Genomic DNA, 72,089 nt, shown 5'->3' with positions numbered 1-72,089 from the left:
TAGATAACATTATTACTCTGCTAAAAATATCTTGTCTCTTTGTAAAATAGGGAATCAATTCCACCTTCCATTCTTATTTTTTATTTTTATTTTTATTTTTATTTTTTTGAGTTGTGTAATGTATATAACTCCTATTTTTACTTTTAGGAGGTGTAGTGAGTTTGTAGAGTGAATTTGGGAATGAGTTAAGTCGAAGTATGGGAGGTTTGGAAGTTCATAAGGAAAAGTTGGGGTGTTCATTAGTTCTTTTCGTTAAGGGTTTTGAATTTTTCTTATGTAGGTCTTGAGATTGATTCATGTCACCTCTGAGTATTCTGGTGGTTGGGGTGTTAGGGTTATGTCAATCACCTCCAAGGATTAGTCTTGCCTCATTGTACCTGAACTTGGCATAAAAAGTAAGACCAAGGCAAGGTGTGATGGGTTGTAGGTGATTAAAAATAAATAAAAATCAATTATTTTAAACTTTTAGTTTGTGTTTGTTATGATGACAAGTATTGATATGAATAAGTGTCACTTAAAGTTGATTGTTATATACTCATTAATATATTGAAAAGAATTTGAATACCAAGTATTGCGGCTTTATAGTAAGTGAAAATGCCTTAGGCGTCACTTGTTATAAGGAATGCGTGACTTGAAATTAATAGCATGATATGGAAAAGATTTTATATGTTGTGAGAGAGAAAAATATCATAGAGTTTAGTCATTAGTATAAGAAATAATGAAAGAATCTTTGTGTATGCCAGAAATGTGGTATCAACCTACAAGAGGGGAAAACATCTCAAACATACACATGAAACATTATGTTAGAGGTTAGAAATCAAAATTCAAAACCAAACTCTAAGCACGTCCCATGCTCCTCTATCTCTAAAGATCCTTAAGATTCAAGGTGGCCTTCACATGGAAGAGCACTTGATCTCTTGGATGACAACCTAGAGAACAAGATTTATGAGAATGATTCTAGGATCAAAATTGATGCAACTAAGATCCTAGTGAAATGCTAAGATGAGATGATGAAGATGAAATGCAAAACTAGATGATTAAGATGCTAGATGAGTTCCAAATTGAAAGTTAAGATGATGCTAGATGAGTTAATTAAGCTATGTGAGTATCCAATGCTAGAAATGATGTGCAATTAAGCTAAAAGAGGAGCTAAAATGAATCTAAATGCTATGAGATGGATGCTTGATGCTAATGCTTGGATGCTTGAAGATGACCAATGAACTCCTTAACCTTTAAATTTACTTTAATTTGGATGCGCAAGATTGTTAGACGATTTTGAAGAAGGAATGAGCTCTATTTATAGGCAAAATAAAGAAATGGATGGTTGAGATTGAGCAATCTCAAAAAGGGCTAGGATTGAAAGTTATCAATGCATAAGAGGGATTCAATCGAATTCCATGTTAACAAATGTCATCTTGAGATGGCTTGAGAGGATGCTAAGCAAGCAATTAGGGATAACCTCAAGGAGTGACATCATTGGATAATGTCATTAACCAGGGAGGCATGATATTACCCAAGAGGTAAACTCTTGTGCAACATGGGAAAATGGTTAAAGGGACAACCATCATGGCTAAGGGGTGTGAGCTTGTACAAGGCATTAAATGCCTTTTGAAGACTTTGTAGGCTAACTTGCTCAAAGAGGAAAACCACTAGTGGTTTATGTAAGAGCCTTACATGTTTGAGAGACTCAACAAGTTAACTTGTTGAAATAGATAAAGTCTTAAATGCATTTTGAAGACTTTCTTCCAAATTTGGAGAAGTGACTCCCCCAAATTTAGGGAAAGGACATGATTAGGAGATTAGACATGATTAGGATGGGATTAGGAGGTTTCTAGAAGAAATTAGGATGCAAGTGGGAGATGTAGGAGAATGCAAGTTGGTGAGGGAAAATAGGATTTTTAGTTAAATTAAAATGATTTAATTTAGCCAAAAGGGATGCAACTTGCATTTTTAGGATTTTGCAAGTGGGGGGATTTACAAATAAATTTTGTTTTCTTTAAATGCAAAGGGATTTTTCAATTAAATGTGAATTTAATCAAAAGGAGAAAAGGGGATTTTAATCAAATAAATAAGATTTATTTAATCAAATGGTTGAGGGTACTTAATCAAACCTTAGTTTAATTAATAGGTTAGGCTAGACGAAGGAGATTTAATCAAATCTTTAATTTGATTAAAAGGTCAGTTAGAAGAATAGGGATATTAATTAAATATTAATTTAATTGATTGGAAGAATTAGGGATAATTAAATGAATAAAATCCACTTAATTCATTGTGCAACTTTTAGGTGTCTATATTTTGCCCCTCTTCGAGTCAGCATGTGACCACATGTTGATTCAAAGAAAAATGCTCAATTTGTTGTCAAAATTTTCCGATATGATGTTGTCGCCAAAATTGTCGATATGATTCCTTGGATATGAAAATTTGATTTGGATATGATACGCTGATGTGATTCTATCAATATGAAGCTAATACGAGACTGATATGGAGATTTGATATGATAATGTTGATATGGAATTGATTGGTCGATATGGAGTTGATATGAGACTGATATGGGGTTGATATGAGACTGATATGGAGATTTGATATGATAATTCCCCCTCAGGAGTTCGTTCGTGCACTAAAGCCATGAATGATCGCTCAAAAAAAGAAGAATGTTTTTTGAAAGATAAAAGAGTGGATAGTTGACGACATGCATGGGTTTGATAAGATTGATTAGATTGATAGCATTGATAAGATTGATTGGATTGATTAGATCAAGTCTGGTTTCAGGAATGACACATCCTGTATAAGATAAAAATGATCAAAACATCTGGTTTCAAGAACGATATATCCTGTATAAGACTTGATCAAAATGTCTGGTTTCAAGAAAGATACATCATGTATAAGACATGATAAACAGGATTAGATGAAATAAATTGATAGAATTGATTAGATTGATAACTAATTGAGAGTCCCCATAGACTTTCAATTATGTGATTTTCCATTCCATGACTACTTTGATACCTGTCACTAGATCTTCATACTCAGCGATATTATTGGTGCATGAGAACATCAATCTGTAGGATCGCGGAATTGTGTGTCCTTCTGGAGTGACGAACAATATGCCAACACCTGATCCATGTTGTGTATAGGATCCATCAAAGTATACGGTCCATTGCCCTGGTGCAATAGTGAGCACATCTATATCTTGGAATTCCACTTGTAGTGGGTGTTTGTCTGGTAGAGGTGCTTATGCCAGTTGATCTGCTATTTCTTGTCCTTTGATAGCCCTCTGTTCTGTATACTGAATGTTGAACTCGCTTAGGATCATGACCCATTTTGCTAACCTCCCTATGAGAGCAGCTTTGCCGAGTAGATATTTTAGTGGGTCAATCTTTGCCACTAGCTTGATAGTATGAGCTAACATATAGTATCGTAGCTTTTGGGAAGCGAACACTACAGCTAAGCAAGCCTTTTCAATGAAAGTGTAATTGAGTTCATAGCCATTTAGCATCCCGCTAATGTAATACATGGCTCTTTCCTTTCTTGTTGAGTCCTCTTGTGCTAGTAGTGCCCCTAGTGACACTTCCGTTGCTGATATGTAGAGGATGAGTGACATTCCCGCTATTGGTGGCACCAAGATAGGCAGATTCATGAGATATTGCTTCAGCTGATGGAACAATTCTACACAATTGTCCTCCCATCGAAAAGGTACATTTTTATGAAGTAGATGGTTGAATGGGAGACATTTGTTCGCCAATTAAATAATGAACCTTCTGATAGATTGTATCCTACCTTGAAGAAATCATAGCTGACTAATGTTCCTTAGAGGTGGCATTTCCATGATAGCCCGAACCTTTTCTGGATCCACCTCGATGCCTTTTTCTGATACAATGTAGCCCAAGATTTTTTTGGATGTGACCCCGAAAACACACTTTTTAGGATTCAATCTGACATTGAATTGCTCTAGTCGTTGAAAGATTTTATCCAAGATGTCCAAGTGTTATTCTCTTGTGAATGATTTGGCTAGCAAGTCATCTACATAATCTTTCATAAAAGTATGCAACATGTCGTGAAAGATAGTTGTCATTGCTCTCTGATAAGTTGCACCAGCATTTTTCAAGCCAAAATGCATGGCGTTCTAGCAACATGTACCCCATGGACATTTGAATGCAGTTTTATATTGATCTTCTGGAGCTATCTTGATTTGGTTGTAGCTAGAAAAATCATCCATGAGGGATAACATTGTGTGCCCTTCCATTAGATCAACAATGGCGTCGATGCTTGGTAAAGGAAAGTCATCCTTCAGACAAGCCTTGTTGATAGCCCTGAAGTCTGTACAAATCCTGATGCTTTTATCTAGTTTAGAGACTGGCATAATGTTAGAAATCCATTCCGCATAATCAATGGGTCGGATGAATTCTACATCAAGTAACTTCTTCAGCTTTTCTTTGACCAATATGGTGACGTGTGGGTTCATCTTCCTTAATTTTTGTTTGACAGGTTTAGCTCCAAGAGCGATACACAAGTGATGCATGATGAGATTTGGATCTATCCCTAGCATGCCTGCATAAGACCAAGCAAAGTTAATTTGCTTCTCTAGTGTTGTTATTTATTGATTGAGTTGGCTCAATCAAGATGGGCGATCTCTCCTGGTAATGTTAAGGAAGAGTGTCAACTCTCTCATCTTCAGGCGCCTCAAAGAGGTTTTCACCATTAGATACATCCTTTGTTTTTACTTTTTTGTGATCTAATACTGCCATTAGATGGGTTTCACCATTAGATCAATTTTTGATTTTGATCATTTTGTGACTGAGAGACTTGGCACTCCCCTAATTGCAGAGATCATTATGTGGTTCGTTGGTGGAGCATGTTTCAGGGTTGACTGAGCAGAGGTATTGAACAATAGCCTCATCATTTTGGAATATTGGTATATCCTTGTACTCAGGTTCTTCCCAGTCTATAAGGTCAGGATATATGAGACGTAGGGAGTCATTTAGCGGGTCAAGATTTGCCACTGTAAGAGTCATGATAGAGATATTGTCATAGTTTTCAATAGCATGGGTGAGGTCTGTAACAGTCTCAAGGTTTTTGATGGCACTCTCATCGATATTGCCTCTTTCGTATTGAAGCTGCTCGTTCTCGCTAGCCTCATAGATATGTTGTGGTTTGAATTCAAATGATCTAGATCTTGAGCCTTGTCCCTCATAAGGTATGGGTGTATAGGTGTGGATTGTATCCAACTCAATATCCTCAATGATATCTAAACAAGTGTCCCATTCATACTCATTGGAATCTGTTTCAGAATCGCTATCCAAGGTTACCCCATTGAACCAGACAGGAATGTTGTATGGCGAAAAGAGCTCACTGATGACCGATACAAGTTGGGTGGCTTGTGTTGATTCGAGATCTGTGCTTGTTTGTACTCTTTGGATTTTCTCATACATAGTCTCCCTTCTTTGAGTAGCAATCTCCTCATGTTGTGGCTCAAATTTAGTTTGATCAGGTGCTTGTACACGATATACTTTTTTATAAGAAGCTTCCTCTCTTTGGCTAGCGAGTTCCTCTTATCACTTCTCATTTTCTTCATGCTCTTGTTATTTTCTTGTCTTTTCTCCTGCTTGGTGTAGCACCTCTTGCCAAGATTCTTTTTTTTGTGTTACTTTTTCTCTCCATTGGGGTTTTTGATGGTGATCTTACTTTTGCACAGGTTGAACAAGCTGGCCATACCCAAGTCCTAATTTGTCTTTTGCAAGTTTTGAATGGGGTTGTATGGGTTCTAGGATGCCCTTTTGATGCTTGCCAATAGGTCCTTTTCCTTTTTATCCCATTTTTTGCATGATTATGAACCCATTTCCATACTGTTATGTGGGAATGAGTACATCTAGGGCAACAACTCTTATTTATTCCTCATCCTTGTATAGCCAGCTGAGGATGTCCTTGTCTTCTGATTCTTCAGTCAGTGTGCCAATTTGGATAAATTTACCTTCAAACTTCTTGATGGGTTGTGCTTCTTGGTGTCTTGATGTGGAAGGTTGTCTATGAGAGTTTGGTGAGGTTGGCAATTTTGATAGACATAGGGGTTCAAAAGAGTATTCCCCCATACCTTGGTCCTTTATCTTCATCTTTTGCTCAAAGTCTATGGACAATGAATAGCGTTTTTCTTGATTGTTGGATGATGAGGAAGCTTGAGCCTCCCTGTTGTGTGGAACCAGAACATTTTGAGTTTCCCCCATAGTGTTGCAGTACTAAAAGGGGTTAGTGTCTGTTGATATTGAAATCTCTTGTCCGTTGTAGGGGAACTTGAGACATTGATGGTGTGTGGAAGGTACCGCTTGCATTTCATGGATCCATGGATGACCCAAGTGTATGTTGTATTTCAAGTCTATGTCTAAGACTTGGTACATTGTGTCTCTTTGCACAGGTCCTACCTGAATGGGTAGTATCACTGTTCCTTCGGATGACCTTTCTTCATCATCATAGGCTTTGCTAGTGATCTTCTTTTTAGGATCAATAGCTTGCTCAAAAAATCCCAATGCACAGATAAGCTTCAAGGTACATATATTGAGACTAGCTCCTCCATCTATTAGCACTCTTTTCACTTGATGTTTGTAGACTAGGACTTTGATATCTAGCGGGGTGTTATGCGGATGACTTAAGGAGATGTCATCGTGTTCTGAAAAGGATATGTTATGTGGCACCGTCATATGTGCCACCATGGCTTGGAACCGATTGATAGCCAGATTGTTTGGAACTATTGTTTCTACAAGAGCTTGCTTCAAGATATCCTTATGCTTTGGTGAGAGTTTGAGAAAATCCAGTATTGATATCTGAGCGGGTGTCCTTTGGAGTTGGTCGACCAAGTTATATTGAGTCTTGGGGATAGTTGTTGCTTTATATGTGTTCCCCTTCAAGACATATTTTTGAGCCCTCGTTGTCAAATTTATCGGCACATGTTCTTGTTTATCTTTGATCTTTATGATATTTACTTGATTGTCACATGCCAATATGTGATTTATGACATTTTCATATATGTGATTGATGCGGGCTCCTTTGTTGTTGGCTTGACTTGGTGTTCAAATTGCTTATAAATGGCAATGTGATAATCTTGTTTGCCAATAGTTCTCGATATGCAGATTCCAGGGTTTGTCCCAATGGTGTATATGTTCTTCGATATGGGGGAGGTGAAGTGTTAGCATTACCCCCTTGGTTATTGTTGTTGTTTCCTTGGTTGGGAGTGCATTGATAACTCTTGGTGCCTTGATTGGCACTTCTTTGATCATTGTTTGGTGGTGTGTTACCTGATAAAGTCAGCGTTGGTTGCTTAGACTTTACATTATTGGCATCGACTACACCATCATTAACAAATTTTTTGTTTCTAGTCCAAAATCGGGACTTGTATGAGTTGATGTTATTATATTGATTTCTATAGGTGTTATTGCTTGATGAACTAACACCTTCCTTAGAGAATTTTAAGGTCCCCTTTTTGATTGAGGCTTCCTCTACTTGGATACCATTCTCTGTCAATTTGGTAAAAGTAGGTAGACACTGTAGTTTGAGTTGATAACTCATTTCATCGTTTAAATTGTCTATGAAGATTTCCATCTTTTCCTTTTTAGGTACATCTCGTGGGTACCTTGAGACCATATGTCTCTAGTGTTGTAACAATACCATGAATGTTTCATTGTTCTTTTTCTTCATATTGCATATGTCAAGCATGGTAACCTCATGTTGGATATTGTAGGAGTATTGTGTGATGAATTTATTCACCAACTCATCGAATAATCTAATGGGAGGTATGAGTTTTGACAACCACTCCATTGTTTTCCCTCCCAAAATTCTTGGGAATAGCCTCATCATGTGTATGTATCTTTATGAGAAAACTCCAAGCTCATAGTATTAAATTCCCTGACGTGATCACGGGGATCACTCTTACCATTGTATTTGTCATACTTTGGTATATTTGAATTTGGTGGGAAAGGTATCATGTTTAGCCTCCTATCAAAAGGGTAAGGAAAAATGTCCTCCAAAGAATACCTCGTCGTAGACCCTTGTTGCATATCTTGCATTTGTCGTTGGAGTGCTTGAATTTGTTTTGTAATGTTAGCTAAGGGAACATTTTCTTCATTGGACCTTCAATGCCGAACATCTCCTTGTTCACTAACATTGTCATAATTACGGGTATCATCTCGGTTGCGGGTGTTTTTTTGATCATGCATGTCCTCTCCTCTCAAATGCTCTTGATTCTAAGTATTATAGGTGTAGGTCCTTGACCTTGTTCTTGGGATTCTTTCATTCCTTGAATTTTCTATGTCAAAATCCTCAAGCATCCTGACTCCTTTGCTATTTAACATGAGGAGGTACTTTTGTTTGTCCGCTTCTATAAGCCTTTCCATGAGATTTTAGAAGGCGATGTTTTGTTGGCATTGTTGGACAAGTTCCTCGGTGATTTCCTCTTCTTCCATATTTGCGTGTTCACCAAAAGATTAGATTCCCTACGACTCATGCTGGATTCCAGTTGTGGATCTAATTCTTTGCCTTTTCGAGATCGAGTGCCAGCGGGCATAAATATATTTCTATAGTAGTGAATTCCTCCTCTTCTAATAGGGTTCTTGGTGGAGTTGGTGGCTCAGGCCGAGCCTCACTGTAAGTGATGCAATTTCTTGGAAATAAGGTAGGATTGATCTTTTCCCTGCTGTTAAGGTGTTGATTGAATGCTACTTTCTAAATGTAAGCCCTACTTCTCAAAGGTTCTTTGTCAAACTCATTAGATTTTTCTTGAAGGTACAACTACATATGACACAAGAAAATGTGATGTGATGCAAAGAGTTGACGGTTGATGTAGAGAAACTTTCTCCCCTTGATAAGTGGCCTAGGACTAGGTTGTCTCTTCTTCAACTTAGTCTTTTTATGAAGTCTTCTTCTTCTCAAAAAATGGGGAGTGGTCATACAAATGATCAAAGAGTGTTGATGTTGATGGTTGATATGGATACTTCATTTCAAATACTCAAGCTTACTAAGTCGAATAGAGGGTTTGTTTGATAGGCCCCTATGACAAAGTGTGTCAAATGATATGGATAAAGTCTCCCGATATGGAAACTTGATTTGACTAACTTGAATACCTAGCTAGGTATTGTTGTTGAGATAGTTGGATGATGAACTCTTGATCACTTGGTTTTGATACTCTCTATTTTGGTTGGATGGAAATCTTGCCTAGAGATAGTTGAAATGTTGATAACCACCTCCAAAGGTGTTTGGTTGGATTTGAAAATTTCTTCCACTTATGATCTCTTCTTGTTTTGAACTGAATTTTGAGCTCGATTGTTGGATATTTTTGCAAGATATTTTAGAATTTAAGACAAGAATACATAGCACACATGAAGACAATGGTCATCCTAATGCTAAACATTGAGTGTATGTTCTTTTGAGGATGTGTTCAAATCCTCTATGTTTTCACTAGTTTGGATACAAATAAGACACACTAGGTAGACTCTTTATTCAAAGGTCATTGACAATATCATAGCCCACTTGTCTCGATACTTTGTCAGCTCAAACAACCTTGTCACCCCCTAGAGGGCACCCATTTTTTTGCCTTTTTCTAGAAATCAACCCAAAGTGAATTGCTTCACAATTGGGTAGTTATCTTAGGAGATATATGGTGAGTAATCTTGGGGGCAGATTCTTCCCCACCCTTGCACTATGATATTGCCAATGTATGGCAACTGACTCGGCTCAAAGCTTTTACTTCTATGGTTCCTAGTAAATGTTTCGTTCGATGCGACAAATGATAAACTTGATTAAGAGGCTTCCCAACCTTTAGAACAAATACTTTTTGCATTACATGGATACTAGGGGAAGGCTATCAAATACACACTTCTGTTGGAGGGGATTTTCATCAGCCTCCACATTTGATCATAGTGGGTTGGTAAACTTGGTGATAAAGTTGTTGCCCACTTGGGTCATTCTCTTCTCACTAGCCCCCTCAAGGCTTTAGGAAGACAAACCCTCTAAAGGATTTAATTGATTGAAAATAAAGAAAGCATGAAAAGAGTGGGTTTGGCTTTTTGGTCACCCAATTAAGGGGAGAGCATATACCTACCACTTTAGAGACATGGAATACAAGTGTTATTTTTATCCTTTCAAAGCAATGATTTGATAAATCCTAATTGGAGATGTTGCTCCAACCAAACATGGTGTTCTTTTTAATCCTTCATAGCAATGATTCTCTAGAGTAGGAAGAGGGAATCAAGGTCAACATAAAGTAAAGCACGTTGCTAGAAGTTAAATTGCTTTGCAAAATTGGAAATTGTGGCTTGTTCCATTTAACTTGCAAGAATAAGGCGGATTGTTCTTTTTATCCCTTTGCAAGAAAATTAAAATTTGTCTTGTTCTTTTTAAGCCCAAATTTGAAGTGTTTTTCCCTAACTTGCAAGAAATCAAAAGGTGTGATTTTGTTGTTCTTTTTACCTTGAAATGACGTTCTTTTTAAGCTCAAAGAAAAGTTTGATTTATTTTAAGCCCAAAATGAAAATATGAAGTTCTTTTTAATCCAACTTGAAAAGCTAGAAAGAAATCAAAATTCCTAATTTTAACTCCTCCAACTTGGAAGAAATGATTAGTAACCTGCAAGAAAAAGAAGTTAGTGAAAAATCAAAACCTTAGGCGGGCTTACAAAAGTCTAAATTCAAACTTTGGTTACAAATTTTTGGCTCTATCTCAAATGCGCAAAAACAAAGATCAGATGTGCTAATTCATATACACTAAAAGATAGGCCAAATGCACCATAGAATTAAGCATATGCGCTAAAATAACTATCATATGCGCTAAACAAAGCTATAGATGCGCTAAAATATTTGTCATATGAACTACAAAATTTCTCATATGCACGAAAACAAAGGTTAAATGTGTGAAAATAACTATTATATGCACCAAAAAAGGGATCAAATGCTAAAACTGTGGTTAACATTCCTGGGTGTGAACTTGCATAAAAAATGTTAGAAATTTGGAATTTTTAGGGGTCCAACCCCATAGTGGGCACCAATTAATGTATGCTAGAAATGTGGTATCAACCTACAAGTGGGGAAAACATCTCAAACATACACATGAAACATTATGTTAGAGGTTAGAAATCAAAATTCAAAACCAAGAAGTTAGCTTCAAAAACTAAACTCTAAGCACGTCCCATGCTCCTCTGTCTCTAAAGATCCTTAAGATTCAAGGTGGCCCTCACTTGGAAGAGAATTGATCACTTGGATGAAAACCTAGAGAATGAGATTTATGAGAATAATTCTAGGATAAAAAAGGATGCAACTAAGATCCTAGTGAAATGCTAACATGAGATGATGAAGATGAAATGCAAAACTAGACGATTAAGATGCTAAATGAGTTCCAAATTCAAAGTTAAGATGATGATAGATGAGTTAATTAAGCTACGTGAGTATGAAATGGTAGAAAAGATGTGTAATTAAGCTAAAAGATGAGCTAAAATGAATCTAAATTCTATGCGATGGATGCTTGATGCTAATGCTTGGATGCTTGAAGATGACTTGGATGCTTGAAGATGACCAATGAGCTCCTTAACCTGCAAATTGACTATAATTTGGATGCACAGTATTGTTAGATTATTTTGAAGAAGGAATGGGGTCTATTTATAGGCAAAACAGAGAAATGGATGGTTAGCAATCTCAACAAGGGCTAGGATTGAAAGTTATCAATCCATGAGAGGGATTCAATCCAATCCCAAGTTGACGAATTCTATCTTGAGATGTCTTGAGAGGACGATAAGAAAGCATTAGATATAAGAAATCAATTAGGGATAACCTCAAGGAGTGACATGATTGGATAATGTCATTAACCAGGGAGGCATGCTATTACCCAAGAGGTAAACTCTTGTGCAACATGGGAAAATGGTTAAAGGGACAACCATCATGGCTAAGGGGTGTGGGCTTGTACGAGACACTAAATGCCTTTTGAAGACTTTGGAGGCTAACTTTATCAAAGAGGAAAACCACTAGTGGTTTATGTAAGAGCCTTACATGTTTGGGAGACTCAACAAGTTAACTTGTTGAAATAGATAAAGTCTTAAATGCATTTTGAAGACTTTCTTCCAAATTTGGAGAAGTGACCCCCAAATTTAGGGAAAGGACACGATTAGGAGATTAGACATGATTAGGATGGGATTAGGAGGTTTCTAGAAGAAATTAGGATGCAAGTGGGAGATGTAGGAGAATTCAAGTGGGTGAGGGAAAATAGAATGTTTAGTTAAATTAAAATTATTTAATTTAGCCAAAAGGGATGCAACTTGCATTTGCAGGATTTTGCAAGTGGGGGGATTTACAAATAAATTTTGTTTTCTTTAAATGCAAAGGGAGTTTTCAATTAAATGTGAATTTAATCAAAAGGGGAAAATGAGATTTTAATCAAATAAATAAGATTTATTTAATCAAATGGCTAAAGGTACTTAATCAAACCTTAGTTTAATTAATAGGTTAGACTAGAAGAAGGAGATTTAATCAAATCTTTAATTTGATTAAAGGGTCAATTAGAAGAATAGGTATATTAATTAAATCTTAATTTAATTAATTGGAAGAATCGGGGATAATTAAATGAATAAAATTCACTTAATTCATTGTGCAACTTTTAGGTGTCTACACTTTGGAGTTGACAAGATTGACTCTCTCATGATAGGACTAAACAAATTTGTTAGGTTTGAGTGTAATTTGATAAATATTATGTGGGACAAAATGGTAGGATGAAAATTCATTCAAGGACTTGAAACAATTCTACCTCTTTCTTAACTTTTGGAATAAATTACTTTATTTCTCCCTTGACTCGTGACATTTATAATATAAATAGACCAATTGGGGATTTTTCTAGTAGTGTCTTTGTCTTTGAAATTTCTACCTTATTTGAAAGAGGAAGAAAGAAATCAAGTGGGAGTTCACAATCATTGATACATGTCAAGCCTTCGCGCTTTTGGTCATTAAAGGTAGAAGTCCACTAAGAAAGTGTGATACCATAAAGTAGTTCTTTCTACATAATATTTGTGAAAGAGAGAGGAGTTGCATTTCAATTATAGTCTTGGGGTTATTATCAACTAAAGGTAGAATTCCATTGTCACATAAATCTTAAGAGTGTGATTCCATACAATCATTAAAGCACACTAAATTAATTATTTTGATAAATAAAATTCAAATTCACAAATCTTTAATCAAATATTGTAAAACTCATATTTCTTCACAATTTTTACATTAACACTGATAATCCATATTAAAAATTGAAGCCAATGGAAAATTTAAAATCCAAAACATTTTCTAGTTTATAATAAGTTATGAAATACATCAAATATGTTGCAATAATAATAGAACAAAACTACAATAGTAGAGGTAAAAATAAAAAACCATTGTGCTCAAAACCATAACAAAATGGGAATTTATATAAACTTGGAATAGTTGGTACTTGCAACCATGAAAGTCCATTCACAACCTTTGAATAAAATTATCTTATAGGGCTAAATGATTTCCATCCTCTAATCATTGAAACCAAAGAAATTTCATTATCTAATCTCTAGCAAACCTAAGTGTTTTCATCCTTAGATTTGATTGCTCAAATAGAAGTGCTCAAATTAAGTTCTTTAAAAGAATTTTTTGGTTTAGAATTAATGATACCCCAAATAAAATCATTCATTCCTTTAAATAGCTAGAATCAATAACTAGTAAAAAATCTTACCCAAATGAGTGGTCCAAATCATGCATGCACCAACTACAAATATTTGGTCTTTTTTAGATTGTCACACTTTCAACGAATCAGTGAACCTATGAACTTCATGCACTTTTACAAATTTCATGAACTCACAAACTTTTTGAAATTTAGAACTTCTTCAACTCTTTCGATTTCATTATATCTTTTCACTTCCTCTCTTACCTTCTCTTCAACTTATTGTACTTTTTTCCTTTCATAACTTTATTGGCTTTTCATAGAGTTCAACAGAAATTTAACATATTGAACTGACCTTCCTTTGTCACAATTGTGGAGAGTTCACAAACTTAGCGATGAAAAAAATCTTTTCACATCTTCGTACTTTTAGTGAACTTGAAAATTTGAAAAATAAAACCTTATCGCATTTTTGCACTTTTTTAAACTCACAAACTTAGAAAAAACCATACCCTTCCAACACTTAAATATTCTGATTTTAAATTTTTTATTCTTAAGAAGCCAATCTCTAATTGGATCAATTCATGCTAGAGTTAGGAAATGGTCATTTGGTTGTCAAATATAAATTAATTAATAAGGGGGATTATAAGTTTTCCCTTTCCAAAATTGTTGGAATCAATGAACACTGAGAGGGGGGGGGGTTAAATGCAATTAACCACACAACCATAACACCAATATTTTTACGTGGAAACCCAAAAAGGGAAAAACCACGGTGGGATTTGAACCCACAATATTATTATACTATGGCCAAAAGTATGATAATATTACACAAGGGGAATGCACTTGCAGTCAGGCAAACTGCCTAGAGCTCACTGCTCAATTACAAAAGGGCTACAACCCAAAGGAAGGCTCACTGCCTTACAGGCTATTACAAATTATTACAATGATGAATGAACTGAAGTATAGCATCTAACTATGCCAAAATGCAGTTCTGGTTAGGCTCAAATTGTCTCCTACAACTGATCTGTCTTTCTACTCTATTTTCTTGCTCTGTCAGTCACCAGACCACCAAAACCTTCATTCACATTCACCAAACTTGCAAATTCGTTCACACAAACTTCCTTCATTCATGATATATATCAAAATGATTGACCAATTTGATCTTATAGAATCATTTACTAAGCTGGATTCCAAAAACCACATAACACGCAACATGAAATGTGTATCACCAAGTCGGCTCAATTCGTCCACAAATCCAAATGCAGACCAGAACAAGATGATAGTAAGCTTCCCATAAGTCGGCCCAATCACCTCAAACATGAAATTGATCACCAAAATCAACTCAACAACTTTGCAACACACGTTACACCAAAAAAGCTCTTCTCTAACTGAATTGTCAGATACCGGACCTATAATCTTGCTTACGAATCAACATCGGATATAAAGATCACAAGATAATCTGCCTCAAACCTTGAATAAACTACCTTGATCACCGCAACCAAAATTGTGTCACCAAAACCAAGATAAACACAATGATCTCATGCTTTACCGATTACTGTGTTCGACCTTCCAGACTTATGCCTATGAACAAAATGACTTCTGTTAAACCAAATTTATGTACAACGAATAGGATTTGTGAATTGAGTTGCCATCAATGTCAACCCCTAAACATTAATCATGCACCAATCTTCACTGGAATAGTATCTCATGCCAACAATCTACCCCTTTGGCATTGATGACAACACTGTGAAAAAGGAACTGTACACTGAAAACTACAAAACTTCAAAATTCCAAACTTACCAAGAATCTACTCTCCCCCCTAAGAATTAGCACCATTTTTCACACTACTCTCTCCCCCTTTGATAACAATGCCAAAAAATCTGCCAAAATACATATACAAGAACATGTATAGCTTCTCACAAAAACTTGAATATGTTTGCAAAAATTGTTGTAAGGGACAGCAAATGGTTATCCCATGCCTTCTTTAAACTCTCCAAAATGCTTATCATCCCACTAAAAAGTTAGGCAGGCATCTCTACTCCTCTTCTATCTACCAGAACAGGCTTTTCTAGAGCATCCTTAGCATCCTGAATGCTACTCATCAATGAATCTATCCGAGTAGTAATAAGACTCCTCAATTTTGCTACTCTACCAAAAATTCTATCGTTTTCTTGACTTAAACTCTTGATCTTATCTAATATACTCAAAACATGGGGCTCAAAATTTATGGCCAAGACTAATTGAGGAGCATATGACTGAGATATGTTCGCTAGTTGGCCTTCACATTCCCTTATTTTCTTGTCAATGTCTATAGTGAACTTCAACAAAATTAGACATGACTTGTATATGTTGCTACCTTCATCAAGTGCATCCTGAATACTCTTCATAACAGTAACTATATTGACTCTAACATCTTCAAAAAATATTTTAATCTCATAGCATTGAATATATTCAAAATTTTAATATCTGTTGCCTTCTCCAAAAACTCAAAATGAGAACCTACAATATTCAACAAACCTTTAAGCTTACCAGAGGGATCAGATGTGTCTAGTTGGAAAGATGGCATAATTTTCTCCAACATGTCTTCTGCCAATGATATCAACTATTTGTCAACAAAATGTGACTTAAGTAAGTCCTAACTAGCTTTGGCTTGCGCAAGATTTGCCAACTTTAGTACTTGAATAAAATATAAATAGCTCAGGTTAATCGGCCCTTGACCAAAATCATTTGAATTAGTAACAAATTGTTTCCCTTTATTAGATACACTATCTCTTGCCACTGTCATTGGAGGTTGATTTACCTTCTTCTCTCCTTTCTCCTTTTCTACTACCTCTGCACTCTCATCTTTATCACCATCGTTCTCTGCTTCATTTGTCTCCTCAGCTACTTTCTCTGACACAACTTCTATAATTGAAGGATCCCATTTAGCTTCACTAGAGATATCATTAACACCATCAACATCACCAAGTGGGGTCTGATCATTTGACTGTCCTTCCATAATGACCTTCTTAGGTGTTTGATCCTTTTGCTCGTCAGGAACATTTTTATATATGCGCTTCCGAAACAGATCTGTCTTGAGATTGCTCTATCAGATGAGTGTCATCCTGCACTGGATTTACATCATATCTCTAATCTATAAAAAACTGTCTCAAAATTGTTTTTGTCTCCTTGGTCACCTCATAGATATCTTGTCGAGCATAAGATTATTTACCCTCTTTTTACTTCAGAATTTTTCCTTAGCAAGCTTTAGTAATCTAATAACTTCATCTTTGGAGATGACAAAGGATAAGTTTACTAATACACACTCCTTTATTCTTTCATCTTCTAGACTAAATATATGCCTCCTAGCATCCAAAATGTCATATAGGCTCTTGGGGATCATGGATGATAGTTCTATCAATGCCTTACTATAAACATCCATGTATTCTACATCTGCTTCCTCTATTGCTCTCTTATCTTTATCATCAAAATTCTCATAATAGACAAGCACATTCTTCAAATTACTAGCCTTAAGAATTTCATCAATTAGTTATTGAAAGGTCAATGGGAGCACAACTTCATAAGTACCTTGTACTCTTCTAGATTTCAAAGCTTCATCTATCTCAAACTTCTTCTTCTTGCTTGCTCTGCCTTTTCCAAATGACTCAGATTCAGTTCTAGGATTCTTTGATTGCTAAGCACCACCGAGCTGAGGCTTCTTCATCACACTAGCATAAGTGGTTGTCTTCTTCACCTCTCTGACCTCTTCATCTAATTAAATCTCTTCCTCAACAACTACATATTTTCTTGATGGCTTCTCCTTCTTTCTCTTCTCTACTCCCCCAGTTGATGTTGTTTGTGACTTGAGTGAAGGGACATGCTTATGCATACTAGAGGTAGGAGTAGACTGAGACTATCTTGGCTTGGCCTTCTTGGGAGGAGTGGGGACTAGTTTAGTCTTGGGCTTCACCATGTCTTCCTCCTTTAGTATATTTTATTCTCTAGCCCTTTGCACAACCTCCTTAGATATGCCCATTCACTCTGCAAGCTCCTCAACCTCCTTTCTTACTTTCTTCTTTCTTTCCAGCCTGGTAAAATTTTTGTGTAAATCAAGATATGTTCTTCACAGGTACCAAACCTTTCTTCCTTATCATCCACTGACTAACTCAATAGGTGTTGATCATATGCATCAAGTGTGTTTTAATCAACCTCATACCCCATGGGCATGATCCAAATTTTTTTTGGTTCAACTGCCTCCATGTGACATTGGTCCTTATCAACCATGAAGCAAATGGTTTTCTCGCACTTCTCAATAATCTCTTTAGGGATCCTTTCTCTTCTTTGCATTGATGATTGAAAGGATTTGAAATATCCCCACAAAGTAGAATTTTGTGCAACAGTGTCACCTAAACCTTGCAATCCTTCCTTGATTTGAACCGCCACCAGTTTATCATAACCCCATTGAATCTTTCCAATACCGGGGATCTCATTCAAGAAGTACAGTGCTAAACAAACAATCAAGGAACCAAATTTGAAAACATGTTTCTTGTCATATCTCTTGCCATCCTTTAGCATTTGATAAGCTGCAAATATAGCAGCGCCCGATACAAAATTCTGCCTCCTAGATTGGTATACTTTATATCTAGTCACCATCAAGGAAAATATTACATCATGCTCAATGATATCACTAATTGTCATTGACTGGATGTCATATTGGGATCCGGTAACAATTATCAATGTGGTATTCTAAATGTTTCTCATATTGGGGACCTCATTGGTTGCATTCAAACAGGTAGTTGCCTGAATGGCTTTCTTGGTGATTTTGTGAGGTCGATCCAACCATATGAGCTCATCATGGACTTGAATTAGGATGTATCAGACCCATTTAGGTTCATTGAACACCAAAAAATGAATAGATTGGATGAAACCCTTATCCTACAATGACTTGACTTTTGGCTTCAAATTTCCTATACCATCCATCATATGCTTGGTATCCGCATTTCCAAGCTCTTTGATGTTGTAGTGGATGTATGCCCTAATATCTTCGTTATGCAGTACACCATATGAGACAAAGGAAAAAGCACTTTCTAGATCATATTCAACAAATTTGAATGGATCCCTCTTAAATACGAGCCTATCTCTCTTAGTAATCTCGATGACAAGTGGAGTCACAACACCAGATGCAAATGCCATTTTGAAATTAGGGTATAAAATGATAGCTCGCAAATGGATAAATACCTTTTGATTCTCAATCGGATGCAAGGAATCTCTAACTGATCACTTCAAGCTCTTCTATGACTACTCAATCTCATTCACTTTGCTCTTCTGCTCTTACTCTTCACTCACAATGTGAGAAATGAATGATTAAAATGCCTTTTTATCTTTCAAAAACCTAACTTTAAGTTTTAATAAATGCACAACCCTAAAAGCTTTCGGATACCTCGCATCTTCAAGAATTCATCAATGGATATTCAAATCACCATGAAATATTTTGGATATCAACTGCACAACTAATCTCCATCATCTGCAACCATCCTTGACCGATTATAGATCACCGAAAGGGGGTTCTAAAGATCTACATGAAAAACTTCCCCCTAAGGCCAAAGTGCCTTAGTTACCGGATGAGGTTCCAACACTGGAATCAGGTGTGGAGCCATTCTACCCATTTGAACCTTCCTTTTTAACCCACATCTTCTTATGCTGATCTCTAATCTCTTCCACTTTAGCTTTTCCATTTTCACGTGATTTATTCTTGTCTAGCGAAGCATTCCTACTTCTGCAATATCTTGCAATATGACCGGGTTTGTTGCATGCATGACAAAAAAAACTTCTTTATATAGGCCTGAAGTTCATCTGAATTGGTCTCATCCTTCATTGGTTAGAAATGTGCCCAAACATTCCACAAGCATAGCATCTCTTATTCTAAAAATTATTTATCACTGTTCTATACACGTTTGATTTATGACCAAAGTTGTTGCATATGAAACATTGACCGATTAAGGTATAACCATTATTCATCACATTATTCATCATCCCATTATTCATCTTACTTTTGCATTGAGTTGCTATATGACCGAATTTACCATAGAAAAAAACATTTACCATTGAATTTATAGGCAATAGGCTATGTTACCAGAGGTTTCTTGTTCTTTTGCTGATGATTTCTTTATCCAGAACCAGAGGATTCTCCTTTCTCAAATCCAAGTCGTTGCATGTCTTTCCCACGTCTCTGAATTTCTAGTATCTCATTCAACCGAGTTGAACTAGCTTTGAATTTTTCTTTGTACTCATTAGCAGTAGAGAGCTCATCTCTCAAAATTCTAATCTACCTTTCAAGTTCTTGACCATCATTCTTGCATTGCACCAATTCAAGCTTCAACTGATCATTCTCATATGTTAGTCTAAAACATTCATTAGATCTGTCCTTCAACAACTAAGTCAGATTTTCTTCACTCTTCTTCTGGTCTTCAATCTCCTTTATCAACTTCATCACAATGGATTGCATCTCATTCTTCAGGGCTGCATTGTCTCTAGCAAGATTCTCACATTCATCTATCTTGCCTTGTAGGACTTGATTGTCAACACTTTGTTCTTCCTTCTCCTTGAGTTTATCCATCAGCTCCTTTCTGTTTTATCTAGAAGTGCTCACTTGATCTTTCAATGTCTCAATGAATTCTTCAACTACATTTAGATTTCTTTTCAAAGAGTGAACTTCATTTCTTGTTGCATCGAGATCTTCAAGTGCCACACTAAGTTGTCTTTGCAAACCAGAGTCCATTGATTCAATCTTTTGGATCTTCCTCAAGTTGTTAGGCTTCTTCTGAGGCACGAAGCTCTGATACCAATTGTTGGAATTAGTGAACACTAAGAGGGGGGCTAAATTAGTGTTTTTAAATTTGCAAACTTATTAGCTTGATTCTTAAACCATCAGATGTACCAGAAAGAAAATGAAATGCAGGAACATAAAGCAATTAACCACAGAACCATAACACCAAGTTTTTTACGTGGAAAACCAGAAAGGGAAAAACCACGGTGGGATTTGAACGCACAATATTATTATACTAAGGCCAAAAGTATGATAATATTACATGAGGGGAATGCACTTGCATTCAGGAACATTGCCTAGAGCTCACTGCTCAATTACAAAAGGGCTGTAACCCGGAGGAAGGCTCACTTCCTTACAGACTATTACAAATTATTATAATGATGAATGAACTGAAGTATAACATCTAACTATTCCAAAATGAAGTTCCGATTAGGCTCACATTGTCTCCTACAACTGATCTATCTTTCTGCTCTGTTTGCCTGCTCTGTCAATCACCAAACCACCAAAACCTTCATTCACATTCACCAAACTTGAAAATTCACTCACACAGACTTCCTTTGCTCATGATATCTATCAAAATGATTAGCCAATTCAATCTTATATATCTGCACCAACAAAAAGAATAATTTACTAAATCAGCTTCCAAAAACTGCATAACACACAACATGAAATATGTATCACCAAGTGGGCTCAATCCATCCACAAATCCAAATACGGAACAAAACAAGATGATAATAAGATTTCCATAAGTCATCCCAATCACCTCGAACATGAAACTAATCCCCGAAATCAAATCAACAATTATGCAACACATGTTACACCAAAATAGCTCTTCTCTAACTGAATTGCCGGATACCAAACCTATAATCTTGCTTATGAATCAACATCGGATATCAGGATCACAAGATAATCTGCCTCGAACCTTGAATCAACTACCTTGATCATCACAACCAAAATTGTATCACCAAAACTAAGATATACACAGTGATCTCATGCTCTACCGGTTACTGTGTTCAACCTTCTAGACTTATGCCTATGAACAAAATGACTTCTAGTAAACCAAATCTATGTACACCGGATGGGATCTGTGAACTAAGTTGCCATCAATGACAACCCCTAAGAATTAATCATGCACCAATATTCACCAGAACAATGTCTCTTGCCAACAATAATTTCTTGTGCTCAAGCAATGAAAATTCACAAGGTTCTAAGAAACTTAATTTATTAGTAATATTCAAAATTTTACATATTTTAACCAATTCACAGGGATACATTTTATCATTGACCTTGAGAACTAAAGGAGTAGAATGCCTCTCAATAATTTTACCTTAGCCCTATCCAGATACAAGGTCTCTTCATTAACCCACAATATGTGAGTAGGATAGATGTAGCATAATCTAGAAGTAGAGTCGTCTCTCATTAAATATTTTCTCAAACAAAAATAGTAAATATTTAGCTGATGTCTAGAAATATGTGGTGTTCATGATTGGATCCTCCACTATGAGCCCATAGGCTACCCTAAATCTAAGAGCTTCATTTAACCTCTAAGATAGTTCCAAATACCTTTCTCCTTTCTCAATAGGAGAATTAAAATCTAGATTCCCTTGGAACACATGTTTCACTATTGCAAAACATCCAATTATAAATGATTGAATAAGATTGAGGGTGGTAATAGTTTGACTATAAGTATGCATTGTTTTTGTTTTAGTTTGACTATAACTTATGCTAAGAGTGACATTTGCACCTCAAAAAAAAAATTGTTGTCAAAAGTAACTAGTAGATCTATTGTGTCTACTATTGGTAATAGTTTAAACGAACCCTTGTAGCCTAAACACCTCCTTGAAGAATAATTTAGCCACATAATATGCTTTGAATTTAGAATAAATAGAAAATAAGTATGAATAATCATTTATCCATTCCACAAAAAAAATGCAATCTTTACCATGTACCTTGGAAAAACTCATGATTGAATCCGTGAACACACCTTCCCACTTTAGTTGGGGCATAAGAAAATGTAACAAATTTGGAGAAAATACATGTTCTCTTTGAATTTGATGGAAGATAATGTACTCACTAATGTGTTAGATAATATCCTTCTTGAATCACTTCCAAGAGTATCCCACCATGGGTGTATTATGCAAGGCTTTCATAATCTTTTATTTTATATCAGAATCAAGCATTAAAAGGATTCTACTCTTCTACAAAATGAGGCCATGATCTAGAAGCACATATTTTCCATACTTCACATTTCTGTCTAGAATGGTAATAATATATGTATTATGGGTGTAATCTACCATGATCAAAATATTCTAATCACCATAAATGATAAAGATAGAACAAGGTGTGTCAACTTGAATTTCATCATCAGAATACTACCTGCAACATGTTAGTTTCACAAAATAAAAAGGAAATGCTACAGGAAATCCAAACTCAACCAATGAAACTACATGAAATACATATAAAATAAAAACATTATTTTTACCTTCATGATTTAAGTCTCATTGTGTCCTAACTCCACTGTTCCTAGTTGCAGATGATGTGCTCTCATACAAGCACTGATAGCTTCCAAGATGGCATATGAAGAATGGGCTGATAACTGTTAGTTAATTGATACTTTGATATGCAATGCCAAATGATTATGCTATTTGCTTCAATATTTAAAACTCATGGATGCATAATTTTTCACCAATGATTAGCTTGAAAAACTCACTTGAAGACTAACTCTCTCTTAACTCAAACTCTTGATTTTATAGACTTTGAGAGGATAAGATGATGTAGCTTGTATCAATGGTCACAATCAGATCTGCAGATTTGGATGGATGTGAGAAAAGGTTAAGGTTGAGAGAAAGGGGGAAGGAGAAGACAAGTGTCACTCATCTCACCTTGACTGGTTTGTTGACTAAGAGAATCTAGGGATGGTTGGAGAAGATTTAGGCATGAGAGGACAAGTGGACTCAAGTCCTTCCTAAGATGTAGGGATGTTGGAGAGAATATAGAAGAAGGTTATGAAATATGTGTACATACACAATATTTCATTAAATTTGGAGGTTGAAGATAAGTGGCTAATAAATGATTTATTTATTTTAATTTTGTTGAATTAATTTAACCACATGATGGATGAGTTTGCAAAGGAAAGATGAAGTTTTGATGGAAGAATGAGTTGGAAAATAAATTAAACAATTAAGAATTATTTAATATTTGAGACTATAGGATAGAAGAATAATCATTAAATATTAGATATTTAATTGATTGGAGGAAATAATTAAATATTAGATATTTATTTAATTGATTAGAAGAATAATTAAATATTAGATATTTAATTAATTAGAGGAATAGGATAGATGAATTAATTAATAAAATATTTCAATTAAATCAATTAATAGAAAGACACAAAATGAATTAAATAAATTAATCTTTTCAAATTAACTATTTAATAGAAGAATAAACATTAAATAAATATAAAATATTTATTTAATTGCTCATAGCCAATTTTTATGTGTATACATTTTGCCCCTCTTTGAAAAAATGTCGAGACAACGTTGTTTCAAAGATTAAATCAAGTCTCGATAGTGTGCCTGATAGAGATAAAAAATCCTAATTGTGTGCCCCCTCGGGAGATTCATCGTGAATTTGTTGAATAATTTTGATAAGTGATTGATCTCACGATAATTGAAAAGGTCCATCAATTAACTTTATTCATAAAAAATAAATATAATTTCCCCATCGAAAAACATTAATTACCCTTCCAAATAGGAAACATAAAATTAACCAAAGTCAATTTTATTTTCATTTGCATCCTTGTCAGCTTTGTGAAGAAATTGTCTTGGTGAGGTGGCAAAATGGTGATCTTGTTGGAGAACCATCGATTTGAGCGCGTTCAACGATATCAACGACCTCCTGAGTATGGGTATCTAGTATGTATCTTATCCCAAATTTCTCACAACTTGTCAGTTGATTTTTCATATTTTTTTAGCTCATTTTTGGCTATTTTTTTATTTTTTTTATTTTCGGCAATTATGTTTAGCATTGTTGTTTTCTGTTTTAGTGCTTTTGCATTTAAAGGTAGCACATTTGATAAGTTTAGTGCATGTGCTCATTTTGTTAGTGCATGTGTGATGTATGTTAGCACTTTTGATTGGTTAGGGCTTTTGTTCTCAGTGTTTGCGCTTTTGACGCTTAAAACAATGCTTTTCTTATTTCACACATATGCTCAAAAGTTTAGCGCTTTTGTTAAAAAGGTTCACGCATATGTATGATTTAGTGCCTGCGTTCAATAGAATAGCGCTTTTGTTAAAAGGATTAGTGCTCTTTCTTCTGATGAATGTGTTTGATGTATTTCATAGGAAAAAAAATCACTTTGATGATTAGATTTAGGCATTTTGATGCGCAATTGTGATGAATAGGTACTTGATTGTTTGATTTGATAATGTTGATTGATAGGATAGATGATTGATCAATTTGATGTGATTGGATATATTAGCTCTAAGAAACTGATTTACTTTCTGATGAAGAGCATAACAAAGTTTGATTGAACTTAGTGATTGATAGAAAACCATGATTGATAGGTTTAAATTGATTTGATAGCCTGATTTGCTTCATGTGAAAATATTTACCAATTGTTGATGTTAGAGATTAGCGATCTCTTTGATTTGATAGATAGATGATTGATGATTGAATTCTCTTGGTAAACAGGAGAAACTTGATCTTCTCCAGTGTCGGGAGAAATTCCTGGCAATGCAACACTTAGTGCCAGAGCTTACACAGGCAGAGGTGAGACATATAGATGCCTGCAGATTACACCACATGTTATACATGCCTGATATTACCCATAATAGGGGATTGTTGACAACGTTAGCTGAGAGATGGCATAGCGAGCATAACACTTTCCACCTGCTCACAGGTGAGATTAGTGTGACGCTTGAGGATGTCTACAAGATTCTCCACATCCCAGTGACTGGTGAGTTAGTTCAGTATGATTTTTAGGATCGTGGAGGGACAGAGGCATGCAGAGCCATATTTGGTGATGAGAGCATTTAAAGAGGATATATTTGATGGCAGGATATGATTATGTATTATGAGACTCTCCCTATAATTCTTGCAGGTTTGATTGGGGGATTCATCTGTCCAGACAGGAGATCTCGAGGTTTTGTTGTTGGTGGGGGTGAGATTCTTCAGAGCATGATGTAGCATCAGACTCAATATGCGTGGGGTGTTTGCATGCTTGCTCATTTGTATCATGATCTTCATCAGGTTGTTTTTGATGATGGTGCTAGTCTATCGACAGGATGCACACTTTTGCAAATCTGGTGCTGGGAGCACATTGCTATTACTCGGCCTATTCATCATAGAGTTCATGGTGAGAGGTAGCCATATATTTATCTGTATGCAGGTATCCTTACTCAGCATAAGCTGGGTAAGATGGAGTATTGGTGTTGGGTTCTTGATTCATTGGATAGTGTTATTTGGAAACCTTATATCGATTGTGATCCATGGATGGATGATGCACAAACATTACCATTTATTATGCAGAGTAGATATCTCATTGGTCGGGCTCCATTCATTGTTGAGATAAAGTTGATTAGTCACATTTTGATACAGTTTGGTATCATTCAGCCTATGCCTACTGGTGTCACGATATATGCACGATGGTACAGAGATAGGAGAGATTCGGGACCTTCTTTGTCATTTGAGTTAGCACGTGTAGAGTTTATGGCTACTCCTAGGGTAGCTTATGATATGAGATTGCACATTCTTGGTCCTGGGGTTACTACAGATTATGTTCAGTACATATTGGCACACCCATTTCCTCGTATTACCGATCCAATAGATCCTCCTCCTAGCTTAGGAGATGAGGATGATGATTCAGATGATCCAGTTATAAGGAGATGGAGATGGAGATGAGAGCTTAGAGATGCTCAAGAGGTTGTAGGGGATGGAGATGAGGGAGGAGATGGAGGTGGTGGTGGTAGGAGACCCAGATGGAGAGGAGGGAAATTGAGAGTCCGTGGAGGACCATTTGGACCAGTTGGAAAGATTGGGAGACCACTTCCTATGGGTGGGAGAGAGGTTGGATGGATTGGGAGGGATATTGGCAGGGTAGGGATGAGATCACCGAGAGGGTTGCCATCGACATGGGAGGTAGGATGACTATACTGGATGGGGGTTGTGGGAGAGGCATTAATTTTGGTCAGATTCAACGAGACCTTAGGGTTATTGAAGTGCATGGTGGAGAGGATGAGGATCCAGAGGATCATGTTCCACTCATTAGACGACGGGTTTTGAGAGCTACTCGGACTGAGATTCCAATAGGTGGACGGGGAGGTGGAGACGAGGGTACTGGGGTTCATTTGCTAGAGCAGGATGTGCCAGAGTAGGAGACCATTGATAATCTCAGAGCCCAAATAGATTAGCTTAGAGCACAGATACAGACACTCATGACAGAGAGAGACACAACTGTTGGGAGACATCATGATACTCAAGGCCTCCTTGATCACATTCAGCAGGTTGGATCAGGCACTCTCTCAGCTGATACTGTTAGAGCACTAGTTTGGGTTGGGAAGGAGACTTCTCATTGGCGACGACTATATGAGGATTTGGTTGCAGAGAGCCAGAGAGCAGGTAGTTATCATACCACTGTGAGGATGGATACTAGTAGTGGTGGAGTCATGGGACCTCCTTAGAGGAGTGGTGATCATGTGAGATGGGCATCTGGAGGATCTTCTCGCCCACAACCACAGAGATGGACAAAGTCAGGTGGTAGTGGTACAAGATAACCTTGACTTGACTTTGTATTGATGAGGCATTTGTACTTTTGATCTAATATCATTGTATACTTGGACTTTTATTGTTTTATGATGATCTATATGCAGACATGGACTCTATATGATGATGATCTTTATTATGCATGTTACTCTATTTCATGATGATCTATATGCATTGATTATATGGATGCGGTGATTAGATGGATGATGTGATGATATTTTCTCTTCATTATGATGATGTTTTATATGATTATGCAATGATAAATGCTTTTGATTTTTTATTTTGATGACCTTGGATGCAACTGAAAATGATGAATAACTTAAATGATGCAAATGTGATGATCTATATGGGAATGATTATGTAATATGTTATTCAAATGTTTTTGATTTTTGATTTGTAATGCTTATAATGATTATGAATCTAAATGCAAAGATGTAACTAAATGATCTTTAATGAAATGATAATAAAAATAACAATGATAATATACTACATGATTAATGAAATGCACTTAATTGAATGCAAACTAATGCAATGATTAAAATTCAACTAAATGAAATGAATGATGATTAAAATGATTCTAGAAATCAATGCACCTACAATGATCAAATACAAATTGTTTTTGTTTGTCCAAGTATACTCAATTTTTATTTGTGACCATTGATCTGTGAATGAAATAAAATGCTTATTATGAAACCAAAATTGAATGCTTATAATGCAAATGAATAATGAGCTAATCTAAAATGATGTAACTAAAAATGATACTGCCATTCTTCATATGTTATCTTGTAACAATGCTTGATTTCATCATTGACCTTTAAACTGTTGTAAGAAAATACAAGCAACTTGACATAATGTTTCAAGATGACCTGAGTATTTCTTACATGGATTTTGATATAGCATGTTAATACAAGCAACTTGATATAATGAATCAAGTTTACCTGAGTATTTCTTGTAGAACAGACAAGGATTATCCCCTTACATGCATGACTCGAAACATCCTCGATCTTTTTCTGATCATATCCTTAGACAAGTACATACCATAATAAGAGATAAACCACAAACTTCATTCAAAGAAAATAATCATGCCCCATCACACCTTCTCTAGTCATGGACATCCTTGAGTCGCATAGAGTACATGATTAGCAATAAAATCAAGATATAAATACTGAATCTTGTATGTCTTTCAAATGTTCTAATGGTCATTATCTGATTTAATCATCTTGATGAATGATCTTTGATAATCCTTTATTACTTGCTGGTCGATTCTTCATTTTCTGAGTTTTACGATTAATTTGTCATGAAATGCCTTGATCTTCATTGCTTTGTTGCTCGTTATCTGTTTCAAAACCCTAGGTGTTTTTGGTTTTTCTAAGTTTTCTAAATGTTTTGGATTTTCAAAGATTCAAAAGATCACCTTAGCAAAAGGAAATATGATTTTGACCCCAGCGGAAGCAAAAATTTATTATGGATGTATGAATTGATCAAGATCTAAACCATGGTGGGATACGAATGCAGATTGATTGATTATGATAAAATCTAAGACAATGACTATGACAAGTATGTCAAAAATTCATAATTGTTGGTAAGTTGCATATTTCCTACTAAATGGTTCAAAGCAATAGATGCGAAAGATGGAATGGATACGCTAGGATAAATGGAAGTGATAGGATGGAGTGGATAGGTACATAAAGCGATCTCATAGATGGAAGGGCTCACTTTTTAGATAGCGCCTATTTACCAGGTTTTCACCATCTAAATTTATTGTATTTTTCCCTTTTCTTCTTTTTTTTTCTAACTGTTTTATTCTTTTTAGGGATTTTCTTTTTTTCTGATTTTTTACTGATTTCTTCAGGACTTTATATGCTTTTTATTGATTTTTTCTAGGACTTTATATCTCAAGCATATAATTTCTTGAGATGGGTGGAATTGATAGGGTCATGAAACCAATCACCTTCAGGGGTAGATAACTTGTATTCTCCTAAGCCATATGCTGCTACTATGACAAAAGGTCCTAGCCAATTCAGTTCAAATTTACCCTTCTTTTCTCGGTCTTGCTGATTTCTTGGATTCTCCCTTGGAACTATATCTTCAATCTGAAAAATATGTGGCTTGACTTTGTGATTATAACTTCTTGCCATTCTCTGTTGATACACTTTCAAATGATCTGTTGCATTTTGGCGACGTTCCTGGATTAGTTCAAGTTCTTGGAGTCTAGAGACTCCTTGTTCTTCCTCTGGTACAAAACCTTTCAAGGAAACTCATAGAGAAGGTATCTCTACTTCTACTGGTAATATGGATTCTGATCCATAGATTAAGCAATATGGAGTTGCACCCGTTGGTGTGCGGATGCTGGTTCAGTATGCCCAAAGAGTAGGATTTAGCTGAATGTGCCAGTCTTTTCCAGCTTCATTGACTGTTTTCTTCAATATTTTCAAGATAGTTTTGTTTGATAGCTCAGCTTAACCATTTCCTTGTGGATAATACAGAGTATAAAACCTATGTTGGATATGAAATTTCTCACATAGTTCCTTCACATCTTGATTCTTAAATGGTCATCCATTGTCAATGATAATGGTCATAGGAACTCCATAGCGACACATTATATAATTGAAGATGAATGATGATATTTGTTTTCCTGTCACTTTTGTTAGAGGTACTGCTTCAATCCATTTAGTGAAATATTCAGTAGCAATAAGAATGAACTTATGTCCATTAGAAGATGAAAGATTTATCTTTCCTACCAAATCAAGGCCCCATTGAGAAAATGGCCATGATCCAGCCATTGGATACAATTCTTGTGCTGGTGCGTGAATGAGATTCCCATGGATTTGATATTGTTTGCATTTTTTTCCATATGTGAGTGAATCTCTCTCCATAGTTGGCCAATAGTAACCCATATGAAGAAGTTTCTTAGCCAGTGTTAATCCACTTGAGTGTGTGCCACAAATACCTGCGTGAAATTCGTTAAGAACTTTCTGAGATTCTTCTTGTTCAAGACATCTCAATAAAGTACCATCTAGACCTCACCTATATAAGGTATCAACAATAATAGTATAGCGGGATGACTGATGGATAAAATTTCTTCTTTGATTGCAAGATAGGTCAGGAGGAAGGATATTCTCTTTTAAGTACTAATAGGTTTGGCTGTATAAGGATTGACTGATTCCTGATATATGACAAATCATGTAGGTATGCTGGGATTGAATGGTAGGGGTTAAGATATCTTCCATAAGGAACTCGTAACACTGTTGATTCTCTCAATTCTGCAAGAGAGATGCTATTGTAGCTATTACATCTGCTGCTTTATTCTCATTTCTTGGGATTTGAGTAAATGACATTTCTACAAAGTGTTCTTTAAACTCTTCTATCAGTTGCTTGTAGGGCATTAGCTTGTCATCGTTAGTTTGATAATCATCATTTAGTTGGTTGATGATAAGCTGTGAATCACCATAAACATGTAATTCCTTGATATTCCATTCAATAGCCATTTTGAGCCCAATAGTCAATGCTTCATATTCTATAGTATTGTTTGTGCATGGAAACTGCAGTCTATATAATTTTGGAATTGTATGTCCTTGAGGTGTGTTGAATAAAATTCCTGTGCCTGATCCATATTGTGTATAAGAACCATCAAAGTATAATTTCCATAATTTTGTACTTACTGTCAGAATGTCTGCATCAGGAAATTCAATGTGCAATGGTATGTTATTTTGTAAAGGAGCTTTAGATAATTGATCAACAATGACCTATCCTTTGATAGCTTTTTGATCAACATACTCTATATCAAATTCACTCAGTATCATAACCCATTTGGCTAATCTGCCTGTCAAAGTTGACTTGTTCAACAAATACTTTAGTGGATCTATCTTTGCTATTAGTTTCACATAATGAGTCAACATATAATGTCACAACTTCTGAGTTGCAAATACAAATGCTAGACATGTCTTCTCTATTGATGTATAATTTAGTTCATAGCTGACAAGTGTTCTATTGATGTAATACACTTCTCTTTCTTTTCCTTCTTCATCATGTTGAGCTAGGAGAACGCCTAATGATACATTTGTCACCAAGATATAGAGAAAAAATGGTTTCTCTTTGATTGGTGATACCAGTACTGGAGGATTCATGAGATATTCTTTGATTTTCATAAAAGCTTCTTCACATTTCTGATCCCATTTGAATGGAACATTCTTATGTAAAAGATGAGTGAATGGATGACATCTATCTGCTTATTGAGAGACAAATCTTCTGATTGATTGCAATCTTCCTTGTAAAAATTGCAATTGACTTATGTTCCTAGGTGACTCCATCTCCATGATGGCTTTTACCTTTTCAGGATATACTTCAATTCCATGGGCTGATATAATGTACCCAAGAAGTTTTCCAGAGGTTACTCCAAATGCACATTTCTTTGGATATAATCCCAACTGATATCTTTCCAACCTATCAAAGATCTTGCTTAAGATATTCAAATGTTCTTGTCATGTATGAGATTTTGCAAGTATATCATCTACATAATCTTCCATAAATGTATGCATCATATCATGGAAAATTGTCATCATAGCCCTTTGATAAGTTGCTCCTGCATTCTTAAGCCCAAATGGCATAACAATCTAGCAATAAGTACCCCATGCATAGGTGAATGCTATCTTTTCTTGATCTTCAGGGGTGATTCTTATTGATTGTATCCTGAGAAGCCATACATTAATGAAAACATCTCATGCCTTGCTGATAAGTTCACAATTATATCAATGTTGGGTAGTGGGAAATCATCTTTGGGACATGCTTTGTTCAAATCTTTGAAATCAGTGCAAACTCTTATGATTTTATCCAACTTTGACACTCGTACAATGCTTGAAACCCATTCTAGATAGGCAACAGGTCTTATGAAACCCACATCTAATAGTTTCTTTACCACGACTTTTACAAGAAGAGCAATGTGTGGATGCATCTTCCTTAGCTTTTGCTTAACTGATTTTGCTTTTAAATCCACATTGAGATGATGCATTATAAGATTTGGATTAAGTCCCAGCATGTTAGCATAGGACCAAGAAAAATTTATTTGTCTTTGTTTGAAGAATTCTATGTATTCTTTCCTCTCTTTATCTGATAATGAGGCAGAAGAATGAAGTATCTTGGGATCCTTTGATTTTCCAATGTTTATTGCTTATGTTGGTTCTATTAGAATAGTAGATCTCTCCTGAAAATACGCAGGGAGGATGTCAAACTTTCCATCTTCTGGCACCTCCAAGAGGTTTTCACCATCAGATACATCATTTATTTTCCCTTTTGATTGATCTAGTGTTGCCATGAAATGGTTTTCAACATTAGGTCTCTTTACTTGTTTTATTTCAATTTTGCGACTGGAAATTTTAGCATTCTCCCGACTACAAGAAACGTTACTTGATTCCATAATGGAAGATATCTTAGGTGTTATGGGTTTGACAACATTAAGATACAAAACTAAGTCATGATCATTGGAAAAGACATCTAATTCAGGGTTTTCTAGATTATCCCAATCAATTAATTCAGGATGAAGAAGAGGTAAGTCATAATCATTGTCATTGTTAGGTACTTCAAAGTTCATGACATAATGGTGATAATTTGGCGTAGAGTAGGTAATGTCATAGATAGAATGATATTGAGGATTATCTCTCCCAAGTATTCTCCAATTAGTTCTAACAAAATTAATATTAGCATTTTGTGGTTCACACTCAAATGGATCTTCATCTGACGTTTGTCCCTTAAATGAATGAATTATATCAACACACGCGTCTTTAGTACTGCAAGTTCCTTCTTGATTATTTTCAATAAATTCATTTGCATTTTGAAGTTGATATATTGATGCACATGATGTAGAGAATTCTTTTGCTAGCTTTTGTCTTCTTTCAAACTCAGCTTCTTCTGGATTAATAGTCAATTCTACTTGACTATCTCTTAGTTCTTCTATGGTTCTGCCATACCTTGGTACATCTTTCTCTTTATTTGGTAAAAATTTGATATTTCCAAATGCTTGATCTATATGTTTTTTTTCTTCTTGTGGCATTACTTCTTTATCTTTGTCATCCCCTTTCTTTTGTTGTCTTGTATATGCCACTTTTCTCTGGATTTTGAGTTCTTCTTGTCTTCTTTCTAACTCCGTCTTTTGTTTTGTAATAAAAAAGTCTTCCATTGTGATAGTTGCTTGCTCTTCATTTCTTTCTTCACTTGATATACTAGATGAGACATCTGGATCCCATTCATATTCATTTGAATCTATCTTTGAACCATTGTCTAGGACTATACCACTATACCACACAGGGATGTTGTATGGTGCAAAAAGTTCTCTGATTTCTACCATCTCCATTTTCACTGCTTCTAGAATATCTTGTTCAGATTTTGCACTTGCTCGTATTCCTTGAACTTGTTGACAAGATTCTTCTTTTCTTTTGATTGCAATCTCTTCTTCTTGTTTCTCGTGTTCTACTTGTTTATGCTTATTGGCTACTATTTCAGCTGCTTGATGTAGCTTTTCTTGCAATTGTTCTTCTTTAGAGACTGATTTCTTTCTCCACTTTGGTTGCTTATAATTATGTTGTTTTTTATTTGATTTTAGATATCCAAGCCCTGATTTATCTTCTTTAGATTGCTAGTGGGGACAAATAGGTTCTGAAATACCTTGATGTCGCTTACCAATTGGTCCTTTTCCTTCATATCCCATTTTTTGCATGATTTTATAATCATTGCCATATCGTTCTATGGGAATATTGACTTCTGCAGCTATTGCCATAATTTAATTTTCATCTTTGTACAACCAACCAAGAATGTCCATGTCTTCGGTTTCTTCTTCAAGGGTTCCAACTCTAACAAATGCTCTGTTAAACATATCTTTTGATTTCTCTGAGGTCTTTGATTGGATATTTGTAGGCTTTCCATATGACTTAGGTGAAAGTGGAAAATTATGCAAAGAATATTTTCCCATTCCTTCATCATTCAATTTGAGATTTTTCTCAAAGGTTTCCCATAACTTTTATTGAATTTCTTTGGTAGGATATACTGATTCTCTGTTACGTGGAACTCTTGTATCTTGTGTTAGCTTCAAATTATTGCAATATTGGCTAGCGTCTGCAATTATAGTGACCTCTTGTCCTTCATGAGGAAATTTTACACATTGATGATATGTAGAAGGAATTGCTTGCATGGTGTGAATCCACAGTCTTCCCAGAAGAATGTTGTAAGAGAGGTTCAAATCTAAAACCTGACATAAGGTATTCTTTTCCATAGGTCCTATTTTGATTGGCAAGACCACAGTTCCTTTAGAAGAACGCTCTGCTTCATCATATGCCTTAATAGTTATTTTCTTCTTTGGATCTACTGCATTTTTTGAATATCCCAAAGCTTTTATTAAACTTAATGCACAAATATTTAAGCCTGCTCCTCCATCTATGAGTACACGTTTGACACGAGTTTTATTAATGGTGACTTCAAAATGTAAAGGAGCATTGTGAGGATGTTGCAAGGACGTGTCATCATTTTCAGAAAATGATAAGCAATGAGGGGCTATAAGGTGTCCCACTAGGCCTTGAATTTGACAGGCTATTTGGCCATTTTTTCAGTTTTGAACTATATATGACAACTTAAAAAATTATTAGATCGTATGCATTGACATGCTATTTTTTTCTGAAAGCGTATATATGACACTTCAAATTATTAATAAATTGTAAAAAATTATAGTAGGTAATATATAGTATATAGTATTTTAATTTAAAATGTTGATATATATTATTTTAGAATGTTTATTATAAAAATAAAAAATTATTAATAAAAATTATAATATATATTTGTTTCTAATTTTATAATATTTTAATATGAATTTTCAAAATAATTTCTATTTTCTTATATGATTTTAGAAACTTAATCAATTTACTTTTTAAATATTTTGAAGAAGATTATCAATTATTAATTTAGAAACTTACCATAACTAAAATACTAAAATATAAGTGTTTCTAATTTTTAAAATATTTTAATATGAATGTTTAAAGTTGTTTCTATTTTCTGTTATAAATATGTATTATGTTCTAATTTTTTAATTTATCAATAAAATATATGTTTGTAATTGTACTTCATTTTTTTTAAATAATGTTTTATACATAATTAATATATTGGTTTTTATTTAGGGACTTAAAAAATATGTTTTCAAAGAGAAAGAAACAAGCTACCATTGAAAAAATTTATAGGTGGACGAAAGAGAGAAGGGTTTTGACAATTCAATGTTTAATGAACAGTCTTATAATAAGCATATGAAAGAAATTTTAAAAAAAAAATTGGGATCTCTTTGGATAATGATTCGAATCAAGAAACATATCAATTTGGGGAAGGGTTCAAATATTAATGTAAAAAGAAAAATAAAAACATGTTGATAATTGGGAGGGTGACGATGGGCGAAAATTCGCATTTTAGGGTTTCTGAGGATAAGCGGCACCGGGGTGAGGAGGCTCTTTGTGACCCGTTGCCGCCACGTGATCCTTTCGGGAATCATTCTGGTCATATCCTGCAGTGGGTATTCCAAAATGGTGTTTGGGTGGATGTGTTATCAAAACCTCTCTTGGAGTGGTGTTGGGGACATCCGGCCAGACTGTGATCTTCTTTTTTCAAGGGCTTCTTTGGGCCATGACAGAATTTTTTGAGGCATGCTCAGTCATGTGGGATAGGAGGGTCTGGGAAAAATCCTCAGCTAAATCATAGCCCTCGGCAAAACCCTGCTCGCGTGGCTAGGGCAGACTTTATTGCCCCTATGGAACCTAAATTAGTACAGAGAAGTCCCTCACCAAAGAAGGTTTGGTCTCCTATGCCGTGTATTTCTGCGATTGACGCTCCTTTGGATAAAAAAGCGAGGGATTTGCATTCCTTGGTGGTTATTCTTCAGGTTTGGGGGGAAAATGTTTTGCTTTCTAAACTCCACTATGAAATTCAGTCTCTCTGGTTCAGCACGTTATTCTTTCAGGTTCTCTCTACAAATACTTTCCTTGTCATTTTTGATTCTGTCGAAGCTAAATAGAAGGCATTGGAAAATTCATATTTATGGGTAGGGCGTAATCTAATTTTTGTAGAAGATTGGAAACCGTTTTTTTCCATTCCACAAGATCTTGTTAAAAATATACCCACTTGGTTTTCGCTCCCTGGCCTCCCCTTTGAATTTTTGGATTTAGATATTTTGCAAAAAATTGGGGATTCTTTTGGGAAATTCTTACATTCACATTCAGTGTTTGAGGATGGGGTTTTTTTGGTGAAAATCTATGTCTTGCTTGCTCCATCTATTGTGATTCCTTCTAATTGTAATTTGAAGTCTATTGATGTTATTTGGTGTCAGCGTATTATTCGTGACTCTGAATGGTTTTCTAAGGCCTCAGTTACTATGGATGTTGGTCTTTTTGTTTCTCTTCGGGGTATATCTTTTGCAGATAAGGCCTCACGGTCTAATGCTTCAAAACCTAAATCTGTTCCTTTCACTTCTAAACTAGATAAGGTCTGTCGACCTACTCCTCCTCCTCTGCGAAATGACTTTGAGAGTCCTTTTGTATTACAAAAGGATGGGGAAGGTGCGAGATTGCTTGGTTTCCCTTCGTCTGTGAAGGATGGCCTGCACACCACTTCCCTGTTAGATGTTGGTCTAATGGCTAGTTGTTTGGAATCTTTCCTTCCTGATGATGTTTTAATTTCTAAAGTCGAGAAAGTGGTTTTTGATAATAACATTACATTAAATTTAGAGGTTACGGACAAAATTGTGGATGTAATTGACCAAGACTTGGTTAAATTAAACTCCTCTCTGGTTATCCCCCCAACTGCCAATTCTTTTGAGATTCTGTCTGATAGATCTTAGGATGTTGAAGTGATATTTGGGGAGGGTGTTGGGATTGTAGGTATGGATCCTATGATTAATAAACCCCTACTCCCTATCCCCCCAACTGGCAATTCTTCTAAGATCTTGTCTGATAAATTTTAGGATGTTCAAGTAACTTTGGGTTTATCTAGGGAGGGAGTTGGAATTGTAGGTTATCCTATGGTTAATAAAACCCTACTCCAGTTTCCCTTATCCCTTGTTTTACCTTCCCCTTCTCCAGCAAAGAGAGGTAGGAAACCAAAGACTTTCTACACACAATTAGAAATTGATGCTGGTATTCAATCTACTCTCTTGAGTCCAAAATTAGGGTCTAGTAAAAAGAAAAAAATTAGTCCACCTTTTACTTGGTCGGTGGCTTCCAAGCGTTGCCTAAAGTCCGAGCTGGAGAAGGTTGATATAGTAATTTAGAAGAGGGGAGAGGTTGCCTCCCCTCGAGGACAATGAAGTTTGTATCTTGGAATGTTAGGGGCTTAAATTCCCCTAACAAAAGACATCTCATTAAATCTCAGTTGGATTTAATGAGGTGTGATGTGTTACTTTTGCAAGAATCTAAGTTAAATAGTCAAGGTGCTGATCTACTGTTTTCCAAGTGGAAGTCTTGGAATTTTTGTGTATCTTCCTCGATGGGGGCTTCTGGGGGTTTGGCCTTCCTTTGGAAGGATATGTCTGTTGATATGAAATTGGTTGCTTCTGCCCCCTCCTAGATGTTGGCTTTGGTTAAAAGTCGTGTTTCGAATATTAAACTTTGGTTTTTCAATGTTTATGGTCCAATGTCAATCGGGGATAAGAAAGCTCTTTGGGATTCATTATCTCTCACATTATCCCCTCTTCATGGCTAGCTTGTGGTTGTTGGAGGAGATTTTAATGCCATCTCCTCTGATGATGAGAAGTGTGGGGGAATTCTTCCTAATAAACGTATCCTACAAGATTTTTCTGCTTTCATTTTAAATAATAATCTGGTGGATTGTAAGACTTTGAATGGGCCATTTACCTGGACAAATAGGAGGAAGGATTTCTCACAGATTGCTGAGAGACTGGATCATTTTCTGGTATCAGATAACTGGATTTCCTCTAATGTGGATGTGGTTGCTTCAATCTTGCCCTATGCTGGTTCTGATCATTTTCCGGTTGTGTTATCCATTTTTTATGACAAAGCCCCTAGTCAGTCTTCTTTTAAGTTTGAACCAATGTGGTTTTGTGATCCTTCCTTTTTATTGCTTTTACAGTCTTGGTGGTCTATGACTCCTTTTTGTTCATGGATCTAGGATGTTTCGGTTTGCAAAAAAACTTTCTTTTCTTAAGCTACAAATCAAGAAATGGAATGTTTTGCATTTTAAAAACATTTTTTCTGAGAAAGCTAAGATTCAGGAAGAGATTGAAGCTCTTAATAACAAGGTTATGAATGGTGGCATGGACTCTACTACTTTCCAGATGCATAAGTCTTTGATTTCACAGTTAGAAGAAATCCTTTCCAGAGAAGAAATTTATTGGCTTAAAAAATCCAGAGATTTATGGTTGAGTGATGGGGATCGTAATACCAAATTTTTTCATGCCTCGACCAAGTTGAAATGCCAATGTTGTCGGATCTCTTCCATACAAAATTCTGATGGGGTTGTTTTAATTGAAGAATCGGATATTGTTAATGAAGGTGTCCGGTTTTTTAAGTCCTTTCTTTCTGAGGAGTCATCTATTTTTTGTGATATTTTTGCCTCTTCCATTCCTAAGCTTATAACAGAGGAGGATAATGCAATGCTCATGGCCCCCTTTTCCATCCAAGAAGTCAAAGATGTTGTCTTCTCTATGTCTCCAGAGAAAGCACCTGGTCCTGATGGCTTTACTGCTCTCTTTTTTCAAAAATGTTGGTCTTTTCTTGGTGAGGATCTTCGTTTGGTCTTAGAAGAAGCTAGATGTAATCGGACTATGTTAAGGGAAGTTAACTGAACTCTAATTGCTCTTATCCCAAAATGTGAGAATCCTGTATCTTTTATGGACTTTTGCCCAATTGCGTTATGCAACTCCTTATACAAAATTATTACTAAGGCTATTTCATTACAACTTGCAAAGCTCATCCCTAGGATCATCTCGGATGAGCATAGGGGCTTTGTCCCTTGTAGAGAAATGACAGAAGGGGCTATTGTGGCCCATGAGATTCTACATTCCATCTCTCAGTTATCTATTCCAGCTATGATTCTCAAATTAGATATGATGAAGGCTTATGATAGGGTTAATTGGAAAGCTTTATTGTCTGTGCTCACTAAATTTGGGTTTGGAGTTAAATGGGTTAAATGGATTCAGGCTTGTATTAGTACGACTAGGTTTTCAATAATATTGAATGGATCTCCATGTGGTTTTTTTGCCTCATCTAGAGGCCTTAGGTAAGGAGATCCGCTATCACCTTTTTTGTTTATCATTTTGGCTGAAGCCTTTAGTAGAGCTATTTCATGTGCTAGGGAGAGAGGTCTGTGGAAGGGGATTTCCATCCCTCGTATGACCATGTCCCATACTCATTGTTTCTTTGCAGATGATACTTTACTATTTGGATTAGCTACTATGAGGGAAGCTCAGGTCATTAACAAGATCATTTTGGATTATTTTTCGTTCTCTGGGCAAAAGGTTAATCAGGCTAAATCTAAAGTTTTCTTCCTTAATGTCTCCCCTTTGGTACAGTCCAGGTTGTCTTGATTTTGGGGTTTTACTGTGGGTCAATTTCCTGGCAAATATTTAGGGTTGCCATTTTATACTAGTTTTGAGAAGCATAATTTTTGGGAACGGGTTTCTGGGGCTATCTCATCCAAAATTCTTTCTTGGTCTCATAAGTGGTTAACCTTTTTCGGTAAAATTGTGCTTATTAAAGCAGTCTTAAACGCAGTTCCTATCTATCTATTATCCATTTTAAAGGCTCCAAAAAAAACTATGGTGGCTCTTCAATCAATTGCAAGATCCTTTTTATGGAATAATGTTGATAAGACAAAGAGGATCTCCTTGTTGGCTTGGGATAGGGTTTGTGCTCCTAAAGAAAAAGGAGGTGCTAGGATTAGGGACCTTGGTAAGTAGAACTTGGCACTTGGTGCGAATTTGGTTTGGAAAATTTATAAATAGCCTACCTCTAAATGAGCATCCATCTTATCTGCTAAATACTTGCATAATTGTTCTAAGGAGGCTATCTTCACTACTTCTTCTCTTCCCAAGGGCTCTGTGATCTAGAATTTTATGACTGAATGTAGATCTGTGATTTTCCCAGGATTGTCTTGGCTTATTCATAATGGTTGTAAGGCTAGGTTTTGGGATGAGGTTTGGAATGGCTTCCCTATTTTGTCTAGTCTTAGGGACTGGGCATCCCTTATGTCCATCCTTAAAACCTCTTGGGGGATTTTTGTGGTGGATTATTTCTTTGTAGACTCCTCGGGTTCCCTGCCTGTGGCAAAATGGAAATCAATTGACTCTCTTCCAGTGGATCAGGATATTAAATCTGCATTTGAGGATGAGCTTAAGAAATGTCCGTTACTCTTCTCGAGGAAGGATGATGAGCTCATCTGGACTTACTCAAAATTAGGGGAATACTCGGTTAAAGAAGGTTATAATTTTTTGTCCTTAGATGTTAAAAGGGAGGTCTTGCCATTTAAACTATTTTGGCATGCTGCCTGTTTGCCTAAAGCAAGGGTGTTTGCTTGGTTGGTTGTTCAGGATAGAATTCTTACTGGCATGAGATTAGATAGGTTGGGTATTATTGTGGTTTTTCCTTGTGTCATGTGTGGTGGGTCTCTTGAATTGGTGGATCATCTCCTCCTACATTGTCCCTTTGCTACTCATTACTGGAATTGGCTTTTTAGCAAGTTGAATTGGAAGTCTGCTCTAAGTAAGGACCTTAGATCTCATTTTATGAGCTGGCCCCTGTTATACCCGTCTGCATTTTATGCTTGTCTCTGGATAATTTCTCTCTCTATTCTAATTTGGAAAATATGGTTAGAAAGGAACAATAGGATTTTTAAGAAACTTTCCTCCCCTCTGCATGGGGTGCTTTGCGGTATTGATAAGTTGATTTCTGAAACTATTTTGGCTTTCATCTATAAAGGCTTTGGTTTGCATAATACTTACACTCCTTGGGACAATTGGGTGTCCAATAATTGGGCAGCCTTGCAAACAATTCCTTGGAGTGGTGCATTATTTCAATCATGACCTCCAATTAATAGAAAGGAAGTCATTTGGTTGCCCCCTCCGGTTTCAAAAGTTAAATTGAATTTTGACAGTGCCTCTCATGGTAACCCTGGTAAATCTGCTATTGGTATTGTGGTCTCTGATGATAGGGCAGGTATCATTAAAGCTTAATGTAAATGTATTGTTTATGGGACTAACAATGTGGCTGAACTACATGCTCTTTCATTAGGTCTGGATTTGCTTCTCTCATTACATTTGTTGGATGTTGTTATTGAGGGTGATTCTCAGGTAGTTTTCTACATGGTTACGAATCGCTCTTCCCATTCTTGGCACTTAAAGTATTGGTTGAATAAGATTCTTGATCAGCTTGAGTTATTTAATTCCTTCACTATGACTCACTGTTTTAGAGAAGCTAACAAGGTGGCCGATTTCCTGGCTAATAAAGCTTTGGATGAGGATATTCAAGATTTGGTTGAGGTGGCCTCCAGTTCTCTACCTCCTCATCTGGTCTAACTAGTATCAAATTGATTGTAGAAGTACGACCTTGTGCCTTATCTATAGATCACATTAAGACATGTAGTTTAAAGTGGTGGTATCCAACTTGGGACATTACTTCATTATATCTGCATGTTTGTGTGTAACCTTAGGTAGGGCTCGAGCCTTTTTTCTTCTATACAGTTGGATTTTGTGGTGTGTGGAAGCTTTCTTATCATGTTTTTCTACCACTCTAAGAGTATTTATTCTTACTCATTTGCAAAAAGTTGATCACGTACCCTGGTTGGATGATTCTTTTTTAGGAATGCAATGTTATGACTACATTTCTATTTAATCGTAGTCTCCGTACATGTCGCCTTTATTGCAAGTATTGGTTGTAGAATTTTGGTGTGCGGGGGAGGTTTTCTCGCACGTTTGTAATCTTCCCTAAGATGTTCACTATTGTTCTCCCTTGATGATTGCATGGTTTTTCATATGTTTACCTCATGCTCATTATGTGGCAGATTTTTGAGGTCTCTTGGTAGATAATTCTCGTGTGGATATCTTGGTTTATTAATTGACATGATCGGCTATGTGTTTCTTATGGATTGTCATCATTTTTTATTAGGGTGGCAGCTTTGTTTCTATTTTGATCACTATTAGATTGTGCTGAACTTTTGTGGTTATGTTACTTCCTTATGATGACATTGTGTTCTTTTATTCTCCTCTGCTCTCTTGGCTTTGTATTATCCTTTTTGATGGAATCAGTGGGTTACTGCATTCTGATGCCTTGCAAACATTATGATTTCCAAGACTCTTTTGTTTTGGGCGATGAAAAGCTTGGGTGTCTGTTTCAAATTCACTTGGTGGATTTTTCTATGTCTTTTCGCAAAGTTTTGGGAAACCAATGGCTCGCGGATAACACAGGTTGTTTCCTTGTTGATATTGCATCTCGGTTTCTCACTATATGTATGGATGTGCTTCTGGATTCTTCTATTTTTAGGGCAATCTTTGATACATATTTCAGCTCCCATTTCTACACTATTGTTGATTTAGACAGTGCACTCTCTAATTACTGTTTTGAATTTGGTGATTTTGAATATGCTGGTTTTATTTCTCGTTCTCAGTTATTATCTTTTGGTTGGCATGGGGAACTCCTTTCAATCTTAAGGAATGGTTTGATATCTAACTTATATGATGATACATTATTTGCCTTTGTAGCCCTTTTAGACCATGTATCACTAGATTGTTTGGCTGCAACTATCAATATATTTGCAAGAATTCACTTTCTCTTAGAATCAATGCCCAATGTTCGCTCTTTGCTGGTTTGGGTTTCACCTATACAGATGGTGCCTCCTTCTTCTCCACCATTGGAAGGGCCTAGCTCATGGTTTTCAATTTCTTGACAGCATGTTACTGGGCTTTTACATTTTGTTCACGCTTTATAGAGTATTTGAGCATAGAAGGTTTTTGTCAGTGGGTTTTTGAGCAGAGCTACAGTTTCATCTGTCTCCTTCCTTTTTTGGCAAGCAGAGCTGTTATTTTATGGGAAACTTCTGTTGGATCTGTTCGTGCCATATGGATATTATATAAATGCTCTATCATATGTGACCACATTTTTTAAGCAGCTGATTGTATAAACTCTTAGTATAGGTTTATTTTATGAGCTATGACCAGAGGTTTTCTTTCCAGGGTTCTTTCCTCCGGTATGCTCTTTGAATCCTGTGTAAAAATAAAAATAAGATTTTATAATAAAATTTAGTGGAGTACTCCACTTTTATCAAAAAAAAAATGTACTTATTGTGAGAAGGATCAGGGGATGGATTTTTTTTGACAATTAATATTTTTCTTAAAACGTCAAACAAAAGGCATTGAAATTAGCAAACTGTCATAAAAAATTGATATGACAGGTAGGGGTGGCCGTCAAATTCCAGGCCTGTGTTCCACCATGTTTTGGAACTGATCCACATCCAAGTTTTTTGGAACCGTTGTTTCCACTAAAGCTTTTTCCAAAATTTCCTTATGCATAGGTGAAACTTTGAGAAGTTCCAAAATTGATATTTGAGTGGGTATTCTTTGTAATTTCTCTACTAAATTGTATTGTTGTGAAGTGGGTGTTGAGTCTTTTATTATACCCGGAAAGGTGACCTTTTCTTTGCTCCTCGTAATGACATTGATTGGCTTTGAAGGTGGATTATCTTTAACAATGATGACATTTACCACATCATCATATGTATAAGTGTAGTTTAATTTGGCTTTTCCTTTGTCATCTTTTAATTGGGATGGTTCATCTTTTTCATAATTCAGGAGTGGAGTTTTGAAAGCTAGGTGTGATTCATTTGTCTTATGGCTATCCACTGTGATAGTTCCATTATCGATTAGATCCTAGATAAGGTGTTTCAATCTCTGACAATCATTTGTTTGGTGTCCTTTATTCCAATGGTAATTACAAAAATGATTGTCATTCCACCATTAGGCTTGACTGGTGGTTCATAACTTCTTGCTTCTAGTAAAACAATTAGTTTGTTTGCAAGAAGAGTTTTTAAAGCTGATTCTAATGGTTCTCCAATGTTTGTGAATTCCTGTGAGGATTGGAGAAGAAAGAGTTGGCTTTATTGCTTTCTTGATTGTTATTGTTTCGGATTTGACTTGATAGATTAAAAATTGGTTGTTGTTTTGTAGCACTATTGTCCTCATTTCCTCCATTGATGACATTCCTATTCTTTGACTAGAATTTGGGTTTGTCATTATTATTGTTGTTATTGTTGTTGTTGTTATAAGAATTATTGTAAAGTTTTAGCTCTCATTTCTTTACCATTGCATCTTATATTTTCAGACCATTCTCAATCATCTTGGCAAAGGAGGGAGGACATTGCATTTTTAGTCGATAACTCATTTCATTGATAAGATTATCAATGAATATGCCCATCTTTTCTTGATTAGGTACATCTCTTGAATACCTATCAAACATCTGTTTCCATCACTGCAAGAAGATCATAAAAGATTCACCATTCTTTTGTTTAACATTGCATAAATCCAGCATTGTTATCTCATTCCTTACATTGTAGAAATACTATGAAATAAATCTATTCACGAGTTCTTCAAAAGATTTGATTCCGGATGGTAATCTTGCAAACCATTCCATTGATTACCCATTTAAACTCTCAGGGAAAAGACGCATCAGGTAAGTTTCATAATGCGCAAATTCCATACTCATAGTACAAAACTCCCTAATGTGATCTTGAGGATCATATTTTCCATCGTATTTGTCATATTTAGAGATCTCACAATGCTATGGAAATGGTGTTGTAGACGTATAAAAATGACCACTTTCCTAAGTGAATATTTCATGTTCATTTTATTCTCATTCCTCTATTTATTAAATTAAATTTAAATAAATCACTCACATTCATCTATTTGATTAAATAAGTTATTGAATTTATTTAATTAAATTCACCTAGGCCTTTCATATCATTTAATTGAATAAATCACTTTATTTAATTAAATCCCCTTTCTACTCTTCTTAATTAAATTTACATTTAATTAAATTGTTCACTTCAAATAAATAAATCTAATTTATTTAAATCCCCCCGCTTGTATCTATTTTTGTTGAAATAAAATAATTTGTATTAAAATTACTCTCCATCCACTTGCATTCTCCTACATCTCCCACTTGCTTCTCTAAAACCTCTTCTAGATTCTTCTAATCACTTCTAAATTAGCCTAACCCTTCTACTAAATATTGTCACATCCCTAAGTAAAGGGAAGTCACTTCTCAAACCCTTAAAGTCTTCAATAACCATTAAAGACTTTATGTCTTCAACAAGTTAACCTTGAAAGTCTTCCAAACCATTAATGGTTAACTCAACCCTCTTGCATGATTAAAGACTTTCTCTCTAACTCAACCCTCATCTAACCCAAGGGTCTCATCAAGAATTCATTTCTTTGACCATGGTTATTCCTTTAACCCTTGCACAAGTGTTTATCCTTTGGGTAAAAGATTTATCCAATGGATAATCTTAACCTAACCTTAACCCTTACCTCCTAAGGTAGCCATAAGGTCTTCTCAAGCATTTAATTCTTCTTACATCTCCTCTCAAGAAGTTTTATGATGACAATTGTCACTATTTCATTGTTGAGAATTGTAAACATGGATTGATAACTTTCAATCCCGCCCCTTGATAGGATCATCCAATCTTGACCCTTCATTACCCTATTTTACCTATAAATAGAGTCATTCTTCTATCATTCTAGAATCCAAGGTTTATGCATCTAATCTATACTCATTTTTATTAGGTATTTTAATCTCTCTTTGAATAGAAATAATCTAATAAGCATTTTAGAAGTATTTCTCTTTATCATAATAATCATATTAAGCTAGTGTATCATGTTAGGATAATTCTTTTACTAATCCTTTAATCTTATCATCATATACATGCTAGTTTAGTTCATTTTTTGTTAATATCATGCACATTAGGATTGCATTCATGTTAGATTGATCAAACATCCCTCATTCTTATGATTGTCATCCCTAAGTCACTTTGCTCAGTGATCTGAGAGAAAAGGTTTTGGATTAAGGGGTCTTGTGAGATAGAGAACAATGGAACATCCCTTGGGAAGTTGAGTTATTCCATATAGCTCCATAACTTGCACCAAGAGTCCCATTGGTGTGTGGACTAGTCCTGAATTCGTAATATTCATTTCATCGCACCACTTTTCCCACATACATTTATGGTGCCCATCGTGTGACTTAACCCCATTTATCAAATTGTTTTTGATGCAAAACTAGCTTTGTAGGTACACAGAAAGACTAAATCAGCGTGTGGATACCATTCTCTAGCGCATCCGGTCTTTCCTTTGGTGCATCTTGTTGACTATTTAGTGCGTTGATACCATACCTTAGTGCATATTAACTTAACTTTAGCACATAGCATTTCTGCTATTTCCTGTAGGTCTCAGCACTTTAAAACATCAGTATAGTGCATTAAGACAACAACATAACGCATCTGGGGTTTTTGCTAGTGCATAAGTTCCATTCTGTAGCGCATAGGGTCTGTATATTAGTGCATGATAGACACAGAAAGAAAAACAAAATTGTAACATAGACAGAAAAACTAGACTTGTAGAAGTCCACCTTAAAAAAAATGTTTTCTAACTGATTTTTATTGCAGGTGACTAACATTTGTTCGCAGGAAGAGGAGATTTTTCTTTTACTAAGTTTAGGCTTGTGATTAAATTTTTTATTTCTAACTTGTTTAAGTTAGTTATTTAAAGTTTTCTTCATTTCCTCATTAGTAAAATTGAACTCATTTTCTTTTGGATTACTTAAAAAGATCAACAAACAAAACCTTACCTCGCTTTCATAGGAAGAGAATAATATCTCATTTTTGGGTTTTAAAAAGAACAAGACAAACCTTTATTTATGCAAAGTCTTAAAAAGAACCTCACTATCCTTCGGTATCTAAAAGGGTCCATTACTTTTCATGCATAAGTTAAAGAACCTCACTTATTTTCAAGTTCTAGATAAAACAAAAGAGGGAAATCTTTCCCCTATCAAATTCATTTTGTTGACCATCTCAAAAAATTTTCTTTATTGATTGGGATTTCATTTACTTAGATTAAAAAATCACTGATTTCGGAGTTAAAAAGAACACCATACTATTTTGGAGCTACATCTCCAAATAGAAATTAACAAATCATTTCTTTGAAGGATAAAAAGAACTTTGTGTGCCTTGTCTCAAAAGTGGAAGGTATGTGCTCTCCCCTTAAACTGGGTGACCAAAAAGCCAAACCACTCTTAAAAGCTTTCTTTACTTCAAGCATTTACAACCTTTAGCAGGCCTGCCCTCCCGAGTTGCTCTTAGAGCACCATTTAAATGGTCGGTGAGAGGGGAAGGACCTAAGTGGGAAACAACTTTATCACCAAGTGTTCCAACCCACTATAATCAAAAGTGGAGGGTGGTGAAAGTCCCTTTCAATGGTTTCACATAGCGATTAGCCTTCCCCCAGTATCTTTACGATACGTAAAGCCTTTTTTCTAAAGGTTGGGAAGCCTCCCGAGGGAGTTTATCACCGACGACTAAACAGGGAGGCTTGATTATGAACCTTAGAAATAGAAACCTTGAGCCGAGTCAGTATCTAGACATCTTCAATATCATAGTGCAAGGGTGGGGAAGAATCTACCCCAAGATTACTCACCATATATCTCCCATGATAGCTACTCAATTATGAAACAATTCACTTTGGGTTAATTTTTGGCAAAAGGCAAAAAAACGGGTGCCCCCTAGGGGGTGACATGGCTTTTTGAGTTGATGGAGTATCGAGACTAGTGGGCTATGATATTGTTGATGACCTTTGAATAAAGAGTTTGCCTGAATTGTATCATTTGTATCAAAACCTGTGAAAATATTGGGGATTTGAACACATCCTCGCAAAACATACACTCTTTGTTTAGAATAGGCAAAAATGGTTGTCTTTTTCATGTCGTGTTTGCATTTTATACTTCAGAAAATCATCTATCAAAGTTGAGAAAGTGTTAAAATTTCCAAAAAAACCCAAAAGCAAAACAAAACAGAGCAGTTTAGCGCATACGAGAAACATCCTAGCACATCTGAAGCAAACTTTAGTGCATCAAAGCTTAAACTTAGTGCATTCATCTTCAAAAACAACGCATAATAGTCTGAATATTTGGCAACTAAACATTAGCGCTTCTTAAGGACATATTAGTGCATTGAAGCATCAGCCTAGCGCATTGGGGGCAAACTGTAGCACTTTAAAGGAAAACTTTAGCGCATATTCAACACAGATTAGCGCATAACCATTCATGATATAGCAGAAGTCAAAAATCTGGTGTAGCGCATAGCACAAGCAACTTAGCGCATTGGTGGTTTTAAACAACGCATCTGAGTCAAACTTTAGCACATCCAGTCTCTATCTTAGCGCATAGATAAAACTGTGAAAAACAGAGAGAAAAACTGAACATTCTTGGAAAATTTTAACATCAGTTTCAAATACCCTTTTGGATCTCCAGTCGACCTCATCAGGTGAAACTTGAGTCAGAACATTAGAAACTATTCCAAACAATCAAACAATCAAACAAGTCATTCTTAGAACAAAAACTGTCAAAAATCTAAAACTAGCTAAGGATAACACTTTATCCTATCAAAATTAGGTAACATCATCACATTCAGCCAACGCTTAATTCGTGGAGGAAAGATCAATCCAACTTTCTTCTCAGAAGTTTGCATCACTTATAACATACCTTGATTTGAAACACCAACCCTCGAACAACACGAAGAAGAGGAATTCATCCCCTTTGTCATAGAAAGTTTATATTAGATGCCCCCTGTCACTCGCTCTCAACGAAACAAGCAAAGTGAACCACAACCAGAGTCCAGTATGGGTCGAAGATTATCAAATCCTTTCGAATATCCAAATCTAGAAGACACAAAGATTTCTGAGGAGCTCCTCCAAGAATATCAAGAAAACGCCTCATTTCAAAAACTTATGGAAGGACTCATAGAGGCCAACAAAGAAAAATACTTGCTCATGCTAACAAGCAAAGAAGTTAGGATTCTGGAAAACTTTGACACTGAAATCTCTAGGACAAGGTCTCAAAATTATACTTATCAAGAACAACAAAGAGAAGAGGAAGCACGTGACCCTGAGAAAAACATCCTTGAGCCAAACATGCCAGAACACACACATATCCAAACTAGGGATAACCCAGAACAAATGCAGGACATGCAATGGGGGACCACAATATGGTATTCCTTAAATGAAATTTGTCCTTACCCTTTTGATAGGAGGTTAAGCATGACACCTTTTCCCCCGAATTTAGATATTCCCAGATATGACAAATATGATGGTAAGGGCGATCCTCGTGATCATGTTCTGGAGTTTTGTACCATGAGCCTTGAATTTGAGGCTATTCCCAAGAAGCTTGGGATGACAAACAATGGAGTGGTTATCTAGACTCACACCTCCTATCAGATACTTTGATGAGTTGGTCAACAAATTTTTCACTCAATACTCCTACAATATTCAACATGCAATCACCATGCTAGATGTCTACAATACCAAATAGAAAAACAATGAAACATTCATGGAGTTTCTACAACGTTGGAGACAGATGGTTTCGAGATGTGCCCGAAAAGGAAAAGATGGAAATTTTCATCGACAATCTGGATAGTGAGATGAGTTACATACCCAAGCTCCAATGCATACCATCTTTTGCCAAGTTGATCAAAAACAGAATCCAAGTAGAGGAGGCGTGTATTAAGAAAGGAACATTGAAGTTCTTCAAAGAAGGAACTAATTCATCCAACTCTCATTTCAACAACCAGAACCACAACAACTTAGACAAATCTAGGTTCTGAACCAAAAACAAAAACGTTGGAAATGAGGAAGGAAATGATGCTAATGATATAAAGTCCAAACAAATAGTATTAGCTTTATCAGGTAATCCTCAAGCTACCAAGAATCAAAAGGGTGCTAACCAAAACACTAACACTTATGCACCGAATACCAATCCGGGACCTTCAAATGTGAACAACACCAACAATACCCAAAAGAACAACACAAATCGAGGACCTAATCCAAATTCAAGGGGTAACACCAACAACTTTCCAAATAAATGCATTTACACACCATTGGGGAAATCCTTAGAATCAGCATTCCGAGAACTCCTGGCAAACAAGATTATCACATTACCAACTATAAACAACTTTGAACCCCAGGTCAAACCACCTTGGTGGAATGACTCACACTTCTGTGATTTTCATCGAAAGAAAGGACATCAAACAAATGATTGCATGAGACTTAAAAAAATTGTTCAAGACATGATTGATAGAGGTGATTTAATGGTCGATGGTTTCAAGATAAATGATGATCATGACGCCTTTAAAAATCTGCTTCCAAATTACAACAAAGAAGGAGCTTCATCATCGAATGATACACGAGGAGCTCACATCAATCAAATATACAATAACACTATCAATCATATATCGACAGATGACAATCAATTAAATGTCATTAAAATCAAAGACAAACATGAACATGAATCGATCAATGTAACCACCAGAGCTCAAAAATATGTTTTGAAAGGGCATACATCAACAATGACCACTATCCCCAAGACTCAATATGATTTGGTAAGTCAACTGCGGATAAATCCTGCTCAAATATCCATGCTTGAGTTGTTCAAACTTTCACCAAAACATAAAGACATCATAGAACAAGCACTATTGGAAACAAATGTACCTCAAGATCTGGATATTGACAAATTTCAAGCCATGGTGGCTCACATGACAGAGCCTCATAATCTCACCTTTTCTGAGCATGATAATATCTCTTTGAGCCATCCACATAATACTCCTCTCCACATTGAAGTCTTAGTCTACAAACATCAAGTTAAAAGAGTATTAATAGATGGAGGAGATGGGCTCAATATTTGTACCTTAAAACTTATTCGTGTATTAGGCTTCTCTGTGAAGTCTATTGATCCACACAAAAAGGATCACCATCAAAGCATATGATGATGAAGAGTGATCATCCAAGGAATAGTTATATTACCTATTCAGGTAGGACCGATACAAAGGGACACTATGTGCCAAGTCTTAGACATAGACCTCACATATAATATTTTATTGGGTCATCCTTGGATACATGAAATGCAAGCGGTACCGTCAAATTACCACCAGTGTGTCAAATTCACATATAATGGGTAGGAGATTTATATATCAGCAAATAATAGCCCCTTTCAACATTCCAATGCTATGGGGGCAGCCCAAGACAACTTGGTTCCACATAAAAGGGAAGCCCAAACTTCCTTAGCATCAGATCATCATCAAGAAAAAATCAAATCTTTATCCATGGATTTCAAGCAAAAGATGAAAATCAAAGAGAAAGGCATGGGAGAATACTCTTTTGAACCCATGTGTCTAACCAACTTACCAACATCACCAAGAACTCATGGCAGCCTTCTGCATCAACACATCAAGCAACATAGCCCATCACCAAGTTTGATGGAAAATTTATCCAATTAGGCACACTAGCACATGAATCAGAAGAGAAGGACATCCTTAGTTGGCTATACAAAGATGAAGAAGAAGTCAGAGCTGCTATTATGGAAGTAGCTATACCAACACAACAGTATGGAAAAGGATACTTGATCATACAATAGATGGGGTACAATGGCAAAGGACCTATAGGAAAGTATCAAGAAGGCATCATAGAACCATTGGATCCTCCTTCATAGTTTTCTAGAGACAAAACAGGGTTGGGCTATGGACACACTCTACCCCCAAAGCAGAAACCAAACAAATATCAAAAACCTTAGTGGAAAGCAAAGAAGAAATACAAGGAGGACTCATGGCAAGAGGCACTACATGAATCAACATAAAAAATAAGGAAAGAGAGAGAACACCAGGAAAAAGAGAAACAACAAGAGGAGTTGGCCATTCAAAGAGAAGAAGCATCTTATGCAGAAGTACACCATGTTTAGGAACCTATTCCAAACAAGGCAGAATCACCCCTTGAAGAAATCACAACTCCCCGAGGAGAAAGAATATATGAACAAATGCAAAGAGTACAAGCAGGATCTGATACAGAATCAGAGAAAACTATCAGACTGGTATCAATTATCAGGGATCTCTTGTCACCTTACAACATACCTGTCAGCAACAGTGAAAGACTCTGGGACAATACTTCTGAGACTGATTCTAATGACTATGAATGGGGCAACTATTCAAATGTTACTGAAGATATTCCTAAGAGTACTATTCATACACCCCTTTCTCAAGAAGGACAAGGCACCGAGTCTAGACTGCTTGAATTTGGTCCACAACATATCTACGAAGTCGAGGAAAATGAGAAGAGACACTATGAGCAAGTGTACATAGAAGATGATACCATCGAAGACCTCGACAATATCATTAACTTATCCAATATCCCAACCAACCTTAACAATACGTTTATCATGACACTTGTCGCAGCCGAAATCAATCCACCCAACAACTCTTTACCGCTTGTATTTCCTGATCTCATAGACTGGGATGAACCTGAAAAACATGACATACCTATTTTCCCAGATGATGACTCCATTATCCATTACCTATGTATGGTTAACCTGGAAACAAACTCTACCAGCAAACAAAGTAATGACATATGCAATCAGGAGAGTGCCAAGTCTCTCAGTCACAAAAATGAAAGAAATAAAAGATCTACTACTAAAAACTAGTCAATGGCAACACCTAATCACAAAAAAGTAAAAATAAAGGATGCATCTGAGGGTGAAAACCTTTTTAAGTCACCTAAGGATGGGGGACTTGACACTCTTCTTGAACACTATTAGGAGTGATCACCCATATTGATTGAGCCCACTCAATCAATCAACATTGGTACAAAAGAAGCAACCAAAAACATACACCTAGTAGAATCTCTAACTGATGAAGAAAAACCAGTTTATCAAATTCTTCAAAGAAAAGAAAATCAATTTTGCCTGGTCCTATGTAGATATGCCCAGGATTGATCCACACTTAATCATGCATCATTTATCTATTGCTCCAGGAGCTAAGCCAGTCAAGCAAAAATTGAGAAAGATGAATCCGCATGTAGCTCTAATGGTCAAAGTTGAACTAAAGAAACTCTTAGACGTTGGATTTATTCGACCTATAGACTATGTTGAATGTTGTGCCAGTTTCAAAACCATATTTGCCCCAACATTCTTTAATGAAAAAGGCATGACATTCCAATAATATGTTCCCCAAGGATAGGTGAATGCTATTTTATCTTGATCCTCTGGACCTATCTTGATTTGATTATAGCTATAAAAACCATCCATTAATGATAGCATTGCATGGCTTGCTGTGAGGTATACAATTATGTCAATGTTGGGAAAAGGAAAGTCATCCTTTGGACAAGATTTGTTAACATCCCTGAAGTTTGTGCATATCCTGATGCTTATCAAAGAGAAATGACGACAATCTTTCATGATATGATGCATACCTTCATGGAGGACTATGTGGATGATTTACTAGCCAAGTCATTTACCTGGGCAGAACATATGGGCATATTAGAGAAAATATTTGAAAGATGGAAAAATTCCAAGTCAGGCTCAACCCTAAGAAGTGTGTCTTCGAGGTAACATCAGACAAATTATTAGGCTACATCGCGTCAGCAAAAGGCATTGAAGTAGATCCAGCAAAGGTACAAGCCATCATGGAGATGCCACCTCCCAAGAACATTAGCAAACTCAGATCTCTACAAGGATGTCTCCAGTCAATTAGGTGATTCATCACCCAATTAGCAGATAAAAGTCTACCATCCAATCATTTGCTACATAAGAATGTACCATTCAGATGGGAAGCCAAATGTGCAAAATCGTTCTATCAAATCAAACAATATCTAATGAACCCACCAGTTTTGGTACCACCCATAGCAGGGAAGCCACTTATTCTCTACATATCAACAACGAACATATCATTGGGGGCACTATTAGCACAATAAGATCAAGAAGGCAAGGAACGAGCTATCTATTACATCAGCAAAACATTAAATGGCTATGATCTCAATTACACATTCATTAAGAAGGCTTGTTTAGTTGTGGTATTCGCCTATCAAAAGTTCTAACATTACATGCTAGCTCACACGATCAAGATAGTAGCAAAAATTGATCCTCTCAAGTATTTAATCAACAAAGCAACTCTCACAGGCAGACTAGCTAAATGGGTCATGACTCTCAGCGAATTTGATATCCACTACACATAGCATCAAGCTATCAAGGGACAAGTAATTGCAGATCAATTAGCTGAAACCCCACTACTAGATAAGCAACCAATGGAGGTCAAATTTCTAGATAAGGATGTCCTTACTATTACCACCAAGCAATGGACCTTGTACTTTGATGGTTCCTACACTCAACATGGCTCAGGTGCTGACATCTTGTTCATCATTCCTGAAGGACACACGATACCAAGATCATATAGACTCATGTTTCCATGCACAAATAACATTGTTGAGTATGAGGAACTCATCACATGAATCAAAATGGCCATGGAATGGAGAATCATGGAACTGAAAGTCTATGGAGATTCCCAACTAGTCATAAATCAGATCAACAATGACTATTAGACAAAAGATGACAAGCTACTGCCATACAAAAGAATGGTGGATGACTTCAAACAGTATTTTGTACACATCACCTTTGAGAAAATACCAAGGTTGGACAACAAAGCAGCCGATGCAATGGCTACTATCGCTTCACCGCTACAAATTCCAGAGCAATAGAGTCGTTATGAGTTTTTGGTAGAGCTAGTGTTTTCCCTAGCCTATGACAATTCCGCATACCATGTTATCTATGAATTAACTAGTTAAGACTCTCCTTTATATAGAACAATCTATGAGTATCTTAAAACCAATACCCTACCCATTGACCTATCTCCAAATGAAAAATGCAACTTTATCCGGCAAGCCGCCCATTATACCCTAATTGCTGATACTCTTTACCGTCGAGGTCTAGATGGTACTCTTCTTCGTTGCCTTGATCATAATGAATCTGACTCTGCTTTACTCAAGCTTCATGAAGATATCTATGGCACACATTCAAGTGGTTCTACTCTTGCTAAAAAACTTCTGAGAATGGGATATTACTGGTCGACAATGGAGAAAGACTCTTATCAATTTGCAAAGAAATGTCCTAAGTGCCAAATCCATGGCAATCTTATCCATGCACCAGCACAAGGATTGTATCCATTTACAACATCTTGGCCTTTCTATTAGTGGGGACTTGACTTAGTAGGAAAAATACACCCTTCATCTTCAAATGGACACAAGTCCATTATCACTGCAACAAAGTATATTACAAAATGGATTGAAGCAATCCCAATGACCACAGTAATGGGAAAACAAATTACCTCTTTAATTTTGAATTATCTGATATGCAGATATGATAATCCCAGTTCCATCATCAAAGATAACAAACGTCCCTTCAAAAATAGGATGTGCGAGAACTATGTGAACAATTCAAAATCCAACATCGTTTATCTACACCTTACTACCCACAGGGGAATGGTCAAGCAGAGGCATCAAATAAAACAATATTGAAAATCCTAAAGAAAACAATAAATGATGCAGGAAAGGATTGACATGTGCAACTCAATCTGGCACTTTGGGCATACAAAACAAGCATCAAGACACCTGCAAGAGCTACACCATATTCATTGGTGTATGGATCAAAAGCACTTTTACCTCTTGAGGTAGAAATTCCATCACTCAAAGTGTCTTTGAAAGGCCTCATTCCAGATGAGGAGTATCGAGTAAACAAATTGCAAGAACTAGAACTTCTAGATGAAAAATGACAACATGCCTATAATCACCTCAAAGCATACTTGTAGCTCATGTGCAAAAGTTACAACCACAAAGTCATCCCTAGGATTTTTAAAGTTGGTGATCTCGTACTCAAAGAAAATCCCCGAAATCAAAAGGATCGAGAAAAGAAGGGAAAGTTTGAACCTAACTGGTTGGGTCCCTATGTCATCATCTCAGCCTATGGATTAGGTGCTTATTGGCTAACAACTTTAGAAGGAGATGTGCTTGACAAACCAACCAACAACATCCATTTGAAGAAATACTATACTTGAGTGGTCTAATGCAAGGAAAAAGTGAAAAAAAAAATCAGAAAAATACAAAAAAAAAAAAATCAAAAAATCATCAAAACAACAAAATGGTGTAATAAAAACAAATGGTGAAAACATGGCAACAGGTGCTACTTATGAGGGAACAACTCCTCTATCTATCTTTGCTCATATATTTTTGTATCCGAAGTCAAAAACCACTGGCCATCGTCTAACACTTAAACAACATTATCCTGGACATACTTAGCGTAGTCACTATCCTTGTTTATCTGAATATTCAGTTCATCGTATCCCAGCATGACTTGGTAATCACTATACGTATCCACATCAATCGGTATCTATAACTAGGGGCAACATTCCTCTAACTTCAAGCATTTCAACAAACAAGCAAACAAGAATCATAGCATGCCAAGAAAATCCTGTCAAACAAAAACTCCAATAGCCAAGAAAACAAAACACTAATCCAATTAACAACTTCAAAACACATAATGGATGATTTTCTGAAGTATAATTTGTTTACATCTTGCATGAAGTTTTGACTATTTTGGCACTTGAACTCTTTTTAATTATTGGATCCCCTAAATTTTCTCAACGATGCATCGAGATAGAGAAAGTGGTTGGAGACTCCAATATTTTTTAGTTTTCTATCTGTGAGGCGATCACTAGTACTGTGCAAATACTTTTCTTGAGATGTGATTCAAAGCATATCACTGAAGACACTGTTCCATTTTGCGCATACAAATGGTTAAATCTTGTCTATTTATATGAAAACAACACTTAGGTCATCTTGGTTCAATTATACTTAGATGCTTGTGCCATCTTGCAATATCAAAATTCATGTAAATTTTTCTCAGGTCATTATGGTTCAATTATACCATTATGCTTGTATAAATTTTCAACATATCAACAGCTCAATGAGGATAAACATAAAGAAAGCAAAAACATGTGACTATACAAGAATGACAAACAACAGAATGAGGATGATCAATTAGTTGCATATCATTATCATACATCTCATTTTCAAGATACATCTCATAGCATATCATTATCATACATCTCATTTTCAAGATACATCTCATAGCATATCATTATCATACATCTTATTTTCAAGATACATCTCACAACATATCATTATCATACATCTCATTTTCAAGATACATCTCACAGCATATCATTATCATACATCTCATTTTCAAGATACATCTCACAAATCATATTATTGCATAATGAATCATACAATCATATCAATCAATATCAAATCAAAAGCATTTATCTAAGCATTGTATCATCATCATAGAACCATCACATTAATGCATAAATCATCATCCATAAAAACACATCACATCACATGTGGATCGAAAAAATTGATGTCGTATATATATCTAAAAAATGGTCAAAATATACAAAAGATGTCATGTCTGTCACAATACAACATAATGATCAAAATATAATGGAGACAAGTCTCTCAGGTATGACTATCTCCTGAGGTTGATGGTCTCACAATAGATGTCTTGACACCTGGATCTCTGGGTGGATCATGTCGAGACGGCCCGATCACACCTTTGCTCTTTGTCCTCAAATGAGTTTGCATGGATTGACTGGATCTCACTGCAACATAGCTAGGAGCTTTGTGATCTCTAGGAACCACCTCCTCATATAAATACTTGTAGTACTCAGCCTCCTTGGCTGCATACTACATCTCTCTCAGTGTGTTTCTCACAAAATCACTAGCCGCCACTCTCTCTAGGCTATCTGCTCGAGCCTCTGCTTGACCTAAGTGCTCTATCACTGTATCCCGCTCTGTGGTAATCTACATAATCTAACGTTGCCTGTGCCTGAAGTTGTTACACTGACAACTCTAGGGACCTAATCTATGCATCCTCTCAGTGGGTGGGTACCTGAAGCTGAATGGGTACCTGTGTCGTGGTACCCCCTATCCCTATCCCTGTCCTTGACGTTAGTGAAGGTAATACATCTGATCTCCTCCTCTGATTTGGCCGCCTAAAATCATCCATCCCACCCACAACTGTTATAAGCTCGCCCACCCGACCAACTCCACTAGCTCTAACCACCAAACCTCCCCTCCCTCACTCACCAACTACTCATCGGACTAATCCACCTCCTCTCCTCCCTCCATCTCCTCCAAACCTCCCTCCATCTCCTCCTCCAATCCTCCCTCTATCTCCTCTATTCCCTCCTCTATCTCCTTGTCTCCCTCTACCACCTCACCTCCCATCTCTCCCATCATCTCCTCCACCATCCCCATATCCCTCCTCCAGCTTCTCTCCCTCATCTCTCTGTCTCCCTAGCTGCCTCTTGGGCTGCTCATCCTCATCATCATCAAAAGAGGGAATCATCTCTGTTGGATCTGATATCCATGCTACGACATGGGCCATAAAGAGCACTGCAAAATCCTCTATCATCCCCGCATCTACCACCTCGAACCCGTAGTCCCATATCTTTCCAGCCAAATGCATGTACTCCTCCACCGCTGCTGCACTATCAATAGTCGAACCCCACTCTGGCACATCCTGCCTCCGATAAGCATATAAGCATACTCCCTTCGGTACATCCTATTGTCAACCATATTGCTGCTGAACTCATCTGTGCAAGAACCTCTCAATGATAAAAGGTGTCTGCCCTATCAACTTTTGTGACATATACACATAAGACATCTATAGCCCACCCTTCGCCCACACCTCACACTCCATATATGGTCTCAAGATAACCGTATCAATTTTGTCCAGCTAACGCTAAAAAAATATCCTCGTGTACCCATATCCATAAGCCCGATCAACTGGCCTATCCTTGTCTGCAAGTGGCCTCGCTACGGGAATGTGCTCCCAAGCCCACACCTATAATAATGTGACCCTGACTGATAAACTGTTGTATCCTAAATACACCACTTGATGCAGATCTTTGTACAGATGGGCCAACATGCAGGACCCCCATGCAAACTTTCGACCCTGTGTCACCATATCCTCAACAACCAATCCCCATCCCACGACTAGTCCCTTTGACCTACGGTCGGGACACAAGAAGCCACCTACAAAACCTACCAGTATGGATGGTAGTGGAGCATAATCAAAATCTATGAAGTCCTACCAAGGGATCTCATATCCACAAATATGCTCATCATGGAATATGCAACAAAGAGCATCTGTCCCACCCTCCTCTGTCTTCTCATAAGGTAATAGTGCCCCTATCACAAGAATCTGTAGAATCCGATAACAGTCCTCTAGAGTGACTGTAATCTCACCAGTAGCCAAGTGAAAGGTGTTCGTGTCACTGTGCCACCTCTCTGCCAATGCTGTCAGTAAACCCCAATTAATGAAATAATGAGGCATGTCCAACAACGAAGATAATCCACACCTCTCAATGATATCTCTATCTGCCTGCGTCAACTGAGGAATCAGAGACATGGTCTGGGAAATTGCTCTCGCGACTAAAGTACACCAAGTCATTCTTGTAACAAACAAAACATGTCCAAATATCAGTTCCCACATCTATCCGATATATCTAATCAAATTCCATATCAACTTGAAACAAATCCATATCAAATCAAGTTTCTTATCAAAAATCAAATCCTTATCAAAAATCATATCCATATCGAAATAAAAAATCCATATCAACTTAAATCAAATCCATATCAAAATCAAAATTCCATATCAACTTGAAACAAATTCATATCAAATCAAGTTTCATATCGAATATCAAATCCATATCGAGAAATCAAATCAAACCCATATCGAGAAATTACACCAAAGATCCATAACGAAAACAACTCAAAAATCCATATCGCAAGACTCATATCGGGAACCATATAGGAAATCATAGATCAGAACTCATATCGGACATCACATTCACGACAAAAATCAAAGATCCAAATCAGTAGAAAATCAGGATAATCATTCAATCAATTATCTTAGTACTTCAAACAACAAAAGCAATTCCCCAATCTATCAAAACTTGGACATCATCACAACAAGCACAACATTGGCTAAAGCACCCATCCTAAAAACACTTGGCAGACACCTACCCACCCCAACTCATCTTCCTTCATCTATTTTTCCCCCGCAACATCACCTTTCTTCTCCTTTCTAGCTACATTTTTTGGCTGCGCGCTCAGAAATCTCTCCCATGGACTAAGCTGCCACCTATGCACTAGCTAAACTCGGCTACGTGCTAAACACTTTAGCCTATGTGCTAAATTACCTTATGCGCTATCACAATTACCCTCTATGCTAACCTGCAAACCCTATGTGCTAGGTTACCCTATGCGTTACCCTGTTCTTGGCATTCGCTACCCTGTTAGCTCTATGTGCTATTATATCCTATGCACTACCCTAAACCTGTGACATGCTATCCCACGACTCCTAGATGCTACCCTAGTTGGAAAACTCTACACGCTAATTGTTCTATTGTATGCACTACGCAAATGACCGGGTGCGCTAAACCGTGAAAATCCGACAGAAAAAATTAAAAAATGTGATCAAAATCGACAAAACAAAAAGCAAAAGGGGCAAAATTTAGATGAATTACAAGTGGACTATATGTGGCGGGCCTCTTGTATTGGTGAACGTGCTAGAATCGGTGCGAAGCATAGGGAACCGACATCTTGTCACTCTCCAAATGTCACTCTCACAAAAATTCAAAAGGCACAAATGATACAAATAAAATCACTTTTTACCTTTGTATAGGGTAAAAGTAAATCAGGGTTAGTAGGTGGGGCATGTATTTTGCTCGTACTCTCACTTTTAACCCTAGCAAACATCATTTTTCGAGAGATGAATCAATTAAACAACGCATTCAACACAGTCAAAATTTCAAAATGCGATCAAATCTAAAAACAATTATTAAATCAACCAAATTTTCAATTTTTTTGATTCATCTCCCGAGGGGGCATTATCAATATCATTTATAAAATCTGGGGCATGACATCGATATTATCACACCGATCAAATTTTGGTGACACATCAATTTTCTTTGAATCAACATGTGCACACATGTCACTTCAAAGAGGGGCAAAATGTAGACGTAGAAGAATGACCACTTTCCTAAGTGAATATTTCATGTTCATTTTATTCTCATTCTTTTATTTAATTAAATCACTCACATTCATCTATTTGATTAAATAAGTTATTCAATTTATTTAATTAAATTCACCTAGGTCTTTCACATCATTTAATTGAATAAATCACTTTATTTAATTAAATCCCCTTTCTACTCTTCTTAATTAAATTTACATTTAATTAAATTGTTCACTTCAAATAAATAAATCTAATTTATTTAAATCCCCCCACTTGCATCTATTTTTGTTGAAATAAAGCAATTTTTTTTAATTAAAATTACTCTCCATCCACTTGCATTCTCCTACATCTCCCACTTGCTTCTCTAAAACCTCTTCTAGATTATTCTAATCACTTCTAAATTAGCCTAGCCCTTCTACTAAATATTGTCACATCCCTAAGTAAAGGGAAGTCACTTCTCAAACCCTTAAAGTCTTCAAAAACCATTAAAGGCTTTATATCTTCAACAAGTTAACCTTGAAAGTCTTCCAAACCATTAATGGTTAACTCAACCCTCTTGCATGATTAAAGACTTTCTCTCTAACTCAACCCTCATCTAACCCAAGGGTCTCATCAAGCATTCATTGCTTTGACCATGGTTATTCCTTTAACCCTTGCACAAGAGTTTATCCTTTGGGTAAAAGCTTTATCCAATGGATAATCTTAACCTAACCTTAACCCTTACCTCCTAAGGTAACCATAAGGTCTTCTCAAGCATTTAATGCTTCTTAAATCTCCTCTCAAGCAGTCTTATGTTAAAAATTGTCACCATTTTATTGGTGAGAATTGTAAACATGGATTGATAACTTTCAATCCGGACCCTTGATAGGATCATCCAATATTTACCCTTCATTACCCTATTTTCCCTATAAATAGAGCCATTCTTCTATCATTCTAGAATCCAAGTTTTATGCATCTAATCTATACTCATTTTTATCAGGCATTTTAATCCCTCTTTGAATAGAAATAATCTAATAAGCATTTTAGAAGTATTTCTCTTTATCATAATAAACATATTAAGCTAGTGTATCATGTTAGGATAGTTCTTTTACTAATCCTTTCATCTTATCATCATATGCTAGTTTAGTTCATCTTTTGTTAATATCATGCACATTAGGATTGCATTCATGTTAGATTGATCAAACATCCCTCATTCTCATGATTGTCATCCCTAAGTCACTTTTCTCAGTGATATGAGAGAAAAGGCATTGGCTTAAGGGTCTTGTGAGATAGAGAACAATGGAACATCCCTTGGGAAGTTGAGTTATTCCATATATCTCCATAACTTGCACCAAGAGTCCCATTGGTGTGTGGACTAGTCTTGAATTCATAATATTCATTTCATCGCACCACTTTTCCCGCATATAGGTGCCATATTCAATTTTTTATCGAAAGGATATGGGCAAATATCTTCTAATGAATCCTTCTTAGAGCTTGTTCCCTTTTGCATATCTTGTATCTGTTGTTTTAGAGTTTGCATTGGTTGAGTGAGGTTTAACAACGGATTATCCATATAGTTTCTCCTTGTTTCTTTGTAAGTTATTTTATCACTATGCTCTTTTCTTGTGTCATCTCATTCTTTTCTTGTCTCTTCGTGACTTTCTTTATTTACATCTTCGTTATTTGGATCATCTATGTTTTGGGTGTTACTTGTCTCTGTATCTTGTTTCAAGCTTTCTATGTTAAAGTCTTGTGGCAATTTAGCTCCTGATTTTGCCAACATCAAAAGATATTTCTCTTTTTGTTTTGCCAATAATTTTTCCATTAGTATATCAAATTTGAAATCTTGCTCAAGGTCTCTAATGGTGCTATTGACTGCTTCTTCGTCAACAACGGTATACCCAAAAGTTTGGAATATCGGATTATCTTCTTCCTCCATTAGTTTTTGTTGTTTTCTAAGTTGTTTGTATTGAGCTGTAGTCCAAACTGGCATGTAATTGTTTCAAATTTTTTGAAGTTTCCAAAGGACAACTCAATAAGTGATTATTGGTTTAGGAAGATATGCTTTGTTTATTTTACCACTATTGTTTGTTCGTTGTGATAAAGCATCTCTTTATTGAAAATCATGTCCTTGCAAAATTTCTCCGTCAAACTCTGTCTCACAGCCACACAAGTAGTGACGAAAACAGTGTAGGAATGTCCTATGTTTTAATAAGATCTTGCGATTGATATGCAAGAATCTTATTCTTTTCTGGGTAGCTTTATAACTGGTTTTCTTTTCTTAAGGTGATACTTAAATTTCATATAAGTATCTGATAGTTTACAAGTTTGTTTGGTTCCAATGTTGGTGCAATTTTGATTTGATATGACCTAGGTTCAAAATAGGAAAGATATATCCAAGATAATTAACACAAGATGAATTGATCAAGCTTCGTGATAGAGGATTTGATATATCCTGATGAGAGACTTGACAATGATGTTGATTTTTTTTTTTGCACTTAAAATGTTTGAATCAATAGCTTGTTGAATGTTTATGCTTATGGAAAGCTTTCGGAAATAGCCTATTGGATTAGTGACCCAATTGTTGAACTAGTTTGAAAATGTGTGATAGTTTAGAGACAAATCTACTCAAGAAGTGTTTTGATAATGATGTGTGATAGTTGAGAGACAAATCTACTCAAGAGTGTTAACTTATGGGATAAAAGCACCGTTTTGTTGTTTGAAAGCGCTATTCTGATTATGTTTCAAGGATTCTTCTCAAATCCTTCAGCAAGTTGTTGGATTTTCGCTCATTTTTTTAGATGATGATTTTCTCAAATTTTTGACCATTTTGAACATGTCATAGACATAGAAGACAAAATGTTTTTGAAAAACAAAATGCATAAGCAAGTACAAATCCTATGGCAAGCTGAGACAATAATTGTTGAATCTCACATGGGGTTTCCCCCAAGACTACGCTATTCAAAGTGGATATTTAGATGCTTGACCCTATTGGCTCCACCCTCGACACTCACTTCTCTGGGGCAGCCAAGCACCAGTTTCCATGAAAAATCTCCATGGCAAACTTTATATCTCTACTAAGAATCGTATGTGTGTGAGTCACTTCAAAGGTCTGACCTCTTGCGCCAACAACCAAAAGGATTTTGGCAAGTAGTACAAGTGGCTTTTATTAAAGGCTTCCGGTCATGTGACCATACATGCGGCACTTTCAGCTTTGTAAATACAAAAGGTTCCCAGCCTATAGAGGTTACGCTCCATAGGGTTTATGGGGAAACATAGTGTCGGTATGAACTTATCAACACATGTTGCTTGTGACTTTCATCACAAACATGATTTATTTAGAGTGGATTGGAAGGACTCGGTATTAGCCCATTTCCACTTTGGGTCATTCCTCTCTCACTGGCCCCCTCAAGGCAGCTTAGGAAGGCAGGCCCTCCTAAGGTTATACATAAAAGAAAGTAGGTCTGGTTTTCTGATCATAGTATGATGGTGAGAGCATACTTACCTACTACTTCATCAAGCATGGAAAACACAAGTCCATTTTAGCTTTTGTAAAATCTATGCCCAACTATTTTAAAGAAGTAACTCAAAAATGCATGCTGTTAATTTATTCCCCTTAGTTAAACTAAATGAGCATGACATGATGTGTTACTTTCCAAATTAGAACTCTTAATTAACTAGGTGAGGAAATGCATGACATATGTTTTAAAATAACCCTCCACATGCATGTCAGTAGTTTGAAAATTATAAGTTCTTGGACATTCGGACTTGCAAGAAAATTTGGTTAGTTGTAAATAAAAGCGCTATCCTAAAAATGCATTGTCTTTCACTTCAAAAGCGCTAACCTAAATGACAAAAGTGCTAACCTAAAACACAAAAACGTCGCTCTGCGAACTAAGAAGCAAAGAATTCTCTGACAAAAGTGTTAACCAAACTAACAAATGTGCAAACTTGAAGGACAAAAGCATTGTTTTGAAGATTAAATGCATTGATTTATAGACAAAAGTGCTAACCTAAATGACAAATGTGCTAACCTGAAGGACAAAAGTGCTAACCTATCAAATAAAGGCATTGCCAAAACTCACACAGGTGTGAATCTATATTACAAATGTGTTAAAATTTCTTTTTGTGAGAATTAGATAGGATATTAGAAAGAATATGTGAGGCTCTGAGCCCCACGGTGTGCACCAAAATGTGTCGACTTGAATTTCATCATCAGAATACTACCTGCAACATGTTAGTTTCACAAAATACAAAGGAAATGCTACAGGAAATCCAAACTCAACCAATGAAACTACATGAAATACATATAAAATAAAAACTTTATTTTTACCTTCATGATTAAGTCTCATTGTGTCCTAACTCCACTGTTCTTGGTTGCAGATGATGTGCTCTCAGATAAGCACTGATAGCTTCCAAGATGGCATATGAAGAATGGATTGATAATTGATAGTTAACTGATACTATGATATGTAATTCTAAATGATTATGCTATTTGCTTCAATATTTAAAACTCACAGATGCATAAGTTTTCACCAATGATTAGCTTGAAAAACTCACTTGAAGACCAACTCTCTCTCAACTCAAACTCCTGATTTTATAGACTTTGAGAGGATAAGATGATGTGGCTTGGATCAATGGTCACGATCAGATCGGCAGATTTGGATGGTTGTGAGCAAAGGTGAAGGTTGAGAGAAAGGGGGAAGGAGAAGACAAGTGCCACTCATCTCACCTAGACTAGTTTGCTAACTGAGAGAATCTAGGGATGGTTGGAGAAGATTTAGGCATGAGAGGACAAGTGGACTCAAGTCCTTCCTAAGATGTAGGGATGTTGGAGAGAATATAGAATAAGGTTATGAAATATGTGTGCGTACACAATATTTCATTAAATTTGGAGGTTGAAGATAAGTGGCTAATAAATGATTTATTTATTTTAATTTTGTTGAATTAATTTAGCCACTTGATGGATGAGTTGGCAAAGGAAAGATGAATTGGAGATGGAAGAATGAGTTGGAAAAGAAATTAAATAATTAAGAATTATTTAATATTTGAGACTATAGGATAGAAGAATAATCATTAAATATTAGATATTTAATTGATTGGAGGAAATAATTAAATATTAGACATTTAATTAATTAGAGGAATAGGATAGATGAATTAATTAATAAAATATTTCAATTAAATTAATTAATAGAAAGACACAAAATGAATTAAATAAATTAATCTTTTCAAATTAACTATTTAATAGAAGAATAAACATTAAATAAATATAAATATTTATTTAATCGCTCATAGCCAATTTCTATGTGTATACAGAAGGAATTGGCAATCTAGAAAAGACATTAACAACTACATGATTATATAGAACATAAATATTCTGAGGGAAATGGAGGGGACAATGCAAGTAGAGGGAAATTTGAATTCTGGAAATGGAGGGAACAACGAGGCTGGGTCCTCGGGTTCTACTGCCTCTATAGCTCAAGGACAAGCGATGGATGATGAGGATGGGAGACTGGATGGGGACCCATGGCAACGAGACCCTCCCCCTGACCACAAAAAGATGAAGATTCTCCAAAATCGGGTCCCGAGGTTGTGAAAGCCGACTTAGAAAAGACTATAGAGGTGAAGGCTCTCAAACCCTGGAGTAGTCTTTTTGCAAATAAGCTGACTAGAAAATCATCCTTTCCCTTTGTGGAAGACATCTCTAATAGAAAAATGGGTAAACTAGCTATTGTTGTTCTAGATTTGGTTATTGATCATAGCATTTCTTTAATGGCCTTCTCTCTGGTGGGAAAGTTTGTTGGATCGTGACCCAATATTAAGGATGTTAGGTCTTTTGTTAAGAGAAAATGGAGGCTGAAAGGACAGGTTGATGTTTCAGCCCTGTCAAGGGGTTTTTTTATTTTTTCCTTTTCTTGTGGGGAAGATATGGAAGCAACACTAAGCGCTGGTCCTTGGATGTTTGGTAAATCTCCCCTATCCATGAGAAAATGGTCTCCTAATATGGAACTCAATGATTCTTTCTTTGAATCTACTCCGGTCTGGGTAAGGTTTCCAAGCTTACCGCTTGAATTCCGGTTTGAGGATGTTTTCTTAGGAATAGCGAACTCCTTTGGGGAGCTTGTTGCGATAGATCCAATGAATGCAGCTTGAAAGAGGCTGGTGTATGCACGCAGTTGTGTCAATATTTTGTAGAAGATGGATCTTCCTAGCTCTATTGATATAAATTCCAAACTTGGATGATGGGAATAGACAATAGAGTTTGAGTCCCTCCCCTTTGTGTTCTTTTCCTATATGAAAGATGGACACTGGGCTAAGGCTGGCCCTAGTAACCCTAAAAAACCTATGAAGGTTAACAATCCCCATAAACAGGTATGGAAAGAAAAGAATAATATTAAGGAAGATATTAGAGTGGAAGGAGGAAGTGGAACTCCCGGTAACATAAAAGACTTATCAGAAGGTGATAGAAATGCTAACCCTCTTAAGGCTCCCCTTTTGAAGGAAGATAAAAAGAATGAAATCAATGGATTTGAGATCAAAACAGTCAATATTTTTGAGGTCCTACAGACATAGGAGGAAGAGATTGCAATCATTGAAGAGATTCTTGAAGAAGGTGAGATTGAGGATGCAACTAAAGCTCAACATGAGGCCCATCAAGTTTCAGCAATAAAAAGAGATGAAGAGTGCCCAAATGATTTTGAAGGACATGAAGTTAATTATGGAAGGAAGATCAAGTTTAGATCACCTAAGGTTAATCTAAATGTGGTATTCCAGAATATTGGAGTTAACATGCCCACTTCATCCCAGAAAAGAGGAGAATTATGGAATAACATGCAAGCTGGTCCCAGAGATGAGCATGAGGAAGAAATAACAGGGAATGGAAAAAAGAAAAATAAGAAGGCAGGATGCCCTAATGGGGTGAAAACTAGGACCAAATCCAAGGCTAATATTGGTCTATCCAAATCTCTGTAGGGACGTAAAACCATGAAATGGCATAGGGACCAGGAGAGTAAGAAAAACATAGCTGATGGAAGGCAGTGAACTATACAGGAATCCTGCCCCCAGGTTTCCAAATGAAGGTAATCTCATGGAATATTCAAGGCCTAAATGGTCTCAATAAACAAGATATATTACGGAATCTCATTCGAGACCATAAGCCTGATATTATCCTTGTGCAGGAAACTAAAATGAGTAAGGAGAAAGTTGAGAATTTAAACTTCTTTAAAAATCGAGGGGTCTGTGGTAGTAGTTCGAATGGGGCCTCTGGAGGGGTGGCTATTTTGTGGAACAAGAAAACTATTTTAGGAGATATGATCGATGAAGATGGTAATATCATATCTATGAAAGTTAAAAGCATCTCTGAAGGAAAGGAATGGGTGGTCACAAATATCTATGCCCCTAATTCCAAAGTTGCTAGGAGTAAATTTTGGGATAAAATCCAACAGAAAAGAAAATCTTTCCCTAAGGACAGTTGGTTGTTGATGGGAGATTTCAATACTCCCTTGCAAGGAAATGAAAAATTTGGAGGAACTCAAGCCCAACTAGACAATAGATCTGATTTGATGGACTTCATCAATGTCAATGCTCTTATTGATACTAATCTCACTAGAGCTTCTTACACCTGGTCTAATCATAGAGATGGAGAAGACCTCATTCAGGTAAGACTTGATAGATACCTTATTACTAATGATTGGATTCTTTCTCATAGATGTTCTCTGTTAGTTGTCAATAGAATTGGCTTGGATCATTATCCCATTTCCTTTGTTGTTGAGTCCATTAAGAGTAAACAGTGCTTCCCTTTCCGGTTTGAGAAAATGTGGATCTCTCACCCCTCTCTGGAAAAATCCATTGCCAACTGGTGGAACATTGATGTGAATGGAACAACCATGTAAAAATTTGCCAAAAATCTTAGAAACATCAAAGATAACATTAATATTTGGAACGAGAAGGTCTTTGGTGATATTTTTGAATAAAAAAAAAAGCTGAAGGAGGAATTAGAATAGATCCAAAACTCAATACAAAAAGATGGCTATAAAAAGTATCCCAAGGCTAAGGAAGATGATATATTAGTCAAACTTCACAACATTATTTCTAGGGAGGAAATCTATTAGAGACAGAGATCCAGGGTTATTTGGTTGGAAACTGGGACAAAAATACTAAATTTTTCCACATGACTTCTATGAAACATAAAGCTATGAATAGAATTTCCAGATTAATTGTTAAGGACAAAATTATTCTTAATGAGGATGACATTAGGGATGAATCTGTTAGTTTCTTTTCTCAGCTCCTCACTGGTAGCAAGGAGATTTATTATACTAAGCAATAGGATTTGGTTGACATCATCCCCAAGATTATTGATCCTAACCAGAATAAGGCCCTTTCTGCTATCCCTTTTGCTGAGGAAATTAAAAAAGTTGTCTTGTCCTTTCAGGGGGATAAGGCTCTAGGACCTGATGACTTCCCCATGTTCTTCTTCGAGGAATTTTGGCATATTGTGGGAAAAGACACAGTCAATGCGGTCAAAGAATTTTTGGGTTCAAGAAGAATCCTTAAGGAAATCAACTCCACTTTTATTGCCTTAATTCCTAAGGTGGCTAGGGCGGATTCCATGGGAAAATTTAGGCCAATAAGTCTATGTAAATCCTTTTATAAGATCATATCTAAAGTTTTTATTTCTAGACTTTTGGTTGTCCTCCCCTTTATCATCTCTAAGGAGCAAAAACGATTTGTCCCTGGTAGGCAGATTTTGGATTCTATCATTCTTGTGCATGAGAATATTCATTCTCTCAATGCTTCCAATAAAGAAGGATCTATGATAAAGTTGGATATGGCAAAAGCTTATGATAGAGTGGATTGGCAAGCTCTTTTCAGAATTATGGAGGCTTTTGGTTTTGATGAGAAGATAATCAAAATTATCAGAGAGTTGGTCTCCACCCTAAAGTTTTATATTCTCATTAATGGATCTCCTTCTAGATTCTTTAAATCGTCTAGGGGGCTCAGAACAGGAGATCCCATATCTCCTATCCTATTCACCATCTTGGTAGAGAGCATGAGCAGACTAATCCAAAAATTGAAAGTGAATAAAATTATCAAAGGTCTTCAACCTTCCTTTGCTAATGTGTTTTGTTCTCACCAACAGTTTGTTGATGATACTATCTTAATGGGATACTCTTCTGTTGGGGAGGCTGCTTCCTTTAAAGGTGCTCTTAATTCTTATTCATTAGCTACAGGGCAGCAAGTCAATTGGGACAAGTCTGTTATATACTTCATGAATACTCCTATCATAAGACAACAAAGAATTGCTAATATCATTGGGTGCAAGGTGGAAATGCTCCCCTCCACTTATTTAGGTCTCCCATTGGGATTAGTTCCCCCAAACGCCTTCTGGAATATGTTAATTGACAAACTCAACAAAAAATTAGCTGGCTGGAAAGGATCCATGTTATCTCAAGATGGAAAGTTGCAGCTCCTTCAAGCCACTCTCCAGAATCTCCCTGTCTATGCTCTTAGTCTATTTGGCATTCTGGCTAAATTTGTTGAAGCCTTAGAAAGGATTCAAAAAATATTTCTTTGGTCAGGGGTTGAAGAAAAAAAGAGAATATCCTTGGTTGCTTGGGACAAAGTGTGTAAGCCAAAGAGAAAAGGAGGTCTTGGTATTAAATCTCTCAAAAATTTTAATAAAGCTCTTCTTGCTAAACAAATATGGAGGGCTTATGACATTAAGAAAGATTGGAACCCGATTTGGTTTGACAAATATATTCATGATCAACCTCTCCAGGCTCTCCTCTACTCTGAAGACATCCCTGTTGGGTCTTTCATTTGGAACAGTATTATCAAATCTATAAAAGTGGCCAAAGCTGGAGTTAGATGGGTCCTTGGAAAAGGTGAAAAAATTAGGTTCTGGGAGGATCCTTGGATTAAAGATGAACCTCTCTTTAATCAAGACTACAATCAATTCATTGATGAATGTAAAAGGAGGTTTGGGTCTATGGTGTGTAACTACTGAAAGGAGAATAGATGGGTTAGGCTTGATATTATTTATGTTGGGTTTTCCTTGCTTCGGCAGGAGTTGTTGTCCTTTTCTATTAACAAAGACTTTGATGATGTGTTCCTCTAGAAGAGTAATCCTAGGGGTGACTTCATGGTTGCCTCAGCCTATAAAAACACATTTACCTAGATCAACAACCCTATATGGGGTGAAGTTTGGAATAGAACTCTTATCCCTAAAGTCAACATGTTCTTTTGGCTTGCTACTCACAATAGGATTCTTACTATTGATAACTCGGCCCGAAGAGGTTTTATGTTCCCTAATAGGTGTGAGCTATGTCAGAAAGAGGAAGAATCAGTTGATCATTTGTTCATTCATTGCTCCTTCACTTGGGAAATCTGGAGTAAGTTTTGGGTGAATTGGAAAGTTGATTGGGTTATGCACAAGAGTCTCAAGGAAATTATTTGGCAATGGACCTTTCCCACCAAATTTCCTCTTATCAAGAACCTTTGGTCCTTGATCCTTCCCATGACTTGCTGGGGCATTTGGAAAGAGAGAAATAACATAATATTTAGGGAAGCTAAGTGCACTTCTCAGGTGGTCTTTGAAAAAGTTTGCAGGGCTATAAAAGAAAACATAAATATTCCTCACAGGAACAATAAATTATGGTTTTTTGATGATATGAATGATATTGAAAAAGGCATCCTTACTGAATGGAATTTAATCCACAAAGTCTACAGATCTGACAATA

This window comes from Cryptomeria japonica, chromosome 4 (assembly GCF_030272615.1).
Source record: "Cryptomeria japonica chromosome 4, Sugi_1.0, whole genome shotgun sequence".
Lineage (NCBI taxonomy): Eukaryota > Viridiplantae > Streptophyta > Pinopsida > Cupressales > Cupressaceae > Cryptomeria > Cryptomeria japonica.
This window is presented reverse-complemented; position numbering follows the sequence as displayed.